The sequence below is a fragment of the Podarcis erhardii genome, assembly GCF_964252035.2.
Source record: "Podarcis erhardii genome assembly, chromosome: 13".
In the NCBI taxonomy this organism is placed as follows: Eukaryota; Metazoa; Chordata; class Lepidosauria; order Squamata; family Lacertidae; genus Podarcis; species Podarcis erhardii.
This window is the reverse complement of record NC_138502.1, coordinates 19,771,941-19,841,760: the sequence shown is the minus strand read 5'-3', so window position 1 is coordinate 19,841,760 and position 69,820 is coordinate 19,771,941. Positions and strand designations below refer to the sequence as shown.

Here is a 69,820-nt window from a genome sequence, read left to right as displayed (position 1 = left end):
TTACCCAACCTAAATATTAACACAGAGGTACCACATGGCGCTCCAGAGTTTAGCCTGGATAGAAGCCAAGGTCTACAGGTTTCTGTGCCCAAAATGTAAGATGTGGGGCCTGTGGTGTGGCTCTCGGCGGGGGTGGGGGGAGGGATATTGGCCGAGGCGGGAGCTGCACTTCCACAACAATCGAAAGCTTTTTCTGGCCTGTGCTAATTTTCACCAAATACATCCACTCCAGTTAACTCCGGTTATAAAAGACATCCCTAAAAAGGAGGAAGATTGGGGCATTATCCTTCAAAGGAACATTTCTTCCAATTATCAACAGCTATTAGCTGTGATGGATACGTTCTGTCTACACCAGGGGTCAGCAACCTTTATCAGCCATAGGCCGGTCCATCGTCCCTCAGAGCATGCGGTGGGCCGGACTGTATTTTGGAAAAAAATATGAACGAATTCCTATGCCCCACAAATAACCCAGAGATGCATTTTAAATAAAAGGACACATTCTACTCATATAAAAACACGCTCATTCCTGGATCATCCGAAGGCTGGATTGAGAAGGTGAATGGGTCGCATCTGGCCCCTGGGCCTTAGGTTGCCATCAGAGGCAGTGTACCTCTGAACACAGTCTGTAATATGTGAAGAAGAAGAAGAAGAAGAAGAGTAGTTTGGATTTGATATCCCACTTTATCACTACCGGCAGTTCGAATCCCCGTGATGGGGTGAGCTCCCGTTGCTCAGTCCCAGCTCCTGCCAGCCTAGCAGTTCAAAAGCACATAGTGCAAGTAGATAAATAGGTACCACTCCGGCAAGAAGGTAAACGGTGTTTCCGTGCGCTGCTCTGGCTTCTTCAGAAGCGGCTTAGTCATGCTGGCCACATGACCTGGAATAACTGTCTGCGGAAGTGGACAAACGCCGGCTCCCTCGGCCTGTAAAGTAAGATGACTGCCTCAACACCAGAGTCGTTCACGACTGGACTTAAATGTCAGGGGTCCCTTTACCTTTTAAGTTTAAGTTTAAGTGGATTTCTTATGGACAGTGCCAGTCCTGAATGTATTGGATTTGTGACCATTATGCTCATTTGCCTTCAGTAGCAGTAAAGCTTTGCTGGATTAAATATTAATTGCCTCTATTTTGTGGGAATCCTGCAATGTGTTTAAGTTTTTACTCTGCTAACTATACATTGGAGTTCTGCTTTGGCTCAATATTTCATGGCAGTGACTTTCCTGGGGTACAAGCCTTTGCAGTGTGTCTGGAGGTCCAGGGCTGCCCAGATGACAAGACCCCCCTCTCGACCTCACTGTGGTGGCCCAAAGGAAAGCACTAAATACGTTTGGCACCAGCTTGGTTGCAGGAGTTGCTGGAAGGAGATATACAAGGTCCCACCCAACTGTCTTAAGTACAGCACTCTGGATTTGTGTAGGGATTACTCTTTAGCCTTTTCTTCTCTTAAAAATATCCTGCAAAGCAGTAGAGGTTTAGGATCAGAGTGTTCCTTCTCCTAGATGGGCTACCTTCCCAGGCTGATGAGCTCTCGCTTCCCTTTTGAAGGATATGCAGAAAATGCCTTCTTGACCATTGGACCCACAATTGGTCTCGGCTGCTCAGTTCCACTGGAATCTGTCTTCATATGTAGCAGAAGTGTCATTATTTTTGCCCCTCAGACCCTGCAGCCGCTGCCCACGTGTGCAGCAATTCTTGCACAGTGACCCAATCATGAGGAAATGTGCACATGTACACAAGTTAACATCTGCAAATGAGCAAAATGGATTTATTCCTCCAGAATTAGCTAGTTACTACCACGAGGAGACAGGTCCTTGTATTTAGTGGGTTGACTAAGGTTTCAGAGACGAGTGGCGCTGTGGGTTAAGCCACAGAGCCTAGGACTTACCAATCAGAAGGTTGGCGGTTCGAATCCCTGTGACCGGGTGAGCTCCCTTTGCTCGGTCCCAGCTCCTGCCAACCTAGCAGTTCGAAAGCACATCAATGTGCAAGAAGATAAATAGGTACTGCTCCAGCGGGGAGGTAAACTGTTTTTCCGTGTGCTGCTCTGGTTCGCCAGAAGCAGCTTAGTCATGCTGGCCACATGACCCAGAAGTTGTACACCGGCTCCCTCAGCCAATAAAGTGAGATGAGCGCCGCAACCCTGGAGTCGGTCACGACTGGACCTAATGGTCAAGGGTCCCTTTACCTTTACCACAGGGAGACAGGTCCTTGTATTTAATGAGTTGAATGATCCCACAGACTCCTTGCCACAAGCCTTCCTCCTAGGGGTGTCGTGTGTTGGGGAACTCAGTGGGAAAATGCATCCCCCATAAGGATACAGCCTGATAATAATTGCCTTTATCGAATGGTGTGCAGGGGAGGGGTCTCTTGGGGTGAGGTGTTTAGGCAGCAGAGGCAGCGATCAGGAAGGGCCTCTGAGGGGGAGCGTGAAGAGACCATTCAGGGTGTGCATCTTGGCAGGGGAAGAAAGAGACTGTGGAGGGACGTTGGGAAGAAAACTTCCACCCAGGCTTTTCCTGCCAAAGGGTTGTAACTTTTTCCATTTTTGTTTTCCTTTCCCTTTTCAAAGCGGACTCCCCTCCAACATTCCTAAAAGCCACAAGTTAGATCAGAATCCTGGAAAGCAACAACTGAGACCCGTGGGACCGCGGGTCAAGCGAGACATTACACCATTCCTTCAATTAGCCATTGTGTCAAGAGCAGGTGGGGAGGGGAGCCCAGTCTGGTCAGGCGGATAGAGGGATGTCGAACCTTTGGGGGGGGGAGGACCCACTGCAGCCTGATTCAGATGAGGCCCTCCTTCCCAGAATCTCTCACTGATGGCACCATTGGCAGGAAGGGTGAGAGTCCAATCAGTCAAATAAATAATGAATCTGGAGAGTGCCACTTTGGCTGCCCCTGGCTTCAAGCTCTTCACTTCATTGGGGAAGGTTGCAAAATTCCACACATGAAACAAGCAGGCTAATTCCCTCCAGACCAGACCCATTATCTCTCAGAGCCGCTTCCACCTCTTGTTTGGATTCAGTTTTAATCTGCAAAACGGGCTGAAGATTCTTGGCTCTCTGCATTCTGACATGACAAGCAGGGCCTGCAACGAAAGGCCCAAGCATGGAATGCTCCCATTCAGGTTTTCAGCCACTCCATTCCACTCCCACCTGCAAACATTCGGTCAGCATTCTGTGCCCACTGAGCACGCTCAGACTTGTTGGGGCTGATTATAAAGGGTTTTGAAAACCCCTGGGATTCTCTAAGCCTGCTGATACAGTACCTCTTTCCTGGGCATGAACAATGCTGTTTTTGGCTACAGAAGGCCCAGCTGCACTCATAGGACCGAAAGTGCTGTCAGTCTTTCATTGCAGCCTGTTGCTTTCCCTTCTCAGCAACCCCAGGCTGACACTGAGGCTGCAACTGCAGGCAAATAGGAAAGTACATAAAGTGTGTGTGTGGGTGTACTTGATTGTGTTCATTAGGAAGGGGGAGTGGCAACTGCGCATGCCTTTGCCACACAGGATGGAAAATTAGGATTCATTTAGCAACACAAACACAAGTGTGTTTGTTTGGACAATGGGCCTGGATTATTCCGCTGACCTAATGTCACCTGTGCAGCCTCTCCTCCTCCATCCTTAAATATCTCAAAGGCTCTTTGGTGTTGGACAAGGATTCAGGGAGATGCTGGTTAACACATTGGATAGCTCAGCTGGTTAGACCATGGTGCTGATAATGCCAAGGTTGCAGTTTCAGTCCCCATATGGGTCAGCTGCATATTCCTGCATTGTGCAGGCTTGGACCAGATGATCCTCAAGGGCCCTTCCGACTCTGCAATTCTATGATTCTGATCAAGTTCACTGGCTGAACTTTCGCCCCTTACAATCGTGCAGCACAGTCTGCCTCGCGGGGTTTAAACATCCGCTAAAACCAGGGCAAAATTTCCAAAGGAGCATGTTGTGACCCACTAGCAAAATTCAGAGCTTTTTTTTGTTGTTTTTTTATGTTGTGCGTAGAATTATTTGGGCCTGAGTTCATTTCTATGGGTGATGTTGTTGTTATTCTTCTACATGCTGCCTTTTGTTTCAAGAAAAAAATACCAAGGCAGTTCAGAAACAGCAAAACAGTTTCATCAAAACATGAAAGCACCCGTGATTAAAATGTATAAGAAACAAGCCCATGGAAACAGAATAACAGTTACCTTGTGTTCTGTTCAAATGGATATGTTGTTCGCTTTGTGCTACTGTTGCTACTCATCGGACCCCTTCCCCGCCTCTTGCAAGTCCCCTGATGCTTTCCTGCACAACAGACAAGCCACATTCTTTCCTTCTGCCACTTCTCGTGTGCATGTCTGACCACCCCATCTTGTCCTGGCCTGCTCTTCCTCCCCACCCCACCCCAGGCCCCAAACATTGCACCCACCTGCTAGATTCCTCCCCAGGAATGTACCTGCTGTTTGACTTTCCCACTGGGAGATGCCTGGTATCTGATGGAACTTAGAAGATGCTCATCCTTTATGGGGTGAACTGGGGGGGGGGACCTCTCCCCACTGCCCCGCTATATCATTCATAGACTTTCTTGGCTCTCTCTGCACAGAACAGCAGATTGCACAAAAGGAAAGTTTCAGGCACTGAATTGTGAGTTTATGAGCCAGTTTATATCTCTCTCTTTTATTCCAGAAAGAATTAATGCACAAAGTTTTGTTGCGCAGTCCAGCAGCTGAGGCAAAAACTTGGGAGTCAGCATCACTGAGCTGAGGGGATTTCCTTCACGCCATTGGCACCATACATTTGAACGACTAGGATACCATTTTAAACACTCAAGACTTCCTCCAAAGAACCCTGGGAACTTTAGTTTCTGAAGGTTGCTGGGAACTGTAACTCTGTGAGGTTTGAACTATGTTTCTCAGGATTCTTTGGGGGAGGCCATGTGCTTTCAGTGTATGGTTTTTCCTCCTTTTTGCTTGGAGTTCTAACCTACACCCCACCTCCTAGTTGCCCACCCATTCAAGGGGGGTGAAAAGCCCCTTCTGTTATTCTCCTCCAGGTCACCTTCTGGTCATATGCCAGCCTTGCTGTATCTTTCCATTCTGTTCTTTCTCAGGTTAACCTGCTGAACTATAAATGAGGTTTATTGTCGGTTCCTGGCACCTCGAGAACATGGAAAGTTTCCTTCCAGAATGACCTGCCTTTCAAACGTGTCCTGGAGGCACCCCAGGTTTGAGTCAGGGAGCAGAGGTATTTTAAGCAGGATAAATTCCCATTAGCGGCAACGAAAACAGGGACGAGAGAACCACTGGGAGGAATAAAGCAGAAAGGACCAACAGGCTGGATTTCAGTCACTTGAGCAGATGGCTGCCCTGTAGTGAGATGTGCAAAATCAGAACTGGATCTCACCAGGGAATACAAGCAAGCGAACAAATGAGACGTAGGAAATGGAGTAAAATAACATTGCAGAGGACATTTGGACTTTTGCGCATGCTTCGCTTTCGAGCTTTTGGAATGCGTTTAGAGCACATTATTTTCCCCAAGCAATCCTGGAAAACATAGTTTCCCTTGTGATTCTCAGCACCCTTCACAAACTACAGTTCCCGGATTTCTTTGAGGGAATCCCACAAGGTGCATTGAATGTACTTTCAGTGTGTGGTGTGGCCTTCAGGGCTCTGCCCGTAAGGTTGTCATGTCTTTCACGTCATATCTGTGATTTAGCCACACAAATTGTCCTCTGGCTTTAAATTCGGTAACCCTTACAAATCGTGGTCGCCAATAAGGATTCTACAACCTAGAAGCTTCAATGCTGTGAAACCTTAACAAACTACCCACCTGATTAGCCCAAATGGCCCATCCTTGATGATGATGATGATGATGATGATGATACTGATTTGCCTTTTCCCACAACAGCACAGCCTTGCTGAATATAGGAGCAGAGTGGGTAGAATTTCCTCTGTCTTTCTCCCTGTCTGCCCCACTTCTTCTCTTCCACCTCCACATCTCTGTCTAGTGAGCATTCCCAGACAGTGACCTCTGGCACTTAAACATTGCAGAGCTTTTTTTTTTTTTTTTTTTTGCAGGCGGGTGGGGTGAGGGAGACAAGAGAGGTTGTGTTTATACACCCAGCCAACCTGCCCTGCGTCCCCACCTTGCCATCTCTGTTTACTGTACAGCACCCCACTCTAATGGCAATTCCCCTTCCCAACACACTTGCAATGCACCAAGAGCCTTTGGAGCAAGTCCCTGCGAGGCTGCCCCAACGTTCCAGTAATTCACGGACCAAGAATGCCGGTGCCTTTCTCAAAAGCTGCGAAAGCAGGAAAAGGCTCTCAGTGTCTGTGTTTGTGTGTGTATGTATGTGTGCATTGGCCCCAAAATCAATAGGGAGGTCATGCTTATTTTGGGGTGGGGGGGTTACAAACTGTGCCAGGGTGCTTTGACGGGTCACAGCCCGAGTTCAGCAAATACTGAAAAGGAGGAGAAACACATGCCAAGCAAGAGGCCTAGCCTCTTGACATAAAAAAGCACTTCTGCAGCTTATTTCAAGTCGTTCTAGAGTCTTTGACATACGCTGTCTCAAGAATCCACATAACAGCTGTGTAGGGTAGGCCAAGATTATTATCCCCATGCCACTGGTGGAGGCTCAAGGCTTGTCTAAGGCTGTCACATCCACAGTGTAAATTTAAAGTACATGACTTCCCCAAAGGATTCTGGGAACTAACCCCAGTGCTATTTTTCTAGAAACTCATCATGCATGTCTCTTTTGTTCTCTTATAATGGCAAGGGTGCCCACTTGAGAGGTGCCAGATCTCAGTTCCAGCTGGAAAAAAAAAGCCCTGGCGAACCCCGTCCCAGAGCTACAATTCCCAGAACCCTTAATAAATGACAGTTCCCAGAATTCTTTGGGGGGAAGCCATGTGCTTTAAACATATGTTGTGGATGTAGTGCTAGAGAGTTAACGGCTGGCAGTGCAGCCCAACAGCAGAAGTGGCGCTGAGGACTGGCCACTTAAAAACCAGGAAGCCACTAAGTGCTTTGAGCCATGCAAAGGAGCCCTCCGTGGCTGATTTCCCTGCTCATTCTGCACATGAGTTTGAGGCACCTTCGCGAACAAGTGCTGGCAAGAAGCCCCATGATTAACAGCCATTGCAGCGTTCAGACAGTTTAAATAGAGGGGAGGGAGAGAGCGAGAGCTGGGGGGGACGGGACGTTACACAGCTGGCTGGATGCAAAAGTTTACCAAACATCCAGGCGGGTTTGTTACAACGCAGGGATGGAAGCCAACCCAGTGTTTATCTTGGAGAAGGAGAGCGGATTTTGCAAGTGACTCGACAGAGCAGCTTTGAAGTAGAAAGAGCAGGTAGGGTTCTCTCTTCTGCCCCCTGCCCATTTATTATTATTATCATCATCATTAAATGAACAGCCTTTAAGAACTGCCTGACAAGTGGACATTCAACAGGTGCAGCTTCTCTCAGCAGGGAGGTGCACTGGGGCACGGGGAATCAAATCTTCACAAAGAGGTGGCAACTTTAAGGGAGGAACCTGGTGGGGCCGACTCAACCATTAGGTCGAGTGAGGTGGGTGCCTCAGGCAGCAGATACCAGGAAGGAGCAAGATGTGGGTGTTGTGTGGCCTGCCCAGCACCCTCTAAGCTAGCCTGCCACCTGTAGGTTTGGTTCAACATGGTCATTGTTGAAGCAATATTTAAACACTGGGTTGGTCACTTTCTGCTAAATCTGTCAATTTCAGTTTCTCTTATTTTTTCTTGACGTTTCTACAATAGTTTTTGATTTTTAAAAAAGTTTGCATGAAAATTCACCAGCATTTCAGTGCAAATTTTCTACTAATATATGTATTTCAGTATACAGTTTTGCCTATTTTGAAATGTATTTCCCCTAATATAATGAATTTCTGTATATTTTCACTACTATGTGTGCACTATTAATATATGCATTATTGGCTGGGGGCTTGCATAATTGGGAGAAGTGCAAATTTCAATAAAATTCAATTCACATATTGTTTGGGAAAGTAAAATTAGGTAGGTTCACCTTTAAATGCAAACTGAATTGAATTCTGTACCTTCTCCCATCCCTTCCTGCTGCACATGAAATAGAATTCTACACATGCGTCAGACCACAACATGTCTTGGCCCAGCCCTGGATCCTGGACAGATTTGAATCCAGGATCTTGGCGGTCTTGGGCAACGTACCATCAGGGTGATGGGGGGCACTTTTGGGCATCAGCGACTGCTCCCACTCCCCAGCAGAGTTAGCTATGATCTGTGGTGAGTGGCTGTGAGCCTCCTGCCATTTTAAGGATGTCGCCAATGCAATGCTACTCCAAGGTATTGTGGGTAATCTCAATGGCTTTCATTTCCCACAGTGCCATGGGAAAATCAATGCCATGTCAAGAGGGGGGAATTGCACATAAATGACATTGTAGGCAGTTCTCAGATCTAACAGCCTGTGCAGAGGGCCCAGGGCTGCCATTAGCCAAGGACACCGACTTCCCTTCCCCACTGAGGGAGCCCAGCATCATATGACATCACACACATGATATCATGCACCCCATGCATGTCTCGCTCCCGCCTAATGAGCAAGCACTCACCTGGTGGCAGGGGGAGTGCGCCAAGGGTGATCTTCACCCTCCGTGCATTCTGCCCCCCCCCACCTGGCACATGAATGCTCACTCGGCGGGCACATCGGGCATGTGAAGGGCAGTCTTCACCCTCCATTCATCCTGCCCTGTCCAGCATGTGAGTGCTCACCCGGTGGTGGATTGTGGGGGGTGGCAGCCCCCTCAATATGCGGGGGGTGGGCTTAGCACCCTACCCACAAATATTGAGGGGGCTGAAGCCCCTTCTGCCCCCTATAGTTGGCACCCCTGCCATTAGCGGTGGTCTCTGCCAGGGCTCTGCTCTCCGTATGTGAAGGAGACATGTATTTTGAGTATACAGTGGTACCTCTGGTTACGAACTTAATTCGTTCCGGAGGTCCATTCTTAACCTAAAACCATTCTTAACCTGAGGTAACACTTTAGCTAATGGGGCCCCCTGCTGCCACCGCACCGCCGCCGCGTGATTTCTGTTCTCATCCTGAGGTAAAGTTCTTAACCCGAGGTATTGTTTCTGGGTTAGCGGAGTCTGTAACCTGAAGTGTTTGTAACCCAAGATGTTTGTAACCTGAGGTACCACTGTATGGTACATGCAAGTGTGAGTTATTTGCACTAGGCCTCATGCTGCTTTCCTGGCCAAGGATTACCCGTCCCTTAGAAAACAGATGTGAGGCCGTCTGAGCAACACGCAGAGTGCCTAGCCGCATTTCTCCTCTAGGTGATCACGGCTTGCTCCCAAATATCTGAGATTAGCAAGGAGTGGCTTAAACAGCTGAGGAAAGGTGCAGAGTTCCCCCTTCCCTATTCATTTCAGAAATGGCAGCAATGTTAAATGTACATGTTGTGGCATGTGGAATATAAAACAGAAAAGGTTTGGGGGGAGGAGGGAGAGAGGCATTAAGGATGCATCTGTGGACAGGTGAAGCAGATGTGTTGAGGGAAGATGGGAAAAGAACAATGTAGCAGCACCATGACCAGAAGATCTCCCAGTGTATTTTTTTATTATTGTTATTATTAAAGGTTTCCTTGGGTTACAGAAGTACATACATCGTCTCCGCTTTCATAAAGTCCTTTTTACAGATCAGCTACATTCAGTGTGAGACTTCAGTGCTGTACACAGCATGAGGTATCTCCCAGTGTATTTGACACCACACAATCCTATGCACATTTGCTCAGCCTAAAAGCAGATCAAATCATTTAACCGGTTTTTTAAAAAATGATAGTTAATTAATTTGTATCCTGTAAAAGTTTTGTTTTTAAAAAATGCTTCATTAAGCATAATAGAGTTGTGGTACTAAGGTCTCCTCTGGAAAATGCACAGAGGAGTGAGATGATGTGTCTGACAGCATTAGCAGCAAGTGTGTCTTGCAAGGATGTGGACATATGTATAGAGAACAAGGCTGCTTGAGCAGAAGTATGTGAGGGTCCCTGTGCTTCAAACTCAGAGCCCATTGGGCACGGTAGAAGGGAATGTGGCCCAGACACCCAATGAGGAGAGAAGGTGGGAGGTGGGCGGAGCATAAGCAGGGAATAAAAGGGGCTGCCCCCCCTCCAAGTCCTATGGGCACCCAGAGACTCTGAGAAGGTACTGCAGACTCTTTACAGTGGCCAAGATGAATCTTTGCACCTCGCTTCTGCTGTTGTGCCTGGCCAGGGTCAGCCTGCAGGGCGGAGGTAAGTCTGGGAGACGGACATGGAAAAGGGGACAAACAGAAATAGACAACAGAAAATTCAGTTTTCGTGCTCCTCTTAGAGGGATAACACCATTTTCCTAGGAGGGAAATAATGCACAGTAGGGACTGTTTGCAAGAGATGGGGAAGGGAGACAAGATAGAAGCTTGTTTTTAAAAAAATCAAAAGAGAGAGAAAGCGAATAGAGAATGTGAAGCAGGATCAGTAAAGGCCATGGCCTGAGGGGGGAGGGTGTGGATGGGGAGGTCCATTCAGCCTCCACTCCTGTCTTAGTCCAACGCTCTAACCACTACACCAAGCTGCCTTTCACATTGCACCAGCAATGTGATGTTGGTGAGACACTTTGTTGGGGAAGATGAAAACAAATATTACAGGTGCTTTTAAATGAGGGCTATAAGGGCTGGCATTCTATAAAATGTAAATCTGGGCACCAGAATGCAGTGAGAGGTGGGTAAGGAGGATGCAGGAACTGGGTAATTTACATTGAAGGAGATCATCACTCATATGTTGCCAGGTTTCCCCTTGACTACTGGAAGTTTGGTATTAAATTTAATTATTCCTGCACTCCCAACTGAGCACCCCAAAATGCAGGGATAGAAAGATTTACGCGAAGGAGCTAGGGCAGCCTCTGCCGACCAGGTGCCCTGAAGGCTGATGGGAGTTGTAGTCCAAAACACCTTCAGGGCAGATGCTGGGCTTGGAGCATATCCTTCATTTGCAACAGAGTCTTAATTGAGGTATAGGACTGTGCTGTTCAAAAGAATGGAGAGAATTGTTATGCTGAAGAGTTACAGTGCAGACCCATGAATGCTCACTCTGAAATCTGCCCTGCTGTTTCCAGTTAAGTGTGCACCAGAGCTGTCAACTTTTCCCTTTTCTTGCGAGGAATCCTATTCGGAAGAAGGGAATTTCCCTTAAAAAAAGGGAAAGGTTGACTGCTATGGTGTGCACCCATAGGATTGTAGCTTCAATGAGGGTGGGTGGGTCACAACTGGAGCAAAAATAAATAAACTTTATGTCTCTTGCGTATCCTCTTTTGCATCCACAAGGGACAGGGAACAACTATGGGGAGAGAAGCACAAAGGTACTTCTCAGCTTAATGACCAAAAGTCATCTGCTTCAGGTCACTTAATGAGAACTGGCTCATCTTCTGCAACTCCCTCTCAATTTTTTAATCCCCACTAGGAAGAACCCCATCCTGCCTCTTACAAACTCTGTAACTGCCACTGATTTTATTTCATTCATTTAGGATGCTTCCAGGCAGGGACTTAATACTGGAAACGAGTTGTTGGCAACATTTTTTTTATTATTATTCATTAAATCTGTATATCACCCTTCATATGTAGAGCTCAGGGTGGTTCACAACATAAAAATACAAGACAAAACATGAAAAAAACCACAAACCAATAAAAAAACCACCACCCATCCCACAGACACATTTAAAAGGGTATTGCTTGTTCGTTTGTTTTACTTGTTTTCTGTCAGAAAGGGTAAATCTGTATTGAATTAGGAAGGTGGGAGAAATGAGTTAGCATTGTGATGCAGCCGTAAGCAGCACCGATCCCACAATAAACATCTACCTGGAAGCAGCTTGATTTTCTGTACTACCTTTCTGCTGAATGGCAACTTCTTCAGGTTCTTAAAATCAGTGTGTGTGTGTGTGTGTGTGTGTGTGTGTGTGTGTGTGTGTTAAAAAACAGTAATTGCAACAAAACCAAACAAAATGCAGTAATATATTAAGGCACCAGTTTGATATTGCTGCCACTAATGGTGCTCCATGCCAAAAATCAATTAAAGCAACATAATGCACCTTCAATAACTGTTCCCTTAAGTCTCTTGTTTCCTCTTCATTTCCCATACTTTTTCCCTTTGGTATCATGCTACTTACATTAGGAAGTTGTCTTGAACCAAATTGGATTGTTGCTCTGTCTAGCTCAGTATTGTCAACTCTGACTGGCAGAAGCTTCCCAGGGTTTCAGAAAGGCCCCTGGAAATATTGGGGAGTGAAGTGGAGACCTTTTGCATGAAAGGCAACGTGTGCTTCCACTGAACTATGGCCTGATTGTGATTCTTCAGACAGGGACTTCCTTGTTTGTTTGTCTTGGGACAGCGCTTAGGAGATTTTACCTGCTTTGTAAACAAGTAGTTAATATTAGTACCCATGAGTCATAACCATGGTACAGTGGTACCTTGGGTTAAGAACTTGATTCATTCCGGAGGTCTGTTCTTAACCTGAAACTGTTCTTAACATGAAGCACCACTTTAGCTAATGGGGACTCCCACTGCTGCCGCCACGCTGCCGCTGTGCGATTTCTGTTCTCATCCTGAGGTAAAGTTCTTAACTCAAGGTACTATTTCTCGGTTAGCGGAGTCTGTAACCTGAAGCATCTGTAACCTGAGGTACCACTGTAGTTAATTCCAGAATAGGTCAAAGCTAATGGCAATTGTGTGATCATTGCATAGGGTCCCACAAAATGACAGCAGAACTTGTGCATTGCAAAGGGGTCAGGAGGCTGCAAGCCCCATGGAAATTGGAGAGGAGCCCCACAAACCAACTTTCCTTTCATAACCCCAACATCCCTCTTTGGCCCCCGGGCTGTCCAAAAAGTCCAGGCTCAGGGCAACGATTGGGAATTTGCATACTGTTCCTTCCAGGTCACATCTCTACCTGGCACAAGGATGCCACATTCCTTCCATGCCCCGGGCAGCCCTGCACACACAAAGACCTCCTTCTCAGGGGAGAGGGGACTGACACCCCCTTGCAAAGCCCTGAAGGCAGGCAGGCCAACTCCCTGAGCCAGGAGACAGGGTGGGACCCAGGTGGGCCAGATGGCCAGGGTGGTGAAATAATCCTTTGGCACCTGGGACTCAGGCTTTGAAAGGAGCTTTGTGGAAGGGCCCAGAGCCACCTTTGCTGGGCCTGACAGGGCAGAATGATGGATGCTTTCCGCCAGATGTTGAGAGGAGAACCAATCTCTCAGCAACAGGAACAACCAAGAGTCTTGTGGCACCCTGAAGACTTAACAGATTTATGGTGGCGTAAACTTTTGTGGACCAGAGCTCCTCTTCGTCTGCTGGCCAACTGAAGACAAACCTTTCATACATCTGGTGAAGTGGGCTCCAGTAATCCATGAAAACTCACTCACCATCTATGTTTGCTAAGGCACTACAAAAGCCTTGATTATTGGACGGAAAGTGTCTATCACAGCTGCCTCTTCTAGATGTTCTGCAAAACATGCTGTCCACTTACAGCCCAAGGAACAAAGTGTGAACTAAGGACCCAAGAAAAACACCCTGATGGTCATGAACTTGGAGGGCTTTCAAGTGGGATTAGGAGGGGGAAAAACCATGGGAGATAAAAGCTGTCAATGCTAATTAGTCATGAGGATGACTATGTACGCCTTCCTGTGCTGGAAGCAGGTTGCCTCTAAAGACTGGTTGTTGAGGACCACAAACGGTTGGGTGCTGCTGGTTGTGGGCTTCACTTAGACATCTGGTTGGCTTCTGGGGGAACAGAACACTGGAGTAGTAGTAACTGAGCTAAGTCTGATCCAATACATTTTGCTGCCTGAGACAAAGCAGCAATCAGCTTGCACATGCGCCCGCACGCACGCACACACACACACACACACTCATATGGTCAGGTCAAGGTGCATAACTCATTGACAATCTGCCGCTATTTCACGATACCCCAAATCAGCTGCCTAAAGCAGTCGCCTGCTTAATGGTAGAGCTGGCCTAGATCCAGCAGGGCTCTTGCTATGTTCTTCTGCTAAGGCAGTCCCTTTCAAAAACCAGTCTATTGAGTTATAATTAACTTTATGCTAGAGGCTTGGTGTGTAACAACAATATGGGAAGTGATAAGGCTCAGAAATATAAATAAGGTAAAGGATGTATGTGATATCCAGTCTCATTCCCTTTTTCTTCCAGCATTTAAACCGCAATCAAATGGCCGGGCAGGTCCTTACTTCCCATCCCTGATGAGGGGTAAGTGTCCTGCGTCACACCCACCCCTCAAAAGTATATAGTGTGCAGCTGCTAAAATCAATGGGATAATTTTTTTTGTCCTCACAATCCAGTTCAATGAGTGGCTTTAAATGTGCATATATTGACCCTGAACTAGTTCCTGTGCATACACAAAGGCTGACTGATGCCTCTGAAAGATCTCCTGCTCTTTGCTTTCTGTTTCATGGGGCTTCCCTCATTTCATTCACCCTGCCCTGTTGGCTCTGCTGAACCACCCACAGCCAGTACAAGAGGGCAGTTCATACTTTGTGGTCTGTATTTCATCCCTTAGGAGGAGGAGTTGGACTGGGACTGGGACCAGCTGGAGCCAAGGCCGGTAAGTTTTGCGCCAGATCTTGAGGTCGGGGTATGGGGTGGAGGGTGAAAATCTAGACAGAATCAAATACCCATCTTAGCATTTGCTATAGGATTATCATGCAGTACTTAAGACAACAAACTGTTGCTTTTATATCGGCCGGGTGGTATAATAGAGCAATGCATCCATTTAAAATGTGGTGAGCATCTGATAGTTACTATACTAGCTTTTTAGTGTTATTATAAATAACTATGTCATTCATAGTAACTCTAGAAAGCTCGTAGATTTCCCACAAGGGACTTACCTGCATTTTAAGTATTTCAGCTCCTCAGAAACAAATCCTCTTTGTTACAATATGCAATAGTTTGTTGTTCTTTTCCAGCTGTCCACCTTCACAGCATTGCCCAATTCTTTAATGAAGCAAAATTTGGAAGGGGATTTGGTTTAATTAATTCACACACACCACACTTCCTTCAAGGTGCTCTCTCACTGACAAATTATCTTCACACCAGGCCTGTGAGGTAGTTTTAAGATGAGAGATAGTCACCCACAGCGAGTTTCATGGCTCAGCAGGGATTTGAACCCAGGCCTCATTAGTCTACATTGTACATAACATATGGGAACTGCCAAGGAAAATACCATGTTGTGGTTTGCAGTAAGCCCTGATCTGTTATGATCACTCTACTTTCATTTCCCCTAGCTATAACCTCCTTTGTTTTTTATTCCCACAGGGAAATATCCAGGCTATGGGGCCCAAGGATTGCCAGCAGGGCTGGGTAAGTTTAGCTGTGATGGTGGCCTTAAATACAGAGGAAGAGAAAATAATAATAATAATAATAATAATAATAATAATAATAATAATAATATTTCAAGCTGTCAATTCATATGCCAAAAGCTGACTGGAACAAAAATGTTCCCTCCTAAAGAGATTATTAGGGCTTGGCCCACGCTGGTGGCAGAAAGAGGATGACAGAGAGAAGTTTCTGCTTTTGTAGGTGCTCAGAATGGATTTGGGGCTGCTGGACCAGGCTTCGGGAACAAACCAGGAAAGCCAGGTGAGCAGGACATGGAATGACATCCAGGGGAAGGATGTCCTGCATCCGTCAGTGGGGCCACTGCTAAGCCATGGACCATATGAAATGTAGAAACATGGTTGGTCTTTGCCCAAAGATAAGGGTTATTGTTGCAACCACCAAGGGCATTAGCAGGAACTAAGCAACCTTTCTCAGTTGTTTCCAGAACACAGGAAGCTGCCTTCCATTCGTCAGACCGTTGCTTCCTCTAGCTCAGTTTTGTGTACACTGACCGGCAGTGGCCCTCCAGGATTTCAGACAGAGTATCTGCCATCCCGTTGTGGTTTAACCCACAACGCGGGTGGCGCTGTGGGTTAAACCACAGAGCCTAGGACTTGCCGATCAGAAGATCAGCGGTTCATAGAATCATAGAATCACAGAATCATAGAGTTGGAAGAGACCACAAGGGCCATCGAGTCCAACCCCCTGCCAAGCAGGAAACACCATCAGAGTACTCCTGACATATGGTTGTCAAGCCTCTGCTTAAAGACCTCCAAAGGAGACTCCACCACACTCCTTGGCAGCAAATTCCACTGTTGAACAGCTCTTACTGTCAGGAAGTTCTTCCCAATGTTTAGGTGGAATCTTCTTTCTTGTAGTTTGGATCCATTGCTCCGTGTCCGCTTCTCTGGAGCAGCAGAAAACAACCTTTCTCCCTCCTCTATGTGACATCCTTTTATATATTTGAACATGGCTATCATATCACCCCTTAACCTCCTCTTCTCCAGGCTAAACATGCCCAGCTCCCTTAGCCGTTCCTCATAAGGCATCGTTTCCAGGCCTTTGACCATTGTGGTTGCCCTCCTCTGGACACGTTCCAGTTTGTCAGTGTCCTTCTTGAACTGTGGTGCCCAGAACTGGACACAGTACTCCAGGTGAGGTCTGACCAGAGCAGAATACAGTGGCACTATTACTTCCCTTGATCTAGATGCTATACTCCTATTGATGCAGCCCAGAATTGCATTGGCTTTTTTACCTGCTGCGTCACACTGTTGGCTCATGTCAAGTTTGTGGTCAACCAAGACTCCTAGATCCTTTTCACATGTACTGCTCTCAAGCCAGGTGTCACCCATCTTGTATTTGTGCCTCTCATTTTTTTTTGCCCAAGTGCAATACTTTACATTTCTCCCTGTTAAAATTCATCTTGTTTGTTTTGGCCCAGTTCTCTAATCTGTCAAGGTCGTTTTGAAGTGTGATCCTGTCCTCTGGGGTGTTAGCCACCCCTCCCAGTTTGGTGTCATCTTCAAATTTGATCAGGATGCCCTTGAGTCCATCATCCAAGTCGTTGATAAAGATGTTGAATAAGTCCGGGCCCAAGACAGAACCCTGTGGCACCCCACTAGTCACTCTTCTCCAGGATGAAGAGGAACCATTGATGAGCACCCTTTGGGTTCGGTCAGTCAGCCAGTTACAAATCCACTGAGTGGTAGCATAGTCAAGACCGCATTTTACCAGCTTCTTTACAAGAATATCATGGGGCACCTTGTCAAATGCTGAAATCAAGGCAGGCTACATCCACTGCGTTCCCTTCATCTACCAGGGTTGTAATTCTGTCAAAAAACGAGATCAGGTTAGTCTGACATGACTTATTTTTCAGAAATCCATGCTGACTATTGGTGATCACTATTGGTTTGAATCCCCATGACGGGGTGAGCTCCCATTGTCCCATTGCTCCTGCCAACCTAGCAGTTCGAAAGCATGTCAAGTGCAAGTAGATAAATAGGTACCACTCCAGCAGGAAGGTAAATGGTGTTTCCGTGTGATGCTCTGGTTCGCCAGAAGCGGCTTAGTCATGCTGGCCACATGACCCGGAAACTGTACGCCGGCTACCTCGGCCAATAAAGCGAGATGAGCACCGCAACCCCAGAGTCGGTCACGACTGGACCTAACGGTCAGGGGTCCCTTTACCTTTACCTTATCTGCCATCCCTACCTGGAGATGCCGGGTATTGAATCTGGAACCTGCAAAGCAGATGCTCTACCATTGAGCTAGAGTCCTTCTGCAGTCATTGATATTGCCTGTCCATCTGTTGATGCTTTCTGCCTTTCTACAGGATACAGAGTCCCAAATGGATATGGAGCAGGTAGGATGGCTTCTCTTTCCCACTTCACTGAAGCATGTCTCCATTTCTTCCTGCCTCCCATGCACATGAGAGGGGGAACAGGATGAACTGGAATTGAATGGCAGAGCTGGGTGGCGGACAGTGTAGAAAAGAGCAACCATGTGATCGTGGGGCTCTTCCGTACAAGGAAATAATAATAATAATAATGTATATATATATACGTATATATATGGTGTTTTCAGAGAGAGACTTAATCACTTACCAGCAAAATTCAAGTTTCGCAATTTAAACTGAATTTGTGCACTTGCACAACAATTGCTCCAGGCTTTCAGTTTGCAAACAATAAAAAATAAAAGCATGTGTAAAGGAGCAGGTACATGGCAGAGATTTGTAAAATTATGTCCAGTGCAGAGAAATTAGAAAGGGAGGTTGGTGTTTTGTTTTAGCAATCACTACATGTATTTATTTATTTATGGGTGTATAACCCACATTTTCAGGCAGAGTACAACATATAGGGATAAAATCAACAAGAGGTCTATAAAAAGACCATTAAAAATAACAATAAAACAATAAATATCAATAAATACTGGTTAAATGAAAAATTCATGTTGTACTGGCCTGTCTAAACAAACCTCTTGCAGGTTTAGGATTGTGTGCGTCTCTTGCTCTGTTCATGACAGTTAAGTGCCCTGCTCCCCCAGTCTCATTCTGCTAGCATGTCTTCTGAAAGGAGGGAAAGCTATGGGGCTTGCAAGCACCCACAGATGCTGTTCATGAATCTGGCTCAAGTGCCAGCCCTGGTGGTCCCCATTTCAATTCCAGTGTACAGGGTAGGAAGGACAGAAGCAGCATTTACAATACACCTTGGTGTCTTCAGACTGATGCCTTTCCTCTCCTTCTGGGGAGTCTCAGTGCCCAGAGCCAAGGACATGTTGGTTCTCTGCCCATAGCTGTCAACTTTCAGATTTGAAAATAAGGGATCAGCAGCCTGGAAAATAAGGGATCAGCAGCCTCACCTGTCCCGGAGACAGTCTATGGGATATTTAACAATCCGGGATAGAAACATAGAATCATAGAGTTGGAAGAGACCACAAGGGCCAATAGCAGCGGGAAGCAGCGGGAAACGACGCTGAAATAAGGGAATTTCCCCGCAAAAAAAAGGGAAGGTTGACAGCTATGGCTCTGCCCACCCTGGCAAGCCAAAGTGCATTGTATCCAAAGCTGGTCAAGTTATTTTGGCAAAAAAATAAAAAAACCTCACTGCCCCTCCCTTCTCACTTTGCTTAACGTGTTGTCAGGTTCAGTGGTTTAAGGTAAGCTGAGATCTGTTGGGCTGGGGTGTGTGATTCCTTTGCCCAACTGCCTTTATATTTATATTTATTTCTATTTAACAGTGATATTTATAGACTATCACTGTTCTCGAGTCAGAGATTCAATCACTTACTGGCAAAGTTCAAGTTGCACCATCAAGGCTGAATTTGCGCTCTTGCACAACAAACTCACTTCCCCCCAAGGTAGGACTTTTTGCACTAAGGAAAGTGCAGTGAAAAGTGTGGGGTGTAGCTTGACACAAAGTCTTCCAACCTCCCCACAGACAAATCAGAATGAATGCTCCATAAACAGGTCCTCTGCAAGTGACCTTAAGTTGTTGTTTTTAGTGCCACTCAGATTTAAAATGGAAATTTGAATAAGCAAATGTAAATTCCACTTAAAAGAGGGGAACTAGACGGGATGTTTCTATTCCATCGTCGTTCATGATGCATCTTCGCCTTCCAGGTTATAGAGGACTTGGTTACCCTCGTGTTGGCCTCCCCTTGGGAAGTAAGTCAGATACCTTTACTTCTTCCTTCTGTCTCGTTACCTGTTCAACAGGTACCTCACTTACGTGCTTCGCTGTTCCTTTACTCTCTTAACATTCCATTGGCTAAACACGTCTCGCTCGAATAACCCTCCATTTTAAAAAATGCTTGCCAAGACTTTTTACAAACTTGGAAGATCGCGAAGTGACCCAGCTGCACTTCTTGGCAAAAACACCAACCCTTCTGCTTATTTTACCCTTTTGAGAACTGTTGGCCATCCTCCTTCATTTTCAGACCCTGGAGCTGAAGTACTGGACATTGGATGCTGTGTATTTTTCCTGTGGTTTCATCTGAGGGTGCTTTCCCTCCCACTAATCATGAGATTGTTTTTTTGCCTTTTGGTGTGTCCACGTGCGTTAATGTTTTGATCCTCCAGTGTTTGGTGCAATTTGGCCTAACGGCAACTGCAAGACTCCATACACTCCAGTTATCTGTTTTGCTAGGAATCATTTCTATTCTGTGTTCCATGTCTGCAGAAAACCACTGTCTGGTTGTTGTTGTTGTTTTGCCTTACAAGGGTGCATTGTTAAAATGCTGATGGTGCAAGATGCTCGGATACATCATTTTCCAGGGTTCAGCCCTTTCCTCCAGAAGTTACCTGGGGGAAAGCTTTTATGGTACGGTAATCTCGGATATAATATGGACAGCTCTTGACTCCAAACACACACCTGGCACCCTGATCACTACATGAGGGTGCTTGGATTGAGCAGAAGGGTCTCAATATGCATCTTGGAAGGCTTGGAAGTGACAAAACACTTGAAAGTACAGAAGGGAGGTTTACCCCACAGGGTTGGTTTTCAAACACAGGGCTGCTGATACTATCCAAAAGATTAATTCACCAATTTCAGTAAGCATGAGGTTCAGTGAAAGAGAATAAATCTGCAGAGAACTTCTTTTCTTTTTTGCATATGTGAATAGGGGGTTGGTGGGGGTCAAGATTATATGGTCTTTTTGGAGAGACATGATCTGACATAAGTGTGAAGATGTGTATCTTACTGTATTGTGAGCTATGCAGTTTAGGGCAAGAACCATGGTACTCGGATTAGTGCTTATTGTTGTTCTGTGATGAAAGTTTACAACTTTTTAAAAAAAAGTTCTCTAGAAGTTACGCATCTGAGTGTAGTAGCAGATCTCACTTGTCTATAGTGCCCATGCAGATGAATGCCAGAAGGGGAATTCATCTTGAGCAATATGTGCTTTCCTTGAAAGAAAAATGCAAGCTTCTAGTGCAGGGGTTGGCAACCTGTGGCCCATGGGCCACAAGCAGCCAACGGGGGTCTTTAATGGCCCACGAGCCACTCCCAAACCGAGCCATCCGCTCGGCGAGTCCCCTTGCTTCTGTGGCGCCAAAAATCACGTCTGTGCAGATGCAGACGCTGGAAATCGCTTCTGCGCAGATGCAATCTAGCCTACAGAGCAATCTCAGTGAGAGTGAACCGGCCCAGGCCAGGTAAACCTTGCCAACCCCTGTTTTAGTGCATGTTGGCTGTAGCAGGGTCCTGTGAAACCTTCAGAAGGTAGAGATGGGCTCAGCAGAATTTTCAGTGGCCACAAAGCAGGTCCTGACTGAGCACTCTGCATAGCTCTTTACCCCTTTCTATGACTGCTTGAAGCAGAGAGGTAGACAAAGTAAGTACACTTAATCTGAACATTTATACAGATCACATAAATTTAATTTATGTAGATTTTTTAAAAGTATGAAGTACACAAGCCTGCTCTTATTCTTTGTACCTAGCGTTCTGGTCTGACCCAGTCTCTTTCTCCTCACTCAGCAGGCCTTGGAGCCAGAGGCAAGCCTTCCAAATCAGGTAGCAGTACTTTCACCATCAAATGTTCCACTGGGAAATACCACCCCCCAACATTAGGGCTGTGTGTCTGCTGCAATTATGTATGTGTACAGAATTCATAATTCCAACAATCCAAAAGTTCTTCTCCAGGCTGCACTTTAAATCAAGCCACTCTCCTTCTCTGGCAACTTGATTTTGGGGACATCATGATCCTGGTTGTTACAGGTCCTGAGAAATGGGGTTTTCCAGGTTGCCTGAGTCCTTAGTATGGATGGAAGGCACTTTGGAAACAGCAGGGCTCCTTGTTCCTCAGATGCTGTTGCAAGCATGCTCAGCAGTCCCCCAAAGTCCTTCCTACTGCCATCACTGCCACTAGATAAAGGGAAGGGAGCAGCAGGGCAAGGTAAAGTATTCTGTAGAGTGTTGGTTGGGGGAGGCATTCGGAAGGCCGATTGAGCTTCTAATGGTGTAATCAGGAGTTCAATGTGGCCAGGATTTCAAAGTTAGGCTAGTGGGGGAAATGACCTATGTACGCAGGTGGCGCTCTGGGTTAAACCATAGAGCCTAGGGCTTGCCGATCAGAAGGTTGGCGGTTCGAATCCCTGCGATGGGGTGAGCTCCTGTTGCTCGGTCCCTGCTCCTGCCAACCCAGCAGTTCAAAAGCATGTCAAAGTGCAAGTAGATAAATAGGTACCGCTCTGGTGGGAAGGTAAACAGTGTTTCCGTGCACTGCTCTGGTTCGCCAGAAGCGGCTTAGTCATGCCGGCCACATGACTTGGAAGCTGTTTGCAGACAAACGCCGGCTCCCCCGGCCTATAAAGCGAGATGAGCGCTGCAACCCCAGAGTCGGCCACGACTGGACCTAATGGTCAGGGGTCCCTTTACCTTTACCTTTACTGATGTTTTAGGGAATAGCTTGGTTTGCCAATCTCAGTTCTGAACTGAGGCAAGAAGAGTACCACTAGTCACAACCTTCAGATAAAGCCAGTGGTGGCTTGTCCACTAGGGGAAATGGAGCGCTGCCCCAGTAACCCCATCCTGTTGTCAGCCAGCCTTCACCTGCCGGCCTTCCTATTTACAACCTACCCAGGGGATGACGCTGCCTGTCAGCTTCCTCCTCACTCTCAGTGTTGCCTTAATAGAACTCAGCAGGGAGGGGGAGGGCGGTAAAGCTAGAATTAGTTGGCTCTGCCTGTCACTGGCTCTGGCGCCACCTACTGCTGGGCTCCCTGCCTTCTGTGCTACCATACCCAACAGGCACCAGCCACAACTGAGTGAACCCTAGATATCTGTGCTGATCTGTGAAAAGAGAATGTGTTTCTTTCTCTCTTAGCAGGTTATGGGGCAGGGCCCAGTACTGGTGGCTACCCAACAGGAGCACAGCAAGGTGAGCTGGGAAAGATGGATGGGGCCTCAAAACAAACAAACAAAAAAGAAGAGAGTGGGGTTTGTTGTTAACTTTCCTAAGGATTAATTTCGCCAGAGAGGGGTATTGGGGCCCAACACTGTTTAGTAAATATGTCATCTGAGCTAGAGCCTCTGTATTCCATTTCTAGGGCTGGGACACCTCATTTGTAGGGAGAAAGCACTCTGCCCATGCTGAGATACAAGCTCTTTCTTATTTTGACCCCCCCCCCCCTCAAATGAAACCTGTCATCATAAACCGATTTTGCCTTGTGCAGACCAGGGAGGAAGGGCAGGGGAGAGGAAAAAAGGAGTGATCACTTCCATCCACAACTGATTTTTCTTTCCTGCATGTTTTGTACAACAGCCTATATCGGTGGAGTTGGAGCCGGAGGCTACCCAAGCAATGGAATCCATAATGGATATGGCAATGGTGAGAGAGACACGCTCTGATATTCTGCAGTAAATTAGTACAGGGGAGTCAAATGTAACTAGTGGCAGAGTTGCTTTTGGCCATAGACTGCTGTGACACAAGCATGTTTATCCTCTGCCCCAGAAACAAGGAGCCAAGCATGTGAAAGGTCTGGTCAAGAGACTTCAGGCAGCAGGCCAGTCAGACTAGAAAGTACTGGGCTAGGAGGATCAATGGCGTGACTCAGTATTAGGCAGCTCCTTATCCTGACATTACTTTGCAGAACATGCCCTTTTATTGTGTGTGTGTGTGTGTGTGTGTGTGTGTGTGTGTGTGTCCCTTTTATTTTGTGTGTGCGTGTGTGTGTCTATGCTGCTATCCCATGTTTGGGACACTTATCTGCAAAACTAATACATGCTTCTCAGAAAGCTCACCCAAATCTTTGTGGTAGATCTGTTGCATGCAAAGTCTTGTCCACCTTCGTTATCTATCATGGTTAGGACTGCTATACATCAGGAATTTCCTGGTCATAGAAGAGTTTGGATTTGATATCCCACTTTATCACTACCCAAAGGAGTCTCAAAGCGGCTAACATTCTCCTTTCCCTTCCTCCCCCACAACAAACACTCTGTGAGGTGAGTGGGGCTGAGAGACGTCAGAGAAGTGTGACTGGCCCAAGGTCACCCAGCAGCTGCATGTGGAGGAGCGGAGACGCGAACCCGGTTCCCCAGATTACGAGACTACCGCTCTTAACCACTACACCACACTGGCTGGAATACTGCAGTCAAAAACAATGTCCAGATGGGAATTGCTGGAATGTCCAGGAAAATCTGGACATATGGCGCAACCCATGTTGGAAGTCGAGATTTTTATTTTTATTTTTTGAGATTTGGGGGGGGGGAGCTTTGTGTCCAGATTTTCACTTTTTGAAATATGGCAAGCCTAATCGTGGTACCAACTCAAAGGCACTAGCAGTTGAGCAAAATAATGCGGAAATAATACTTTTCAGCCAGTGCATACTTGTACAAAATGGCAATGAAAATATATGCCCAGAAAATAAAAATTATTCTTAAAAAAAAAAAAAGAAAATATATGCCCAGAAGGTGGAGCAGTTGGCCAACATATTGAAAAGTCTATCTGAACAGACATATTGCTGCCCATCCATCCATTTATTCTACAGGGAGTGCTAGAGCAGGGGGCTCTCACTTTTTGCCCCTCTGGGCCTATCAGTCACAAAATGGTGGTGCAGGGGGCAGAGCCAGTCACAAAATGATGGCAGATGGAGGCAGAGTTTGGCACCATCAGCTGGCAATTACTAACATGGTTTTCTACTGACAGCTAATCCATCCTTGGGAATTGCTGAATTCTTTGCCGCAGCATTTTCCTTGGGACAAGAAATCCCATAGCTCAGCTGTCCTAAAGCAAAGTACTGTACAGACATTTGCTCTGGAGGTATTTGGCTGCCCACCCCCACCCCTTTTAGGCAGAATGTGCTGATCCAGAGACTCTTAAGTAGAAAAGACTTTTTCTGTTTTTCCCTTTCCCATCACTGCATGCCTCTTGAAGTATTTTTACCCATCTCCTGCAGTTTTTCTCCCATTTTACTTTCAGACTCAACTTGTACCTTATTCCCCCACCCTGAGCAAAAAAACCTGTGTTTCTTTCATCCCTCCTTTCTGGTCCTTTTACTTCTTCCTCCCATAGCAGCTTAACTCTCATATCTCCTCCCTTTGTACCCCCGGTTTATTAATATTCATAATTATTATTTAATTACAGTGGTACCTCTGGTTGTGAACGGGATCCATTCCAGAGGCCCGTTCACAACATGAAAAGCCTGCAACCTGAAGCGCCGTATCTGTGCAATGTGCGACACGAATTGGTCTTGTGCACATGTGCGATTGGCGAAACCTGGAAGTACACCTTTCTGGTTCTTTCGGGTCGCTGCAGGACGCTACCTGAAAAAACGTATCATGAAGCAAACGTAACATGAGATATGACTGTATATTGAAACATTTCTTAACCTTTTATCACACTTCCTAAATTTCCTTGAACATCTCTCTTTCCCCTCAGAGAAAGGAGACCTTCCTTCTTCCCAAAACCACTTCTCTGTCTCCCATTCACCTTTATGCAGCATGATGCAACTTCATCCAACCAAAAGACTATTGCATGGGGCAGATAACTGAGGAGGGGGCAGTGGGCTGGTTGTGGCACTGAGGCCCATCTGAAAGTGGCCTAAGGCCCACTGTGGGGTTCCAGACCACTGTTTATGTAACACTGCTCTCGAGTCCATATTCAGCCTGAGTGGAATCAGTTTCTGTTTGGTTTGGGAAATCGTAAAGATGCGTTTTTTCTTTCTCAGGCTACGGAGCTGGAGGAAATGGATATCCTGGTGTTGGATATGGAAATGGGAATGGTTAGTATTTACTCCTCACATTTTATTCTCCTTCCCCCCTCCCTCCAAGGAGCTTGGAGTGGCATTTTAGCACAACAACCCTATGACACACAGAGCCGTCTTTCCTATTGGGCTTACGGGCACGTTGCGCCAGGGCGCTGGCCTCTCAGGGGCGCCCCAGCGAGTGGGGGAGTTGCACGGCTTTGCCGACAGCCTCCCTTTTCCCTGCATGTCTGCCAGGTGTGCCCCATCAACCATATGGCTGGCGGGCATGCAGCTTCCTTCCCAAGCCTCCGCAGGAGGAGAGCGATCCCCGCAGAGGCTTAGGAAAAGGTCGACAACTCTGGGAAATGGACGCGCTGGAGGGATCTTTGAACCACGGCGCCGGATATGCTTAAGATAGCCCTGATGACACATTTTAGACTGCAGAGTGGGTGGCTTGCTCAAGCCTGTCCTGTGAGTATCATGGCTAAGTCAGCATTTGAACTCAGGTCTCTCAAGTCAAAGTGCCACATTGGCCACTATGTCATATTGGTAACGATAGGGGAATAAATTTAGGGCTAAGATTGGGTAAGTGGAGGGGAAGATAGGGCGTTTCATCAGTAGAGGCGGGGGGCGGCGCGGTTAGTGGATAAGAAAGAGACAGGCTACAGGACTTACCCATTGGCTCGCTTTGACTCAGCTCCAGAACTTCCTTTCAGTGTCCTGAGATTCAGCTGCAGAATATGTGAATTAATGCTAAGAAAACAGCACACCTGAGCCCGTGTAAAGGGCCTTTGCCTTCCACTAAGGGCCAAGCTAGATGTGTTTGGGGCACGGTCCATGCCACATGGAACAAGTCACAGGAAGTTCAGACAAACATTTTGAGGCTCTGTTTGCCCTGCTGCTTTCCCCTGAGAAAACCCGCGGCTTAGCGCTGTATTAGAACAAAGGGCAATCAGGTTTTCTGTGGATTGCTGTTGAATCTAATTTAGTGTTAAAAGAGTGGATTTTCCAGGGGGAAGTGGCAGGGCAAAGGCAAAACTGTTCCGACCCATGCCGAGAAAGCATGGGACAAGCAGAAGTATGGATGAGCCCCCTGTGTGAGAAACGACACACATGCCAAAGGGAAGATCCTTTTAAAGAGGGATAGGTCACATCTTGCTCCCAGAATTGATCCCTGGACTACCTCAACAAAAGAAATGGTAGAAGGGGGTGAGAATGATTGCACAAGACAAGCTGCTGCCAGTCAAGAGCATATTGTTCTGGGCTAGATTGACAAATAGCCTGACACCAGTGTTGAGCACCTTCCTATATCCATGAGCAGATCCCCCGTCTGTGTAGAACTGGCTAAGAGTGCAACAGTTGGACTGCGTAGGTTTCCCTGCCTTGCAAGACAAACAAGAGCTTCAGTGGAAGGGGCAAATGAAAAATGACATGGGAGTAAAAAGGCTAAGCTCGCCTTCTGCCTTGACTGCATTTGATCAGCTCTTACCACTCATCACAGGTCTCCTCCATTTCATCTAGTAACTGCAGCTCCCATTAGGGAGAAGAATCAGAAGATGAGGAAGGGTTGATCCCCTGATACACTGCTTCAGAAATGAGCCATTCTAGGTTTTGAGACAAGCAGGCAGGGAGGGGCTGTATACTGAGCCTTTGGGTGTCTTTGCAGGTGCCCGGGCTCCCTATGGCAGTCAATTAGGAGGCCCTGCTGGAGATCCTGCTGCTGCTAAATATGGAGGTAAGACTTTATTGTGCTCCCTAAGGGAAAAGAGACTTCCTTCCTTCCTACATAAGGCAACTGACAAACAGCCTGACAAAGTTTTGTGCAGCTTGAAGGGGAGCAGAGTTGACTTGCAAAGCATTTTAGCGTCAGCTAGCCCCGAGGGGGTGAAACATGCCTTAATTGCTGCATAAATGACTTGGGAAACATAGGGAGGATGAAAATGGCCTGGGTGTGACTGTGCTGAATGTTTATTGTTTTACCTGTTTAACTGTCACGGCTTCTCCCAGAGAATGCAGGGAATTTTTGTTCGGCAAAGGTGCTGACATTTCCTTAAAAAGCTAGTTTCCTGAAGGGGAAACAGAATGACCCTGAAACCACTTGGTGCAGGTGTGTCCTCCTGTGTCAGCATGGGCGAATTTCTGTAGAATTGTTCTAAGGTGTGGGAAAGAGGGGTGCCAAAGGGGCAATCAAGGCATCCTCTCTGTGACCTTCTGTTGCCCTTCCCTGGGCTCCTATGATCTGCATTACAGGGACAGGGCAACTCCCATACAGTGGGCAGCCAGAGGCTGCTGGCCTGGGAGGAGACTATGGTGCTGGAAGATATGGTAAGTTAAGACAGCAGGGCTCAGCAAATAACTAGAGTTGGAAGGGGTAGGTGTGCCTCAGACTGGTACTCTGTATGACTGCAGGAAAAGCACAATTTTGAGTCAAGTGCTGATTATTTCAGGTACAACTAAAACACGTACACAATCTGGGGTCCCAAATGTAGTGCTTTTGGGGTTCTCATGCACCGACTGGTATTCTCAGAAGGCTCTCCCAATTTATTATAAATAAAACCAGGAATTTTTGAGGGCCTTTGGTAGAGGGTTGCCTTTTTTATAGGGGTCAGACCTGCAAAATGGGTATTCTTTTATTTCCACAATGAATTCTTAGATTTGTTTAGGGTTTTGAGGCCCTGGGCCCAAGATTGGAGACCCCCTCAATCAGTGAAGATAGGCTTGTAGGCAGAGCAGCTGTGGTATTAATATATATGCTATGCAGATGAAGCAGATCTGCATGTGTGTCCTGTTTTGCATAAATGGTTCTGCCCTGGGTCCCCAAAGTGAAGAGTAAGTAGCTGTGAAATATACTTTACTCTTCTTTGCGTAGACTCAGGGCAGAACCATTTATGCAAAGCAGAACACACATGCAAACCTGCTTCATTTGCGTAACATCTGTGTCAGGGGTCGGCAACCTAAGGCCCATGGGCCACAAGCGGCCCTTGGGGGTCGTTTAACTGGCCCATGCACCCCCACCGCCTGCTCGAGGACCCCCACCACCTGGGAAGCTGTGCACGCCTCCTCCCTGTCAGGAGCGCTGGAAATAGTGTTTGCGCATGCATGCATGCACACTCCGGCCAACCGCAGCATCTGCGGGACCGTGAACCGGCCTAAGCCACAAAAACTTTGCCGCTCCCTGATCTATGTAAATAGTAGGGATAGGGAACTTGCAACCCAAGACTCCTATCAACCCTGACTGTTGGCTCTCCTGGTTGAGGCTGATGGGCCCTGGAGTCCAGCAACACCTAGAGGGATACGAGTTCCCCATCCCTGATATATAGGCTGCAGAATTCTACTTTTGATGGCAGAGTTGGGGCTTTCTTTTGCTGCAGACTTTTAACTCTTTAGTACACACAGTTCTAGCTGTGACTTGTTGGGCTTAGCTTATAAATTCTTATTGTACATTGTCGTACATCTTGGCAAGTAGTGTGCTTTCTCCAGGACTGGGGTGTGATAGTGGAGGGATTTGTTTTTGGTGGGTTGAGCAATCATATCCCCTTGCTCTCCCAACTTTTCTTCTTCTCATGCCTTCCAGGAGCTCCTCAGAGCCCCTATGGAGCACAACCTGGTGGCTCTGATGGCATTGGTGTAGACCCAGCTGCAGCCAAATATGGTAGGTGAAAGAGAGTCCACCTAAGTCACAGAACCAGAGTAGAGCTTCAAGCACATCCATCTGCTGAAAAGCAGTATGGATTGGGGAACTGAGTACACCAAACTGGTAATACTGAGGTCTAGTTACATGGCCAGTTTTGGCTCTGGTGATAGCAGTTAGTCCCAAAGAACTAGGCACACCAAAGAGAGAGAATGTTATCTGTTAATAGATCAAGTTAGGTTTAGTTTGCTGCGGATACATTAGGGTGGCCAGATGCAAAAAAAAGACAGCTCCTACGCGTTTTAATAGTTTCATGACAAGCTACACCCGCTGATCTTACCTATTCTACACAAATATTAAAGGTGCAAAAGCCCAGCTGTTTTACATCTGGCACCCTGAGATACAAGTTTTGGAATTTAACACAGCTACTCACTGATAGCAAACAAAACTTTCAGATGCATTTGAGGCATGCAGTTAGCAACTGTAAATATTTACATTGCTCTCATTTAATGCCGCCTGTGTACAAAATATGATACATTCTAGATTAGGAGATTCAACTGTTTTCCTTTAGAGTTGATGTTTGTAGAATATATCAACTTGAAGAAGGCTGGGGCTCCTGGATCTTCCTAATCTTAAAAGCCTGAGCTCATGGACTAATTGGTTTGGGGTGGTCTTTTGTTGTTATGCTCATTCCCTCTTTCTCACTCTCTGCTTCCTCTGCATCCTTTGCAGGCAATGGGAACGGAATAGGATATATGAATGGACGAGACTCCCAAGCTAATGGGCTGGGGGCAGGTAAGGCTGAAGGTGCAAGATAATAATAAAAAGCACAGCTCTCAATAGGGTGCAAGAGAGAAACAACTCCTTCATGGAAAATGGGGTAGGAAGTTGACAAAAAAGAGATTGCGTATTGGATTGTATGCTAAAAATGTTGAAACTTAATAAAATGCAAAAAATATATATTAAAAAGGGCACTGCTCCCCTCCCCACCATTGCTCATTAGGGTAGATTTGATTGGGATTGGTGTAATTGGGGATGCCTTTTGCAACCAGTTGCTCTGCTGCTTCACTGGGCTCTTGTTCTGTCTAGCAGGTGCATATGGTCCCTTTTCAGCAGGACAAACTCCAGGAGGGTATGGCAGTCCACTGGGCCCTGGACAAGCACTGGGAGGATATGGTAAGTGCTTCTAAAGTTGTGTTCTCTTGTAGCAGTGAGGAAGAGATTGGATTTCCCTGCCCAAAAGGTATAGAGCTTCTCAACCTTTTTCCGACCGTGCCCCACCCCTGTCCTCTCAGTAGACAGGTAGCTATTTAAATGTTTTATTTGCAAATAGAACATGTTTTATTTATAATACAAAATATTACACAAAAAATATACTTTTAAGTATTTCTCGATCAATGTGACCCTTGTGTTTGATGACCAGAAACAAACTTTTTAATATTCAGTTCTATTGCTGTGAGGGATAACCAAGATCACCTCTGTCTGTTATGTTAAGGCAATTCTGTGCTAGGCTGAGTAAATAATTCACAGGTGGTCTTGAAGTGCATTTGATTTAATGTAATTTACTGCTTTTATTAACATTTGTAGACTCATGCAAGCACCCTGCTAGCGATCTTGAAACCAAGTGTTGTCGGTGAACTACGTAGTGAATATAGAATACTTCTGCTACACCTTTAAAATATGCAATAAATCCTCTGTATCTACCTGTCATAGAAGCAGCACCATCAGTAGCACAGTCCAGAATGTTCTCAAGAGGGATATCTTTCTCACTGATGTACCTCTTTACTTCTTCAAAAACTGTTTCACCTTTTGTTTTAAGCTTTCGAGCAAATAGCATTACTTCTTTCAATTTGTCATCATGCAAATATCTTAACACAAGCCATCAGTATGGCTTTGTTATCTGGAATACACAATTCATCAGTTTGGAAAGCAAACTTTTGAACTTTTAACTGCGAGGCTAGTTGGTTTTCAATATTTTTTGCCATTCCATCAATATACCTTGACACCGATTTATTGTTCAAAGGGATGGATTTGATAATTTCACAAGCATTTTGGTTCATAAAGGTTGATATAACAGATACTACTGGCAAAATCAAGGATTCCTCTTTCCTTGGCTATCAGTTTGGATATCTCATAAGATGTGATTAAACCATTACCATTTAAAACCGATTTCTGAACAAACATTTTCTTCAATGTAGGTCTAGTTTCAAATTTATCTTGCAACACTAGAAAATATTCCAGTCTTGTCTTGTCATTATGTTTTCAAATGCTTCTGCAACTTACATGGACGCACTCTCATTGGAAAGTGTAGTCATACATATCAAACAAGTGGGGCAGATGGCTAATATCCATGTCTACAAAACCTAGCTCTTGTGTATTTCCTTCATTTGTTACATCCGTAACATCGGCAATATCTTGAGGACTCGAATCTAACATTTGCATTGGTGCGAAATCATCAGGCGTAAATTTGTACTGCATCGTTACACGTTCATAATTGTCAAAAAAATCAGTGACTGCGGTTTTATTAAACACAAAACTTAGTGCTGCACTCATATTTTCTGGCTTTCTGAGGTTTATATCCAGATTCCTCTTTCTAAATCCTGCTGCCCAATCTTTCCCAGCACATCTATTATTTTTCCAGGATTCCGGATATCTACACCCCAAATATTCTGCATATTCATAAGCCAAAACTAAGACTTGCTGCAAAGACAGCCCGTAGTGCATTTTACTACAGTTCAATAATTATTCAGTAAACACTTTCTCTTGTTCAGTTGAGAAAACCTGTGCAACAGTGTACTTGGACCCATATATATTAGATGATGCTTCATTTTCTTCAAAACTTTTTCGAAACTTTTCAATGCGATGTTGCAAAGTTGCAGCTTTGATCCTGTATTTGTCAGCTGCCCTCCGTATAGACAATTTCTTTGATATAACCTCAGATATAGCAGTCCTTATGTTCTCCTCATCGATACTTCCTCTATCAGTCTTAGGTTTATAAGTTTGCATCATTTTCTGGAAAACAAAATAACTAGTTTAGAGATTTCATGCAAACTTGTATACAGTATTGGGGCACTATTGTACACTAGTGGGGCACTTTTATACATATCAATGTGCCCTGTTTCTTAGTGTTATCAAAGTACCCCCATGGACATTTTCAGAAAACTAATAATTATTAGTAAAACCACTAAACTTATTTAAAAATCACGTGTAATCCTGATTTTTAAATCTTAACTAAATGACGTAAAACAGTGTCAGAACACTTTTACATTTCATGTATTTTTTTAGCTAGCCATGCTAAAAATACACCTACTCTCGTCAAACGCCAGTGGCTAACTGGTGGGTGGCACGGTCGCAGCTGTTGTACTCGCACATGTATAGACACATTTTAGCAATGTCATGACACAAATAATGTTTCTCAAAACTGAAATATTGTTGGTGCATCAATGTGCCCCGCCTCCCCCTAGGTCAGGCTTCTCAACCTCGGCCCTCCAGATGTTTTTGGCCTACAACTCCTATGATTCCTAGCTAGCAGGACCAGTGGTCAGGGATGATGGGAATTGGAGTCTCAAAACATCTGGAGGGCTGAGGTTGAGGAAGCCTGCCCTAGGTATTGTGTAATCTTATGGTGACAGAATTAATTCATAGCCAAGATACTCAACTAAGTATTGTAGGCTTCTTCTTTTTTTGTGAAGGTAGCTACGGGGTATCATAAAATTAAAAAACTGAAACTTGATACATATGCCAAATAACTTTATATATGTTTGCAACTACAAAATAATATCACTTCTCAGAAATAAAACAGCATTGGAACATCTGAACAAAGACAAATGCAAAGTTATTCTGATTTCGATAGATCTCTACGAGGAGAAGCAACTGAACACAGCAACCACAAAAGGAACGGCAAACATAATGGCTGCAGTCCTAGGGCTGCAGTTCTTAACACTTACTGGGGAGTAACTCATTGAACACAGGACTTGCTTCTGAGAAAGCATGCATAGGCATGCACTGCATACTGTAGTCTTTGCAATGCCTTTTCACACTTTATGTTTTGATAATTGGATGTTTGAGCACTGTGATTTGTACAAAAAGAGGATACAAATGGTCTTGAGTGAATTTCTTGTTTTGGAATAAATGGAAAAGCATTCTGTACACCAAATGAGAGTAAGGAAAAAACCAGTCCTTTTTTTCTGTTTTTCTCTAGGAGGAAAAGAATCTAAGTATGGAATGAATGGTTTTCTGGGAAATGGGTACAGAGGTAAGAAAATGGGATCCCTATCTTTCATAATTGCGGCTGTTCTCTATCCTTACTACTCAGTCTGTTGTACAAATCAGAGCTTCCATAGTATGGTTCCTATCTGATCAGTTTCCATCCCCACTACATGCCTTTCTGCAACCTGTTTCTGGAAGTGCAAGGATGAAATATGGAACAATGCCTGCCTCTTTTTCTACATTTTTTCCCCTTCTGTTTTCCCAGGTCGCTGCTCTTCTGGAAAATGCTGAGGAATGATGTTACTGTGTGGAACTTTCTCTGCAGCAGGATTCAGGCATCCCGGCAACTTTTGGTGCTAAGTGTGATGATCAATGACAACCAAGTTTTCCAGTATAAATGATCCTATATTTCTTTTTCCTGTTTTTATTTTATCATTAGAAACCTTTCATTGTAAAAGAGAAGATTTTACCATGTTGGCTTCTAACACATTATTGAACACATTTTCTAAGGGCTGTTAGCATGTCAAGATCAGTGTTACAGAGATGGACACATGAAGTTGGAAACCCCTTTCCTTCCAAAGAGATTTGACTAATCAATTCCACTTCTTTGGAAGTAGCCTAGATTTGATTCCCATCTTAGTGTGTATCTGGGTGCCCAGGCACAAGTGTCTTTTCAATTAAAAATAAGTAAATCCACAATTCTGTTGTCTTTATCATTCTTGGTGAAAGAATTGTAACATACCAAACCAACCATTGCCTTTCTTTAAACATTCATGTTTTGTTTTTCAGTTGCTGTGGGTTTTCTACATTCTAAACAATACTACCCAGCTCTAAGTCAAATTGAAATATTTGCACTTTTTTGTGCAAAGGATGTGAACAGTTAGAAATATACAGCAAGGTTTGGATCCCTGGGGTCACTTATAGACATTTGAACATGGGGAAAAGCAGGGGAAGGATACATGGGAAACCCAGATGTGTGCTAGCTATACAATCCAACCACAGCGATAATCAGCCTTCTTCGCTAGATGGAGCTGCTGCAACTCCAGATGGGCTTATAATTTTCTCCTAACCAACAGAAACTTCTGTGATCAAGTTTGGCACTTGGGGGTTTCTTTCATTCTCAGCTTCTTGGCCACACAGTTCTCAGAAACAGAACTGTATTTGAAAAAGTGGTACAGTGGTACCTCGGGTTAAGTACTTGATTTGTTCCGGCGGTCTGTTCTTAACCTGAACCTGTTCTTAACCTGAAACACCACTTTAGCTAATGGGGCCTCCTGCTGCTACCGTGCCGCCGGAGCACGATTTCTGTTCTCATCCTGAAGCAAAGTTCTTAACCCGAGGTACTATTTCTGGGTTAGTAGAGTCTTTAACCTGAAGCGTATGTAACCCGAGGTACCACTGTATTGCCATGGGGTTGATGTTCCTTGTCAAGTTTAACAGTGGTCCAGAAATGATTTAGGTTGTGCACTGTGGTGCACATCTGACATGTCTACTTTTATATGCTAGTGTAATAATGGCTACATATTAATTACATCAAAATAATTAATTTAATGTTATGGGACTCCCCGGTTCTTATGAACTATATTAACTGAATGTGAGGGGATTTAAGTATCATAAAACCACTTTAAAGTATGTAAAATGGCAATTTCAATTTTTAACAAGATTGTAATTTTGCCACACACACCTCAACCTGCTACCCAGGGCACATGCCTTTCCCCTACACTGGTTCTATGTACAATTTGTGCTTGTTAACTCAAGCTTGACAGACGGGCTTTTAAAAAGTCTTTTTTTATTATTATTTTTTATTTTTTTGCAGGCTGGCTCTCCCAGTATGACCAAAGGGATGCCCCATCATGGAGCCATTTAGAACATTTATGTCAGTCAGGACAAAGGGTGGGGGGGTTGCATTTTCCAGGTCAGCTGGGGCCCTTGGAGCTCCACAGTACCTTACAAGTCTGCCCTAGCTTCACCACTTCAGCAGACATAGACAATAAATCAGGTGAAGGCACTTATCGCCTGACTGGTGGGGGGGACACTGTTTCCCTCTGCACAGAAAACATCCAGGGAACCCAGAAAACCCAGGTGGATCAACTGAGGCTGAGAACACACCATATATTCAAAACATATCCTCCACTACCACACCAAAGAATCCTGGGAACTGCAACTTACCCTCACAAAACTACAATTCCCATCACCCTTAAACTACAGTTCCCACAGTTCTTGCTGGAGTGGGGGTGCTGCAAACGCGCTTTAAATGTATGGCATAGACAACGACCTGAGTCACTCTCAGGGGGAGTGAGCATTGAATCAGAGGCTCTTCAGAGAGATCCAATGTAGGCTTCCGAGTTCTGGTTCGACCTGTTTGCCAGACCACCCAACAAACAGAACCAGAGTTCGTTTTTCCCTTCGGGATCCTGGAACTGTCGAGTTGGAACGGACACCCCAGAGGTCATCTAGTCCAACTCCCCGTCAGGCGCCGGATCTGGGCGTTAGCAAGGCAGGCGCTTCCAGCGGTTCCCTAGTCTCGGGGTGGGGGGAGGGCAGGTGGCTGAGCGGCTGCATGTAGCCCCCCGCCCCCCCCCAATCCAGACAGGCTCGGGTGGGGGCCCGGCCGCCCGGTATTGTTCGCCCTTCCCCGGGATGCACTGCTTGCTCACACACACTTACCAGTGCTCCTCGCTCGCGAGGAGACGGCAATTCTTCATTTACCGCGACTTCTCCCTCCCGCTCGAGCGAAGGAGGCCGCTTAGGACCACCCGACCACCCGCTTCCAGTTCTTTCTCCTCAGGTGCCGCGTCCGACTGCGGGCCCCGCCTCCCCAAAGGCAAAAAAGCCTCGTCGGTTTCCTATCGAGTGGGCGGCCCAGGGACTCCTCGGCAAGGTCCCCGCTTGCAGTCTTGCCTCCGAGTCCGAGCGAGGCCTTTCCTCTTTCCTCATCCCAGCTGGCCTCGTCCACCCACCTGCCAACGCACTGACTGACTGGGCAAACAAAAAAACCGGGGGCTCACAGTTAAAAGACGCGTTTCCGTTGAAGGGAGCGCTCGCTCGCGCGCTCGCTTGGTCCCTTCGGCCCGTTGCCTTTCACGCACGCATGCGCGGTGACGTCGGGACGCGGAAGTGGGCGGGGCCGTTTGGAATTTTGGCGCGAGAGCGCAAACCGGGCGTTGAGGGGATTCGCGCGCGCGCGCCGGGCAGGAATACACACACCTGAGGGAAGGGAGGGGGTGGGAAAAGGGCTGCTTCATCCGGGAACTCTCGGACGGACGGAACAAAGCGATTCCCTCGCTCGCACGTACGCGAGAGCCCTTGCTCTCCGGGGCTCCGAGGAAATTTAAAATTATAAAGAGGAAGGAGAAGAGAGGTAAGGCGCCGGTGCTTTTGCGTTTCCTCAGTGGCCGGAGCGGGTGTGGCGGTGATGTCGCCGACTAGGAGCAGGGGAAAGGGGGGGCGCCCCCCGCACCTGAGGTGAATTTCGGGGGAGGGCAGAGGCGGTGGCTGGGGGAACAGGGCCCTTCTCCGTGGAGGAGGGCGAGGCTGCCGGTGGTGGCTATCTGTCATTGTTAAAATGACTAAACGTCGTATTGATTTCTATCCCGCCTTTTCCCCTGACACGGACTCGAGGCGGCTTACAGAGGGAATAGGAAGCAGCCGAAACGTAGGTTGGGGGGGGGGAGGGAACGTCGATTAAAAAGCAAGTAAAAACATGGATAGAGCCGTGCTTCTGATAGGTCTGGGGGAAAGGAAGCTGAGGCAGGGGTCGGGGGTCGAAGGGGCTTATTCTAGCCAGGGTGACACTTGCAAGATGTTATAGGGCCTGCGGGGGGGGGGGGAGGTTGTTCTCAAGGCTTCGTGGAAAGTGTAAGGTTGTGGGGGAGGGATTTCTTTGAGGGCGTCCTGGGAGGCGGTCCCAAGCATAAGGAGGGTCGGAGGCAGCAGGGCTTCTGAATGCCAGTTGATGGGAATCACAAGGTGCTCGAATCTTGCTCCTTGCGGGGGTTTCCCCCACAGGCATTGGGTGGCCCCTGGGAAGACAGGATGCTGGGCCATTGACCTGATCTAGCAGGGCTCTTCTTGTGTTTCTATAAGGAGCAGGAGAACTTTAGAGGGCTGAGAGTGATGGAGCTGGAGGGGCAAGGATGTGTCTTCCACAGCTGACATAAGTCAAGCCCAGTTGTGGGGGGGACAGCTGGGCTCTTCTTTTAGTGGTGGTGTTGGTAAAATCAGAACAAGGCAGATTCCTGGAGGAATTCTCTAGTTGTCTGACATTTTAATCCTACTCTTTTCTCAAGGAGTTCAGAGTACATAGCTCTTCTTCTTTCTCCTTTCCATACTGTTTTATTCCCGCCACAGCCCTGTAAGAGAGTTCAGGCTCAAAGACTGGCCTGAGATCACCCAGTGAACTTTGTGTGCATTTGAGCCTGGCTGCAGGGGCTCTTAAGTCAGATGTGATGTGGACGCCACATAGGCATCTGGTAGCTAAATGGAACCTCCATTTTTAGAGGCAGTGTACCTGTGAGTACCGTGTGTTTCTAGAGACAAACAGGAAATGGCCATCACCCTCATGACAAGGTTGTGACCTGGCTGTCTGGTGTTGGAAAGAGAATATTTGTTCTGATCTGTTTGGCCTCCTGTTGTGTTATTACCATCTCTGGTTGCACACACCTGGGACTGAGGTAAGGACAGCCCACTCGTGACATCATCATTATTAGTCTACCTCCTAGGTTTATTGTCAGGATAAAGGAAAGAGGAAAAAACCCACACATGCTCTGCTAAAGGGTTAGAAATATAGCAATATTTTTATGTAGTGCCCTATTTATTTAGAAGATGCACAAGGCAGTCTTAATTTTAATGTAAACCTCTCAGTGTTCAGTATGGCTTCCTCAAAGGAAATTGTGTATAGGTTTGTATCCAACTGCTCTGCTGTTCACATAGACATTTAAGCGGCTTATGATAGATAATGTAAATATGAATTCCTTGTGTGAATCGATACTTTGAAACTCATCATATCTTACTGTTAGTGCTCCACTTAGTGTTTTTTTCTTTGTGACTCTGCTGACTGCTTTGTTTGTTTTCCTTTGAGTGCCTCTAAAGATTCTGATCCCAGACTTGTCAGTTTCATCTGACTGTCACATGATTTATCAGGAATCACTAAGGCCATTACAAACTCCATCACAATTACTGATGGTTCCAGGACAGTTGCAGTAGATGGATGAAAGGCATCTTAACCTAAAATGCATCCCAAATGGCCAGAGCCTGGAGACAGCAGCCCACAGGGCATTGATCTTCTAAGATGGAATTCTAGCAACTGATTGGGAGGCATGAGTTATTGAAGCCTCTGCCTGATAGACAGAACCTTAAAATGGGTGGTTGTTTTCGTTCTTGCAAAAGACAAAAATAAACACGTCCCTTCCTGCTGTGAATACAAGCTACGAAGGTACATAAAGATACAGCTCTGGGCTTGTGGTCCCAGAAATGGAATGTAGAAATGAATAGTGGGAGTTAGAATGCTTTTCAGGTTCCAGGGCTTCTAAACATCATTGTTGCATACAGTGAAATACTGTATTAAAATTGAATGTATCCTCCTGTTCTTGCAGTTTATCCTTTGGGCTATGCATGTGGGGAGGCTTCTTTCCCCATCACTTGAGACTCAACTATCAGTCTCTTCAGGTCAGCAAACTGAAAATATTTACCTTTTTCTTGGTTAGTGAATTTTAAATGTGCCTTAGCAGCCCAACACAAAAGACTCGCTGACTGCAACTTTGGATCATTGAGGAAATGATAATGTAATTTCAATAACTATGCATTCTGCTTTCAGACATGCCACTACCTCTTGACTATGGAGGGGCTGAGTCCCAGATGAGTCACACTCCTCTTCCAGTGCCTGCCTTCTTCCGGGAAGCAGAAAGCAGTTTTTCAGCCAAGAGAGCTCGGAAGCCACTCAGCTATACTCTCCCACCACGCCCACGCCACAAGAGCTCACTCACTGTGAGCAGGATTTTCTCTGACCGCCGGCAGCAACCGTGGACCAAGCTCCAGCCACACAGTGTTTCCTTCCATGGTGCACAGAGGAAACAGACACCCCTGCGTAGTCATCTGTATGATGCTTCCAAAAGAGAGCTGTTTTTCAAGCAGTGTTTCCAGCAGCTAAGCCGTCTTGGCAGAGGATCTTTTGGTGAAGTGTACAAGGTAAGGCAGTAGCAGACAGGCTACTAATCTCTTGGGACACATCTACACTAGCCATTTAAAATACATTGCTTCCTCAAAATATTCCCGGGAACTATAGTTTAAGTGTACTGTGAAATGCGGCTCTGTGAGATGAATTACAGTTCCCAGAATTTTTTATGGGAAGCCATGCTCTTTAAATATAAGGTATGGACACAGTCTGTGTGGAAGAAATGACTTCACGCAAGGCATAATTAAGATTCCCCCCCTCACAGTTTGTGGTGATGACCACTGGTTAGATGGCTTTGAAAATGAATTAGACAAACACATGGAAGATCTGCCTATCAGTGGATTACATTAAAATGAGACTTCCATGTTCAGAGGTGGTGACTGCGGCAGGGGGCTGTTGCCACCATGCCCTGCTTGTGGGCTTCCAGGAGGAATCTGGCAGGCCACACTGTAGGAAGTGGGGTGCTGACTACAGTGCATTGTCTTAAATACACAGCCCCACACTTCAGGTGCCTCCAGATTTTGGGAGAAGGATATAAGTGCATGCTACAACATAAGGTTTGTGCAGTTAAAGGGCTCTGTCCCCTTAGTGCAACAAATCAACTTTAAAAAAGAATCATGCTTTTTGCAATTTGGAAAGTGATGGGAGAATGCATTGAAGAGTGCAGGATGAACAAATGACTAACAGAATGATTTATAAACACCCCACAAGTAAATCAGGATGAATGCAGAACGAATGCTAATTGTGCAGGCTTTGTTATTATTTGTTTGCTGGGTGATTTTATGACAATGTGACGTGAATATAATTTATCATGACAGAATCTGGATGTTCTTGGCAAGCTTACCACTCACAGTTCCTGAACACCCCTTGTGCAGGGAGTTCTTGCATGGAAGGGCCAGGATCCTCTTCAGTCTACAGGATGTAATAACTTGTTTCATCTTCCCTACAGGTGCGCTGTAGGGAAGATGGACAGCTATATGCTGTGAAGCGTTCTGTGGAGCCATTCCGAGGTGAGAGTGATAGGCAGCGCAAACTGGCTGAGGTGCGCAAGCACGAGCGCGTGGGGCACCATCCCAACTGTGTGAGCTTCGTACAGGCCTGGGAAGAGCGTGGGCAGCTCTACATACAGACGGAGTTGTGCCCAAACAACCTGTTGCAGTATTGTGAGGATTATGGACCACTGCCCGAATGGCAAGTGCGATCGTTCCTCTGGGACTTACTGCAGGGACTGCGTCACTTACACGACCGCAACCTTTTACACATGGATGTCAAGCCAGCTAACATCTTCCTCTCGTCCAGCAATGTCTGCAAGCTAGGTGACTTTGGGCTTATGCTGGAGTTGGACTCTAGGGATCTGAATGATGCTCAAGAAGGCGATCCCCGCTACATGGCACCTGAGCTGCTCCGTGGGGAATACACCAAGGCTGCTGACATCTTCAGGTGTGGGATGAGATGGGAAGTAGGGATGCTAATATTTCCAGTGCCTGAGATAGCCAGCAGCTTCACAGTTGTGGCTTTTGCTCCCCTGCCTCAAAATGTAACTTGTTGCGGGGTTCAAATTAGCACTACAGATAAGCAATGTTGTGCTGCTCCTGTTACTTCATCTGTGTGCTTCTGTCTTTCCAGCCTAGGCATAACCATCTTAGAGATTGCTTGCAATATGGAGCTTCCTAATGGAGGTGAAGGTTGGCAACAACTGAGACAGGGCTATATGCCCCCTGAGTTCACTGCAGGTGAGCAGAAACGAAGGGAACATTTCTGCATGCAGCACTTGCATATGCCAACTCAACCGCTAATCCTCATGGAAGGAGTCAAAGTGGCTGTCAAAACTAGGAGGGTCTGGGGAAAGAGCTGGTGGCATGTGAAATTCAATATATTGCAGAAAGCAAAGTAAGTAGTGGAATATTCTTGCCCTTCCCAGATCTCTCTGCTGAGCTGCGGACTCTCCTAGTTGCCATGTTGGAACCCAACCATCTGCTCCGGCCCTCGGTGGAGACGCTGCTTGGTTCCAGCCTCATGCAGAAGACAGGGAGGTGGCGGAAGCTGATGCTGCTGGCACAATCTGGGATCCAGCAAGGAGTTTCCATGTGCAAGGTGATCAAGGCCCTGGCCAGAGATCCTCACAATGCTAATCTGCAACTCTCCTTGAGCGCACTCTCCACAGCACTACCAAATCATCCTCTTCCTAGAACTATGCCACTACTTTGCGCCCCCTTTTTGTTGTTCTGGACAAAGGCATCCTTATCAGAAAACAGCCTATCAGTTATTTATGGGCGAATCACACTGAGCTAGTTCCATGTGTTGCTAAGCCTAAATGCCTTTGGGGAGGGTGGTATGCCAGCCTAGTTGAGGTTATGTCTTTGTTTTATGTACCCAGTTGAGAGAGCAGCACTGACTGACAGCAAAGGGCTGGAGACCTTTTCTGGTGCCCTGGCCTCCAGTTTGCAGTAGGGAGGGAGAGTATCTATTGCCAGATTTGGGAAGTGCCTCATGCCAGCATGCTATGCCCCATGAATTGCTTTCTTACGTTTCCATGCGCTCTGGCACTTGCCACGGTGTTCCATTGCACCAGAAGCGGTTTAGTCATGCTGGCCACATGACCCGGAAAGCTGTCTGTGGACAAATGCCAGCTCCCTTGGCCTGAAAAGCGAGAGGAGCCAGTGTGGTATAGTGGTTAAGAATGGTGGACTCATAATCTGGTGAACCAGGTTCGCTTCCCCACTCCTCCACATGTAGCTGCTGGGTGACCTTGGGCTAGTCGCACTTCTCTGAAGTCTCTCAGCCTCACTCACCTCACAGAGTGTTTGTTGTGGGGGAGGAAGGGAAAGGAGATTGTTAGCCGCTTTGAGACTCCTTAAGGCAAGTGAAAGGTGGGGTATCAAGTCCAAACTCCTCCTCTTCTTTTTTTCTCCACCCCATAGTCACCTGTGAATGGACTTAACCGTCCAGGGGTCCTTTACCTTTATCTTCATGCCAGCATGTTATTGCTCCATTGATTGCTTTCTTAATGTGTGAATTCTCCCCATCTGTTTATTTCAGATCCTCTTCAGGTCCATGCAGTGGCTCTGGGGGTCTGTGAGCAGCCCGGTTCACTGGCTGCTGTTTTGGCATCGGAATATTCCAGTCACACCCCCAAATTCACCCCTTGTCCTTCCCCCAGAAGACAGCAGCCTCTCTAGTGGTTGGGGTGAGGAGGAAGAGGATGCTGAAGAGAGCCTTGGTGAGGATGTCTTTGAACTAACGGAGACAGCTGGGCGTCATAACCGCACTTGCCCTGAGCTGCAGTCTTCTGACAAGTAAGTAGAAGGAGAAGAAGACAGGACCGCTCCTACTTCAGACAGTAACAGGTTGGAAGTAGAGAGGACATGTGAGTAAGGTGCCCCCCCATCAGATAAAACAGTGTGGTAGACCAATCCAAATGTCTGAAGCAAGTGATCTGTCTGTCTGTCTGGGAAGGCTAATATACATTCACTCAAATATCCAGGATTGCTAGCCAGTCTGGCCTGGGCCAGGGAGGGCTCTATGAGTTATATCTGTAATGTGAAGCAAATTCCATTCACTATTCTCTTGAGAAAATGTTTGTTCTAGTCAATCCTAACCACTGTCCTATCAAGTTTTTGCGATCTCTGAAGCAGAAGAAAGGAGTAATGATTCTTCCTGATGCCAATTTATGGCATTCATAAATCTAACCAGCTCCTTTTCAAGAGTTGTGGTGTATTGCCCATGTGACAACTTGCTTTAGTGTCTTTATCTTCAATTCTTAGGAAGCTACTTTGAGTCTTTCAGTTTGTATTGTAATGAAAGGGCAGTTGATTATCAGTTATTCCTACAGGTTTTGGGTTTTTTAAAATCTAAATTTGGTTTGTTACACAGTGCCAATCCATCTGATGTTCTGTAGCACAATCATGTCCTCCCCATCAGGCTTTTTTTTTAAAAAGCTAGACTAAACAGGCCAAACTCTCAATCTCCTTTCCTAAAATAATGAACACCCCCAAATCCTTCAGGTGCTTTTCTTTGCACCAGCATCTGCATAAAGCTCACCTTATCAACGGCAGGTGGCCAAGAATGATACTATTTTTTCTATTAAGCATGGGAAGAATGGTTCCTGTTATGCATGTAGAGAGAAAACAAGTCACTGGCAGCAGCCTCTAAAAGGTAGGAGAGCAAGTGGCTGTCCAGTTTCCCTTCTGAATGTGAGCTGTGGCAGGTCGTTTGTTCAAGCACATGTGCGCTCTCTTTCACTACAGGAAGCTAGTCTGGATTCCCCACCACCACCTGTGTCACACTTCTGAATTCTGTTTGACTCCTACTAGCCTGATGATATTAAAATGAATGCTTGAAAGCATAGGTAACTTCAGATTGCTGCTTCTCTTCCAGACAGCCTGGTTCTCCTCTGCTGAGCATCTGCCCTTGTGCAGGAAACACCTCCACGCCACGGCACCCCTCACCCCAGCAAACTGGTGGCAGGAAGAACAGGTGAGCTAATGGTCAAGGAGTAGCTGTAGGGGAGACAACAGCAGAGCTGCTTGAGGTTTTCCGACAACTCCTTGTCCCTTGCAATTCTTTGATTCTGCATGTAAGCAGAGGGTTCAGAGAAATGTGCAGATTTGTTAATGTCTCAATCAGTGAATAACTTTTAGCTTCTCAAAAGGTATCTTCCCCCTTTGGCACTGTAGAGGGCGCAATGGTTTGAACCGTGCATATTTATCAGAATATTTTGCTGCGAAGTTGTGTCCTGAGGAGTATGTTGTCTTTCCCAGTGCTGAACTATATCTCAGGTAGGAGATCCTGATGCAGCACCCAATACCTTATTTTTATCACCTGTCTTTTTCTGTTTGGTCACTCACAGGTCTTTGGTACTCCAAGGCAGCCCTAACCTCAGCCACATCAGCCCAGAGTCCCCCAATAGCAGACATGCCACATCAGGCTCTCTGAATGTGAACAGCTTGCGCCGCTCACTAGCTTTTGAAGATGAGGATGAATGGGAGTCACTTGTTCCTCAGTGCTCAAAGCAGTGCTCTACTTTTGAGCCCAAAAACTTGCTGAGCTTGTTTGAAGACTCCATGGCATCTGAGCAGAAGTGCCAGAGCTGAGAGGAACTTCCTTTTCTTTACTTACTGGCTTGCATAGGCCCTTACTGGGTGAAGGGAGGAAACCCCTCCCATTGATATTGCACACTTGGCCAGTATGCTCAGTGGGCTGGGCTGTGACATAGAGCTAAGTTTAGCAAAAGGGAGGCAGGATTTCTAGGGTTGCTTCCCTGTGCATAACTTCTCTGCTTGAGCCCTCTGATGATGATGCTTTTGACATGCATATTCTTGTATTCCAAAATTTAGACTGGTATCTGCTGGCAGGCAGTAGAAAATAGGGTGTATTGTCAGAGGTCACTTGAGGGGGAAATTGATCTTTTTATATGGGGAATGAGGGTGGAATCTATATTTTCTTTTAAAGTTTTGTCTTCTTATGTTTGTGTGATAGGAATGTGTTGCCATTTGTGGGAACTGGCTTGGAGAATATAAACTCCCTTTCATACTAGGGTTTTGCAAAGGTGGCAGCTGTAAGACTTGACAATAAAAGCATTTTCAACTTTCCCTTGAATTTTGTGTTTTTTGTGACTTGAAATATTAATCAAGTTAGAACACCATTCTGACAAAAGAACAGTGAGAGATGAAGTTGCAAATCGCCACACAAGGAAATTATATCATTATATCATCAATTTGATTTGAACTGATTTTAGAATGAATTGATTTTAGAATGCTGTATTATTTTACTATTTTTAGCCACTCTGAGCCCGGCTTTGGCTGGGGAGGGCGGGATATAAATTAAATTTTACTATTCTTAAAAGTTTGAAAGAAAGAAAAAAATACTGAAAGTACAGGCTGTTTTTTTGATGAAGCCTCAGAGAAACAGCTGAATAGAGTAAATAGTGGCTGTGAGCTGGACAGGTCTTGAAGATATACTTTAGAATCCAAATCTTGCTTGTTCACAGTATCTAGTGCAGAGGGTTAACTTTTTTGGGACTGTAGGGGCAGGGGCATTTGGAATGAGACTGTGGTACAGACACTACTCCCCACCAGACAGAAAGCATCCAAAACTATTCTTTTCAAAGTCATCTGTGAAGTTGGATCCAATAGTAATAAAACAGATTCCTGCAAAAACCAATATTGAATTAAAGCTTAGAGGAGTAAAAACACACAGATCCAGTGCCTGCCAGCACCAAAAGAACATTGATCCAAGGCAGGAATCCTCAAAATGCTTTTGTAAATAGGGTGGCAACAAAACCAACCAAGCACTTAAACACACTTAGAGGAGACCTGTGATTTGATCATGGTTTTGAGGGAATTGTTCCTTGCTAAACTGTATGTTTGCCTCAGCTCCCATGTTTTTGTGCCAGGGTACCACTGGGAAGCACTTGATTTGGTGGTGGACCTGTGAAAAAATTAAGTTTCAAGAAGATTTGCTGGATACAACTTGTGTATGTGTGTCTTCTCCTTCTGGCAGTCTGTTATTTTCAGCTCTCAGTACTCTTTTGAGGGAGGCAGGCGGGCAAGATAATGTAACCTACCTTGTTGCCTCATGGAGGCAGTGAGGGGCCACACAGAGGCTTAACACATGCCAAGGGAAGTTCTCAAGGCTGCCCTGCCATGTTGGCAACCCCGGATCTGCATCGCAATTGCCTTCCATATTTTGTAATACTGCAGTAGCTTAAGCAGGGTGGGGGTGGGGGTTGTGAGGGAATTTTTAAAATAAGGAAAGGAGCTTGTCTATAAGATAGTCAAATTAGATTTAAAAAATAAACATGTCTAGAAGCTTGTGTAACTTATTCTACTTGTCCTTTAGACTGAAGTGAGAAACTGCAGCCCTGTCTATCTGGGAGTGAAACTGAGTGAACTCAGTGAGGCAATACTTAGGTGGAAGCATGCATAGATTGGGCTGTATGTATTCCCCACTCCTTTTTCTTAAAGGCTAGAGTAGCAAGCAATTTGTTTAAGTTTAAAATTTGTGTGTGCTAAAAATACACATAATGACTTGCTTAATTTTATGTGGCTTACTTCCTTGCTGTACTTAAATTCATGTAGGCAAAGAGGTTCAACCTTCTTGAATAATATGGTTTACCTCAGAACAGATGGTTCTACCTCCATTCCACAGTCCATAAGGTGAGAACGACCTTCAAGCACCATAGTTAATTCAGTCCTGACTGTTTTGGTTCCTGTGCTGTAGCAGAAAATAAAATAAATAAAATAATAGCAGGAAAGGGAGTATTAAATTTCAACCCAGGCTTAAGTGTCTGGATGTTGAATAATGGCTCAAGCCACTTTCAACGTTATTAAAGAAAAGTGTGATCTTGGTGTGTCAAGTGGCAGGCAAGTGGTCTAAGCAGAATAAAGAAATCAAACCATTGGCTACCATACAGCAAATGCAGGGAACAATCTCACACTAGTTAGTCATACTAAAGTTCCATCGAAAGTGATTAAAATATTGAAGGGTAGTTAGATGATTGACTGTATACAATTTTGTTGCTTTTGATATATTTAATCACTTGATGTCGAACTGTAATTTCATTTTTCTGCACTCGGAGATGAAAGCTCTTCTAAAGTGAAAAATACGCCTGACATGTCAACAGGAGAGCCATATTCCAGGACCTAGATGAACATCTGTGTAGCATCTCTAAGATAACTGGAGGGTGCTTCTGGATTAAAACCTGGATGAGTTATCTCTTCCTACATGGAAAACACATCCTAGTGGAAGAGGTAGCAACCATCAGGAACCTTTTGCAACACTTTGAAAGAATAAGTACCACTTAGGCCAGGAAAAAGATGAGTCTTCCTTAGACAGCTCTCTTTATTAGAAGCCCAGACCTGCCATCTGCCCAATGAGGTTCTGGACCATAAAGCACCTACAGTTCCCTTCTTTCCCTCCCTCCTGCATGGAGTGCATTTTTAAATTTTTTTTGGTGCCTTGCTCTTATATTTTAAGATGATATGTAGCTTCAGCCCAAAGAAGCTGCGAACATTAACCATGTCCGTCTACCCTGAGATAGCAAGAGACAAGACTAGGCTGCTGGCAGCAAGTGAAACCCCAGCCCATAACAGTTGAGAGCAGAAAAACACAAGACACTTCCCACCCCAATGTGGAAGGCTTAAATTCAGCCATAATGAAGACCGGGTCACATCACTGATACATCATCTTTCTGCATTTGCAGGCAACAACATGTGACACACAACAAACAGAAGGCTCAAACTCACTGCCCCTCCCTGAGCGCGCGCGCACACACACACACACACGTGCACACACACACCCCATGAGATCTGCCCTACTTGTGGTCATTTCAGATCCTCAGTCAGTTTTACCTCACCTCCAGCAGCTGTGTTATCTGTTCTAAAGTTGACTGAGATTCAAACAAATATGACACATATTTATCTTTCCCTGACTTAAAAAAAAAAAAAAAAGCTAACACAAAATCTGCCTCAGGCACCTGCAAGTTGAAACAGAAGAGGGGGGGGGGCATGCTGATCCCTTTACAATCTGTCTCTTGGTTGTTTTTCTGCTCAGAGTCACAGGGCCTCCCCTTCAAAATGGGGAAAGTTCCAGAGTTAACGCTTTCATTTCTCTACCCACTCACATTCACAGAAAGACACATCGACATACCTTGTTTGGCCCAAAATCAGAATGAAATCCAGAAGGACTTGTGTCCTCCACTGAAAAACTAGCTATCAGTCTGGATCACCAGAATAGGTTTGAACTATTTGCAGGCATGCTCCACTATTCAGCCCCTTATACAGTACAGATTTCAGATTCAGATTAAGGTGGTGCTGCTGCATAGAAAATATAGAAACCCCATCTTTGTTAATATGTGGCTTTTTAAAAAGCGGCACAATTGTAACCTAGGTAAATACATTTGTTAAATTTATAATTAAAATATTTCTTTATTCATAAGAGCTACCCAACATGGATTGGGATGCTGATTTCCGTGAACTGGTTTGGGTGTGTTCCATTGAGGCCAAACAAAAGACATGGGGACTTAAAAACTTCTGCCATAAAAATTAGAACAAACTCTAGCTGAAGAACCATTCACCTTATCATTTAGAGCCCAAATGTGGAAGAGTGTTCTTTGGGCCCAGTACATCAAGAAACAAGTTTAAAAACTGCTGTGGATTGAGTTATTTTCCCCACTTGCAATGGCTGATTACCTATATCAGCCTTCCCCAGCCTGCCGCTCTCTATATATCTTGGAGTACAAATCCTATCAGCTGCAGCCAGCACGCAGTTGCACTTGTGTTGCAGACTAAAACATCTGGAGGGTAGCTAGCTGGAAAAGGGTGACCTAAATTATGGCTTAGGTCCCTGGGCCAAGCAGATGGCCACGGCGTTTGCTAGAAGGCCACAGGGGTGCAGCCTTTTGTCCCCATGCTTGCAAAATGGACCACTCAGAAATCTAGTTGCTGACCACAGCCCCAAGTTAAAAATGTAGCTATTTCTTCTTCTCATAACTGACCAGGTAGGCCAGCTGGACTAATTCCGCAGCCCGTGAAGGAAGTGAACTGGAATTTAGAAATATGGGTAGGTTGCCTTCTAGACAGGAAGACAGGGTAAGAAGATAGCAGCAACTGACTTAGGCTAGCGGCAGCTGCAAGTCATCTCTATCAAGAAATGGAGAAAGACCTTTTCCCATTTTATGCTGAACTAAGCTCTGGAAAGTACCCACTCTGCCTAATAGGTATAGCTACGAAAGCAGTAGGTGGGGTTCAGCAGGCAAACAGACATTGCAAGGTGATCCCCAAATCCCTCCCCCCGGAGAGAAAGGGGAAGCTGAAGCATGTTGCGAGTCAGCCATAGACCCAGATTTGGTGAGAAGAACCAGAAGTGGAAATCTGGACTCTAGACCTTCCTTCCACCCAATCTAGTTTCAAGGCCGCTAATTACCCCTCCAGGGGGTGGGGGGAGAGCTGATTCAGTGCTTCAAGTTATTTCAGAGCAAATGAATGTATACAGAGCATCTTCCATAATAGACTAGCTGTATCCCACCCATTCCTTTACTCAAGGTCCTCACCAACACTCAGTGCAGCAGACCTCAATACCCAAGTGTCTAACCAGCCCTTAAAAAAAAAAAAAAGTATTGCATGGTGTCTGAAAGATACCTGGATAAAAAGTCTATTTAAATAACTTGTCTCTATAAAGCAGAGAGGCTGTACTCAGAACAAGTGTATTCCATTGAATTCCTATTCGCCCAGTGCAGACGTCACCCTCAAAACAGGTGAAAAAGATGTCCAAAACAATGGTGTTCTTCCTTGACCGCCACCAAAGCTAAGGAAGTCTAGCTTTGATGCAGAAAAGCCTGCAGCCAGCAAGAATTGATGCAAGAGGCTTCGGGTACGGATAACCTTTGCTAGCGCCATCAATAGCTTCTCACAAGTTACAAGGCTACAGGTCAGCAATTTAGAATTCTTCTTAACCCAAGAATGTTTACAAGGCCATCCACCCTGGATGGCAATTTGGAAGAACAGCTGAACACCACAATCTAGAAGCACCTCAGCCAATGGAAATCCATTGCCGTAGACCCCAAGGTTTCCAGATCCTATATATGTTTATCCACAGATACTCAAAGCAATGGAAAACCATAACCCCAAGAACGAAAAAATAACACCACCCTGTTCTAAGTGAGTTGTATAAAAAAGAAAAGAAAAAAACGTCCTTCCTTGTCTGTCAGCCCTTGTCAAAGACTTTGATTGACGGGAACTTGTGGCCTACCCCACGTCTTAAATCTGTGGGGTTCTTCGATGGGAAGGGTAGGACCCGGACATGATGCAGTCATTCATTCCATGGGGCAGGCGTGGTTGCCAATCCACTGCAGATCAGCCACTACTCCCCAGTGGAGATAAAGGATGCTGACCACCACCAGCACGTGCATTATCTGATGGCTGTTGAACCAGTAGTCAAAGCGGCCCGGCTTCCAGCGCTCAGGCACCCGCGAGATGTTGATGACGCCCCCGAGAAAGGCCAAGCCGTCCATTATGAGGTATGAGCGCAGAGAGGAAGGGTGGCCGGTGCCCAGTCCCACCCATCGCAGGTAGAAGAAGAAGAAGCGGAAGAGGGCTTGCCAGGCAAAAGCCCGCAGGCGCCGGACGCTGGAGCTGGCAGTCACTGCGCAGAAAATGCCGTAGCTCGACAAGCCCGTGTAGGCCAGCAGGGCAGCCGTGCGGGGAATCGGGGTGCAGGCCAGCGTGCAATAGATGATGGGGAGAGCACCTGCAGGGAAGAGAGAGAAACACAGTCCGCCCATCAGGAAGTTAAGGACAGGGTGGGATGAGGGGGAAGCTGGTAATTATAATTGTCATTTGTGTGGCCAGCCTCCACCACTGGTAGGATGGTCATGCTGCTGTCCCCACACTCTCAGGCAGAACCCCAAGACCCCTCAGTTCTGCATCTAACCAAATTCTACGTCCTCTCCCTTGCCAGATTTCTACCACTCCCAAATGAACTTTGGCTGCTCACGGCACATTATTATTATCATCACCATCATTATTAATGAATTTACATGCCCCACATCCCACACACTAGCCCGCTCCTGCCTTCCAGGCACTTGTTTTGTTGCTCTGCACTTTGTTCAGGCATTCAGGAAGTGCTCTCCCTCCTCTGCCACTTCCCTTTTGCTGTGTGTCTTGTCTTTTTACTTTGTAAGCCTGGATTCCGCTCCCCCCCCCCAACTTCTTAAACATTATTTATTGATGCGAGCTACTTTGAGAGACAACAATTTTTATGGCTATTTTGGGGTAAGTAAGGCTTCCCAAGTTCTATCCCTGGTATCTACAGTTAAAAGGGTCAGGTAGGCTCTGTGACGGGCCTCTGCCCAAGACCTGCCACCATTCAGCCTGGGCAGTACTGGGCTAAACTGGACCAATCGCCGGATCTGGTATCTAAGCTTCCTAAACATCATCCACCACAGAGAACATTTTTGGCTCTTATCAGGATCTGCCTAGCTGGCCAAATCTGACAGGCAGGCAGAACAGGTACACAGCCCACACAGAATTTGGCCCAACACTCCCACCCCCCAGGTGACAGGTTATGGTTTGGGGAAAAAAGCCTCATGGGCAAAGATTGGCCCAAGATCTATGGGATCGCCATCGAATTTTGTCTTGTTCTAGGATCCGCCCTCTGATACCTGTCAGTACCTATGTGCCATTGTCCCCATCAAAAGTAGGCTTCTCCTTTCCAGCTTCTCATGTCTCCTCTGTGCCAGAGTTTGGTCGCTACCCGCATCCCAGTAAACCAGGGAGGAGAGCACTGTTAACTCACCCAAAGTGTTGACCATGCATACCCCACACATATCAAGGGTGAGCAAGGTATGGTAGACAGCGGGGCCTCCCTCGTGGTTCATGAAGAGGTGGTAGAGCACACTGCCAAGCTGTGGGAAGACGCAAGCCAGGTAGTGCGCTATTCCTAGCCATGAGACGGAGAGTCGGGTCCACGGAATGGTCAAGGGCAACACAAAGAGACACCCCAGCAGAGGAATACCTGAAAGAGAGAAGAGGAGAGCTGGCCTAGTATCCCATCTCCAACCAGGGACAGCCCGGGGACCCCACCATCTTCACAACTCTTCCCACAGAGTGCCCCACTCTAAAAGTTAGCACCAGGTGTATCTTCTCCAGTTCTCAGGCCCTTGGCGTCTCTCTCCCCCTCCCAACCCACATCCTCTGCTCCTGCCATCCCATTTGTCACGTCAGAACACAGTTGGAAGAAAAATTGTGGAGCATCAAAGCAGCATCGGGAAAGCCACCATTAAAGCATTTTTGGGCAGGGGCAGCCTACTCGTCTTCAGCAATGAAACCCTTTGACATGGTTTATCTCTGCTCCTCTTGCAAAGCGACGGCTCCGTTGAGGAATCTTTGATAAGACCCTCAAGGCCACCTGTTCTAGTCCCCTACCAGGTACAGAAGCGTGGATTAAGCGCTCTCGCACTGTGTGTAAACATTAAAGCAACAGCCCTTTCCCACTCCCCCTGAAATTTTGTTTCTGACAGTGAAAAAAGTTTGAAGCAAATGGTGTGCACTTGCAATTTCCCCAAGCATCACCTGTTCAATGTGTACTATGGAAACTTTTGCAGCATTGAAAAACATTTTAATGAGCTAAACCTTCCTCAATAATTACAACTGGGGTGGGTAGCAGGCCAACGCCATGTTCCTCCCAATGGGGCACGGACTGGATTTCTTTTCTCTCCACTGCCAAAATGCAGCAGCCTGGTAGATTCTTGACCTGTGGATCCAGCCTGCCCTACCCTCACTCTTCCTTATCCCCACTGAGCCTCAACTCTCCCCTCTCTCACCCTCCGTTTCCCCCAGAGGCTGCAGCTTTACACAAACAGATTAGGTCTTCCTGAACCCAATTACTGTGCTAATTGAGGCTGCCCGAAGCCAGATCTCAATTAGGAACATGATAAACATTCATTAAGAGGCCAGAAATACTCCTTTAGAGAGAGGCAGGGGAGAAACAGAAGAGAATCTCCCAGGGAGACTGAGTCAGCCCCCAGCCCCAAGGGGCCTGTCACCTAGCCCACAGCTAGGGAGAGAAGAGTTGCTGCTACCTCCTGGCAAGTCAGTGCCCTTTGTTACCCCATTACTGCAATCTCACTTGCCAGGAAAAGCTGCACCTCTTCTCAGTTTCTGCCTGAAAAACAGTTCGCTTCAGTCGGGAATCGGGATACACACACTGAAGCAGAGAGGGGAGTCTTAGGCTGAATACATTTTGAACACATGACTTCCCCCAGAGAATCCTGGGAAGTGTAGTTTACCCCTCACAGATCCACAACTCTCAGCACCCTCCTGTCCCAGGATTTTTTGGGTTAGATTCCCAAGTGGCCACTCCCCCGCCATGCAAGATTATCTGCTTCTCTAACACATACAAGGGACAGAGAAATGCAACAGGTGCCTCTTATTTGCACAATGAAGCTCCAGGATACAAAACACATGCAACCCTACTCTTTTATGCAATTGGCGAACATGGAAGCTTGGGCCAGGGCAAGGGAACCTGTGTGTTCCCCCTGCCCAGGTGTTGCTGCTGGACTTCAACTCCCATCATGGGCATAGCCAAGGGGGGCGGGGGACAGGGAGGGGCAGCTGCCCCCCTCAAATCAATAAAAAGGGATTCTTTTCCCCGCCCTACAAAAGTCCTGGCTACACCCATGACTCTCATCACCCCCAGCCAATTTGACCAATGACCAGGGATGATGGGAGGCGGAGTTCCAAAGGTATCAAAGACCATGAGTTCCCAAGCCTTAGAATCCCTTTTGCCAGCCTGCCACTGGACAGAGAATCTGAGTTTTTCAGCACTCACATGAGTAGTGGTGAGGCGGAAGTGGGACATAATGAAGCTGCTTTATCTAGTTTAGTATTGCCTGTTCTCAATGATAGCAGGTCTCCAAGTTCTCAAGCACAGCCCTTTTGCAGACTTTACCCTTTCCTTTTAAATAAATAATAATTATTCCAAAAAATTCCAGTGGAGATGCCACAGATGGTATCAGGAGCAGGTGCCAGGTGAGCCATAAATCACATGGCATCAGTGAAGTTAATTCTTTATTCAAGAAAACAAGGTTGACGCGTTAGGCCAGGCCTAGTGACAAGAGCAACTTGTCCTAGTAGATCTTGCCCCTATGAGGCAGTTCTCTAAGTCTCCTACACTCCCAGGTCCTTCCCAAGCAATCTGAGACTCAGTCGTGTGCCTGCCTTTGTTCTGCTCTCTTCATACCTCTTCTGGTTCTGGGAGATCAGGGGGAGGGGAGCTTGCCACAACAGGATGGGGAGACCCCCTGGCTTCTTCACCAGCCTGACTCACCTCTGCCTCTTGGCCCCTTCCTGTCCAGCCTCTGCTTCTGTTTCTGATTCTGGACTGCACTCTGCCACTGCCTCTTCCTACTCACTAAACCCTGTTTCCTCTTCAGCTTCTGACACCTCCTCCTCCCAACTTGCTCTCGCTTCTCCCTCTGACTACTCATCGTCATCCCACCACCAGTCCCCTGGCTCTGAACCTTCTTCCCCAGGTAGGACCTCCCACAACTCCTCTGCACTCAGACATCTGGGGCCTAGGCTCCTGGCTAGGGGGCGCTATGCTGCTGCATGGTTCTCTCCTACACCTGCCACAACTACCCTGGAGAGTATGTGACTGGGCCCAAGATCACCCATCAAATTTCGTGGCTGGGGAGGGCAGGGAGCATTTGAAGTCGTCTCCACAGTCCGAGTCAGATTCCCTTGAATGGTATACTAACAGTAGCTGTTTCCCCAAACTACGGCAAGAGGGTGGTCCATGGCAACACAATGAAAAAACCCATTGGCTCCCCGTGTTGTTGGTAGTGCAGTGGTTAGGGTGATTGACTAGGACCCAGGAGCCCAGGGTTCAAATCCCCACTCGGCCATGAAGCTCCCTGGGTGACCTTGCATCAGTGCTTCTCAGCTTAACTACCTCGCAGGGTTGTTGTGAAGATAAAAACAGAGGGTGGGGAAGAACCATATGTGCTACCTTGAGAAAGTGGGTTGTAAACGTTCTAAATAAAATTGGCAAACTGGTTAGGCAGCTGGGGGCAAGGTCATAACCTCAAAGACATAGGAAGCTTCCTTATACAGAGTCAGGCCATTAGTCTGTCTAAGTCAGTATCACCTACACTGACTGGCAGTGCCTCTCTAGGCTCTGGGCAGAGGTTGCTCCCATCCTTACTTGGAGATGTGGGGATTGCATTGCACGTGGCTCTACGGCTGTGATCTAGCCAAAGTCAAGATGAGCTAGGATGACTTTCATCTCTCGAAAAGCAGAGACTATGAGGATCTAATCTACGCCTTTGGGCTACAGCTCAATGGCCACCATAGGGCATAAGCCAAGCGCACCTGCCCCCCACCACCCTAAAGCCAGCGTTTTGGTAAAAAGCCAGGCTGTTTTCTACCCCCACCCCCGACGGCTCCCAGCATCCCCACCTGACGGGACGACGGTCCCAAGGACGACAGGGAGGGCCATGTCAGCAAATAACTTGGAAGCCTGCATTTTGCTGACGGCGGGGATTGTGGTACCCACGCGCCAGCTGCACAACCGCAAAATGCCTCCAAAATGCAGCCAGGCCATTTAAAGAAGCCACGCAGCAATTTGGCACCCAGGGGCTGGGAAGGTACATTTTAACTCACAGTGCCACCTGAAGAGGGAGAGGCTGTTCTGCCGCACACATCCCAAGAGGCAAGGTGGCAGAGGAGAACCACTCTCTCCAAGCCCCAAGGAAGGGAACAGCCTCAGGCCTGCTCCAAAATCCACACACAGGAACAAAACGGGAAACACAACCCTCTCTTTGCCAATCAGATGAAAAAGGGGGGGGGGGGCAAACAGAGGTATGAAAAGGAGTAGGGGGATAATTGTCAAGGTCAGGTGGCTCTCAAACTACACTACCAAACGGGTTTGGGTACAAAATTCAGCAAGCTAAGAACTCCCAGCTGTTGTTGTTGTTTTTTAAATTAGTTTCTAACCCTCAAGACTGAAAGTGTAATGCAGTGACTACTGAAGCTCCTGAAAGGTTTCCTGGTTGACCACAACACACAGAAAGAAATCTTGGATAATCCCTCTCTATCACCTATACCTACCTTGTAAGGTTGTTGTGATCTTTTAAGCAACTATCCTATCTTTAAAAGACATCTGAAGGCAGCCCTGTTTAGGGAAGTTTTTAATATTTAAAGCTGTATTGTTTTTAACACTTGATTGGGAGCCGCCCAGAGTGGCTGGGGAGACTCAGCCAGATGGGCCGGGTATAAATAATAAATTCTGATTCTGATTCTGATTATTTATTGTGCGGATTTGTTATTTTATTTCTATCGTAAATGTTATTGTTGCTAGCGGTCTTGGACATTTTAATGGAAGGGTTAGGGTATAAATCTAATGAACAGCAATAAGAAAAAAAATGAATGCTCCCATCTATTCTGCCCCCGAATTCCTTCCAGCGGGGCGACAGGGAAGGAAATGTGGTAAGTACATATCAACCTGAAGGTCTACATAGAAATGATAGCAAGATCTCAGAAGCCAGAGTTTGGAGAAGGGGGACAGGACTTGTGTGCCTCCTCATGAGTGGCAGGAGAAAAAGCGTTTGCAAGATTCACACAAATTCACTTAACACCATTTGCAGTATTCAGCCATCGTTGGCACAACATTTACTGTTGTGTCCCCCCCCCCCCAGTGCACACGTACACAAAATCCTGACAACTGTCCCCTGCAGAGTTATCAAGGCTCGGCCATTGAACTCTGCCACTGAAGTGGCAGGAGCCTCGCAGCGAGATCTGGCAATCTTCCCAGAGGATATCTTGCTTCAGGGCAGATGCTTGTATTGGTTGCCCAAAGCAGACTCCAGGCCACACTTCAAAAAATAAAGATAGGGACACGGTGGAGGGGAGGGGGGCAGCGCTGTTGTTTTCCCACATGAATAAAGCAAGTTACACCTGAAATATTCTTACTCTCTCCAGGGCCTAGGACCAGCATCGGGGACATCCAAGTTTATTTTCATTTCCCCACCCCTGCACACCCAGCTCTGCCTTTCCTGTTCTCAGTTTCTGCAATCGCTGCTACAGACCTGTCACAGAAGCACAATCCCGGCCTTGCTCTCCTCCCCAGGGACATGTTAGGGATCGGATAACAGACCCGGAAGCGTCAGGACTGTGTAACATTAAACAGTCATGATTTCACGGTCTGAGCCAAAGACTCGGGGCAGGGGAATATACACCGTGAAGCGCTGACGTTGTGCGATTCTGGCTCTACACACACACAAACCCATTCTCAGAGCCAGGGATGTTCCCTTCTCACTCTCTCTCCTTTTATTACATTTCACTGTCATTTCCAGAGGCTTAATCAAGGGTAACCTCATTTTTCGGAGAGCTGAACCAATCTGCCCTGTTACAGCTATTATTCATACAGCCCAATCAATGCAGCTCCTCCCCCCCCCCCATTTTTTCCCCAAGAGTCCCAGACCCAGGTAGATGCCAATCCAGACCTTAATAGAGGGGTGGGCAAGAGGAGGAGGAAAGGGACAGAGATCAGGAGGAAAGATTTGTGTGTACTGTATGCAGAAATGCGGGTGCACATGAGGCTCTCACGCTTTTGTGATAAACCTCAAAGGCCCACCTACTGCCAGAGTTCAGTCTGGGCTCCGCTTGCCACCTCTGAGGTCAGCTGCTCAAGTGTAAGCCACTTATCCCAGGAACTGCTATTTCAGCATCTGGGACCGGATTGGACCCCCTGGCAGGATGGAAGGGGCGGGGAAGAGAAAAAAACACTGAGCCTATAATTGGATCATCATTAACTACCTGGAAGAAGCTAAATAAATACCGTTCCTGAAGACGGATGAAAGTGGGAGGCTCAAGGCTGTCTGTAGGAAAAGACAGGGGCACAAGGCATCAGGAAGCAGCACTATCGCCTCTTAGTGCCAGGGTTGGTCCTTGGCCATAGCAGTAAAGAGCTGAAAGGCGAGGATGTGTGCCCCCCCCCTGCCCCCCCGGCCAGAAGGTGCAACAAGGTGCATTTCTTCCTCATGCACGATTTCCACAAAATGCAGCAAAGTCCACTCATTTACCAGCAGTTGGTTTTTAAAAAATGGATTTGAGCCAACAAATCCATAGCAGATTTGCCCATCAATGGTGTTTAAACTCAACCAGCAGGCCCTGCAACAAAATGTTGCAGCGTGCAGTGCTCTTGTTCACTGAGCCAGCCTTGCCCTCTGTGAAGCTCCATTTTATTCCCTCTTCCTTCCCACCCATTTTTCCATTTGCTCTCCCACACGACGGTCAGTCGGCATTCTCTGGCCAGTGGGCATGCTCAGTCATCACAGGGCTATTTGGGGGAGATCTTCCCTCACTTTTCTCTCATGAAGGCTTTATTTGGGGCTTGAACTTGTCACTCCCTCCCTCTTATTTGTATGTGGAACCATTTTGGCTATATAAGCACTCCTGAACACAAGAAATAGAGGGAATTGGTTAAAAAGAATTGAACCTCCGTGTTCAGGAGGAGTATACCACCCATTAACAGATACTGGGGCCAAACAACAAAGGATGCCCATCTCTGTGACCTACTTTGAGATCTTTCTAGTAACATCTGGCTTGGCCACTGTTGCACAGGTAAGCTGGATAAGGTGAATTTTGCCTTGAGCCAGAAAGACAGTTGCGAGGTGCTTCTGTGGGTGTCTTCACCTTCAGAGATTAGGCAGGTGATATACGACACACCCACCCAACCACATTTGCCTGGCACCGTCATCTTTCAGACAAGAAACCAGGCTAAATCAGCCCTGTTTTTCATGAGCTTTCAAACAGCAATTAATATTCTCCTAGCCACCGTCTACCTCTTTATTTGTTTTTAGACTATAAATTTTAATTTGTCAGGTTGCTTATTCAATTTGTTTTACTGCCGACACTTGATACCATTTAAATTGTAAGTTATCTCGAGGATGCAAACAACGGAAAGTGGGGGACGAAAACCCTTCTCTTTAAAAAAAATGAAATCAATCCGCCTTGTGTGGTCCTGGCTGAAACGGCAGCCTCAGTTCCCCCATCTGAGAAAGGGAAGGGAAAGCTTCGCTCAACTCACTAAGTGACACACGCTGAAGAAGAAAAAAACCGGCATCCCTTTATAAAAAGGATTAGTAGCCAGAGCAGGATGCTGCAATGGTATTGAATCTCTCACGCTATTTGAATGACATCCTGCGAGGCAAAAGGGGTGTGTGTTAAGTCCAGTCCTACTTTCGGCCAAATGCAGGAGGTAGCATTTAGGGGTGGGCGAAATTCTGCCCAGTGTCCTCATCCTACCTCTTGGCTGCACAATGTCACTGAGGTCAAGAGAATCCGGAACAGCTCACATTACCCACACAGCTGCCTCCCTCCCAGAAGAGTGTGGATACTGCCCGCCACATCCTCTCAGCAATACAAAAACCTCCCATATTCCCAGCCTGCTGCAACACCTCCTTTCCTGCTGGATCCACTACGCTATCTCCAGGGCCCTTGCGGTCCCCTCACTCTCTGCACAGCATCTACGCCCACCAGCCAGTAGAGCTAACCTTAAATCCCATTCATCCATTTATCAAAACGCCTACCTGTATTTCTGCACCACCACCACCCGCCCCAGACAAACTGCCGTTCCTATCCAGGTCTCTGTTTTCCATGCACCTGTCAAGAGCCAGCAAGGTGTAGGTTGAGTCATGGAATTGTAGCGCTAGGAGGGAGACACCAAGGGTCATCTAGTCCAACCCCCTGCAGTGCAGGAAGCTTGGTCTCCCCCATCCCGTCCGAAAACATAGCAGTCCCTGCTTAAACTTTGCAAACGTGCTAGCAGGTAGGTAGTTATCAGGTGTTGAAGTAGGACGGGGAAGATCCGGGTTCAAATTCCGACTCAGCCAGGAAGCTTATTGTGGGCAAAGAGAAGGCCATGTATGGCATCCTGAGGACTGTATACGCATACATACACTGCTTGGTTTTGTGAGTGGCAGTATTTACTGGTACAGAATACCAGAGCCTGTTTTTCCCTGCCAGTAACGGACGGCACTCTCCTCAGAGGCTGGATTTGTCGCTTGAGGTGACTGCCTTGCCTCATGGACAGGCAGACCACGCCAAGAGAAGCCAAGATTCCTGGATTTTATCCCTCACCATTCTCTTCTTCTCACCTGTGGACCATATTCTAACACCCTTTGTCCTTCAGAGTAGGAGGGCGTTGAATATATATATATATATATATATATATATATATATTTAAAAAAAAAAACTATTTCCAGGGCAGCTAAAAAGCAGGCCCTTCTTTTTTTTTTTTTTTTAATTTTTTAGAAAAGTTTTTCTTTTACAAATTTAAATAACACATACTTTCCAATATAATACATAAATTCTTTTAGACTTCCCCCAGCTCCCTCCACAATCCTCATGATTTTAAAATTTAATTCACATTTTCTTTATAATTGTATTGCTAGTTAGTGAATCTTTACAGCTCTTTCCCCTCTTACAACACCCTTTCTCCTCACAAAGCCTCTTTAAAACCGACTAGCGTTGTCTGTTCATCACATATATTTTCCAGATAAATCGTAAACTTTCTCCAGTCCTGGACTGGAAAAGCAGGCCCTTCTAATCCCCTGGGAACCGTGACTCTATGGCTGCTCCCTGCCCCTAGGTCTTAAATGTTGGGCTAGGAGAGCAGAGCGGGACTCAATCTCTCCGTTGCCTGGATTAGCCAGGATCAACGGCTGCTTAGCCCCCAGAGGGCTGGAAAGGTAATTCCCAGCAGGGCTCCTGGGTTCAGTGAGGGGAGAAAATGAGCAAGAATTAAGCAGAGAAAGACGCTCTCTCCAGGGCCCGTGCAAGATTTTGGGCTGTCTGAGGCAAAAGACACAATGGGGCATCCCTCCCACCATAGACAGAAGCGGATATAAGCAGCAGTCACCTCTTGCTTCAACACTGGGGACGGAATAACACCCTCTACTGCACCTGAGAGCACCAGGCTTTTTTAGGGGTGAATGACAGGCCATGTAGAATACGCAGCTCTGTTTTCCGAAAGGAGGCCACATCTACGCCAGAAATTTAAAGCACCAACATGCCACAGTCATGGCTTCCCCGAAGCAATTCTGAGAACTGTAGTTTATTAAGGGTGCCGAAAGTTGTTAGAGACCCCCGATTCCCCTCACAATGCTCCCAGTTCCCAGAGTGGTTTGACAGTCCATCCTTCTTCCTGAGGAACTCTGGGAATTGTAGCTCTGTGAAAGGAATAGGGATATCCTAACAGCTCTCGGGCTGTTTCAAGTGGAATGATAGTGCTTTAAATGTCTGGGGCAGATGTGGTGTGAATGGCCAGGGGGCTTGGGAGAATCAGTCACCACAGCCCCATAAGTTTATGGGCTATAGGCTATAATCACGCTCTAATGACAGGGTGGGCCCTGAGCTTCTCACAGACATATGAGGCTGGCTTACACCGTCAGGCTACTGGTTTATCTCGATTCCAGAACAATATGGTTTTACTCTTAACAGGCAGTGGCTTTCCAAAAACTTGAGTTCTTTCATAGAACCTTAGAGCTGGAAGAGACCACAAGGGTCATCTAGTCCAAAGCTCCACAATGCAGAAATCATTTGCCCAAAGTGGGATTCAAACCCATGCCTTTGAAATTAAGAGTTTCATGCTCTACTGACTGAGCTATACTTCAGCTATCCTTTCACTAGGCATTGAACCTGGGATATTTTGAACAGAAGGAAAAACTCTGCCTTCAAGCTGTGGACCCAACAAATCAATAGAAACTGAACTGAACCTCCATATGCAGGTACAGTATACCCCTCCCCCAAAAAACCCAGATCAATCATGGCTGCCATCATTTTCATGCATTGTTTTTGAGTCTCCCCCAAGGCTATTGATAACACAGTGTTGGACGAGTTCAACCTTTGGCCTCATCTAGTGAAGAAGTACTTATGTTCCTACTCCTGCCTGATTTGTTCCCTGCAATTTATTGGAAGCTGGCCATGGGCACCGATGCTGCCAAGCAGTTCCCAGGTGCCGGTACATGCCGCTCCCTGGAGATTCCCCACCCTGACGATGCTGCCAAACCAACAGCATGGTATCCGCGAGGCAATTCCCCTGGGAAGCTGGTATAAGCAAGTTTACACATATACAAAAGTTCCACTTGCCTCAGCAGAACAGAAACAAAACAACTTTCATGGCCCTTTTGGCTTCTTCTAAGAAAACGCCTACAACCGTCGTCGTTTTGCGCAAAATAGCCCTGGCTCATATGCACACAACACGCGGAAATCCCTTCTAAAACCAGGGCAGATTCCCCAAACTATTTCCCATAATTCCTTGAGGAGAAGGATGGGAAACAGTGGACAAGATCCTCAAAAGACCACCTGCCCACCATTTGGTCCCATTCAGAGAAACAGCCATGGGAGAGGGTTGGATATGTACAAGTATGCTCAGCTTAAAGTAGACCCGGCCTCACAAAAAAACAGGCCCCACACATCCCAGAATCCTTTGCAACATGCAAGGATTTCATGGCAGGCATAGAGGGATTGCCTTGAGAGAGAAAACAACAATTCCTTTAGAGTAGGAATTTGAAACCTAATTCTCTTAGCCAGGGACCTACTCCCTTCTAACACCAAGGAAGGAAGCCACAAATTCAGTCTTTCTTTAGGATATTGATCCATTAAACACCCGCACCCCATCAGGTGCGTCAAATCTCAAAATGACGTGGCTCAGGCTACTTTATTCTAACCTTTGAAGCCTGTTAGCTATATGTCAAAGCTGGCAAACAGCTTTATTGGTCCCCTAGAAGTGCCCTTCAACGCTTCAGCACACCCATAATTGCTCCACTTTGCTCTTTGCCCTCATTTGACACCGGCAGTTGGAGAACAATTTCCTTCCTCAAGTCAGGCTCTTGCCACAACATGTGTGGAGGAGCAAAGACTTTAAAAGTCAGATATTTGAGCAGGAGATCACCTGGGGGGGGCTGTGTGTGTATTGTACCACAATTCTGCAGGAATGCAGGGGGGAATGTGCAGAATGCAACATGAGGACTATTCTGAGAATCTCAGCCTTCACAAAAAAAGAAAAGGGGTGGGGAGGAAAGAGGCGCAATCCAGCCCGTATGGTTGCAAATAAACACTGGAGAGCATGTGGGCAAAACAGTGCTTACTGTAGCACAATGAGAGTTGCCCGCTTTAAAAAAAAACAGATCTTCACTAGAAGACACAACACAACACACACACACACACACACACACACACAGTAAGGGGTAAGCAGTGAGGTGGTGAAATTTGCTGATAGTACTGTTCAGGATCATTAAAACAAAAAGAGAGATTGTGAAGCGTTCCAAAAGAACCTCTCCAAACTGAGTGAACAAGCAGTTAAAAGGCAAATGCAACTCAGTGTAAACAAGTGTAAAGTGATGCATGTTGGGGCAAAAAATATTAATTTCACATATTTGCTTATGGGACCTGAACTAGGGGTGACTAACCAGGAACGTGACCTTGGGATCCTAGTGGATAGCTTGCTGAAGACGTTGATCCAGTGTGTGGCAGCAGTGAAACAAGCAAATTTCATGCTAAGGATCGTTAGGAAAGGAATTGAAAATAAAACTGCTGATACCCTAACGCTGTGATACAAGTCTATGGTGTGACTGTATTTGGAATACTGTGCAGAGGTCTGGCCACCTCAGCTCAAAAAGGATATTGCAGAGTTGGGAAAGTTTCAGGAAATGGCAAGTGAAATGATCAAAGGGATGGAGCAACATTCCTGTGCAGCAAAAGTTGCAGCATTGGGGACTTTTTAGTTTAGAGAAAAAGTGAGGAAGAGGTGACATGACAGAAATGTGTACAGTTATGCATAGAATGGAGAAAGTGGATGGAGAGAAGTTTTCCTCCCTCTCATATAACACTAGGTCTCGTGGACATTCAGTGAAGCTAAATGCTGAAAGATTCAGGACAGATGAAAGAAAGTACAGTGGTACCTCGGGTTACAGACGCTTCAGGTTACAGACTCCGCTAACCGAGAAATAGTGTTTCAGGTTAAGAACTTTGCTTCAGGATGAGAACAGAAATTGTGCTCCGGCGGCGCAGCGGCAGCAGGAGGCCCCATTAGCTAAAGTGGTGCTTCAGGTTAAGAACAGTTTCAGGTTAAGAACAGACCTCCGGAACGAATTAAGTACTTAACCCGAGGTACTACTGTACTTCCTGCAGCGCATAGTTAAAACTATGGGAGGTTGTGACGGGCCCCAACTTGGAGGACTTTAAAAGAGGATTGGACCACTTCATGGACAACAAGGCTATCAAGAGAACCAGCCACAACAGATGTGTTCTACCTCCACTGTTGGAGGCAGTGAATACTTCTGTGTACCATTTGCAGGGAATTACAAGATGGGAGAGAGCTGTTATTCTCATGTCTTGCTTGCAAGCTTCCCCGGGGCACTTGGTTGGCCACTGTGAGAATCGGATGCTGGACTAGATGGGCCATTGGCAGGCTCTTCTCATGTTCCCAATAATGGACTACAGATGAATCAAGGCAGCTCTGGGTGTCCCTGAAGAAATGTGAACCCTCAGAAAGCACTGCCCTAGACAAGGAAGAGGAACAAGGAAAAGGAAGCTTTGGCCCTTCAGAGCTCACAGGACTACACCTTCTCATTCCTGACCCCTGGCCATGTTGGCTGGGCCTGATAGGAGCTCGAGGCAGAGAGTTGGACTCTCTGCTTCTTTATTAGATATTCAATAAGGGAAGAAAAGTGTTTAGGTGGGACACGTCAACAGCCACCGAAGCCAAGCAAATGCCTTTCCTCCGCTGCAGTTCTCGGGGAATTCATTTCAAGAATATCCAGCTTGTTAACTGACCCCACCCTACTCCACCCAGTTGTCTGGGGCAGGCTGAAGCCATTCCCCAAAAGATGCTTTCGTTTGGGCTTGCTGCTGCCCGCTCCCTCCCTCATCCATGGTGAGTAAGTGCGCACAGTTTGCACAATATGCTGAGCCTCTGCTTGTGACACATGAAAGGGGTCCTGTGGGCAGGAGAGCTCGTAAAAGGGCAGTTTGCCCTTACAGGGGAGACTAGCCTCAACTCTGCAGCTTGCTCAATTGCCCAACTGGTCCTGCTCTCCGCTCTCATTACCCAGGCAAATTCATTTCTCTGACCGTGCGAGCATTTCCTTCCTTATTCCCCCAATACAGGGCAGTGGGAGAGCAGAGCAATTCGCTTCTTAAGAGGCGCTGGGAAACTGTACCCTAGTTACTCAACATTGACATGGGGGGAATGGCTGCAGCAGCTCAGTGCCAAGGGGGGGGGGGACACTCTGCATGTGGTCAAAAGCTACTTGCTCTTATTTCATATTCATATCCCACCTATCCACTCAGGAACTATTCATTCAGTGCTCTGAATGCTCAGAGACTATCTGTAGCCGAGGGGCTGCAACAGATGCCCACAGATCATACCTGGGATGGTGTGTTGTTAGGAGGTGGTCAGGGGTCCAGGCCTAAGGTCTTTTTGTACCAGACCCAAGATCTTCTAGCCCTTCCCTTCTTTCTTACTTTCTGTAAACTTAAAGTATTTATTTAAAAAATGATTGCAAGGCACATTTCCTCTAGAAGTCATGCTCAATTTGCATAGAATCATAGAATTGCAGAGTTGGGTGGGACCATGAGGATCATCAAGTCAAATTCCTTGCAATGCAGGAATTTTTCACCTAACACCCACGACCCTGATATTAAGAGTCTCATAAATGGCATGCAAATTTCTGTCACAGGGCTGTTGCTCCAAGCTCTTTAAGGTTCTAGCAACACACCTGGCCTGAGACATGACATGATTATTACTTTCCCAAGTTCTACAGGTGGCATAAAAACAGGTTTGGGGTGAGAAAATTTGCAATAAGGAGGCCTAAGGGGTAGGAAAACATTGCAGAACCACCTACATACTTGCACAATAGGTTTATGCAATTACTTTCAGTGAGCAGAAGGATATAATCCTGCCTGCGTGGTTTTTGTTATATCTCTACAAGTTAAAGGGTTAGAAGCCTTTTCCTCAAAATGAAATATTTTAAATAAATAAGGTATATACATGCTGTTCAGGAATGGGGAGCAGAATATTTCAAAAGTTTCAAGGGCCGTTTGTGGTTACAGCTCTGGACTGAACTCTGACAGCAGTTATCTTCTTCATACTTTTATCACAGCCTCTCCCAACCTGGTGCCCTCTAGATGTTTTGGAGCACAATGTCCACTCCGCTTGGGGCCAATATGAGCAAAACATATGCAGGGCAACAGATTAGAGGAAGGCTGATTTATGACATCCCTTCCAATAGAAGAGCTAGGGAAGGGCAGTCACTAGAAGCCTAGAGATGCTGGCTATTGAACCACAGGCCTTTTGCATGCAATCTGAGCAACCAGGAAGTGTTCTGAATGCTATATATCCATGCTTACTGTTTTGCTTTCATCTGGCTAAAGCAGGTTGGCTCAGTTTAAGAACTTAAGAAGAGTCCTGTTGGATCAGGTCGATGGCTCATCTATCCTGCTCCCACAGTGTCCAACCAGATGCCTATAGGAAACTGGAAACAGAAACTGGGCACAACAGCGCTCTCCCCCCTTTTCTCAGCATTCTCAGCAACTGATACTGCCTTTGATAGCAAAAGAGCACAGCCCTCACGGCTTGTAGCCCAGGATAGCCTGATCCTCCATGAATTAGTCTAATCCTCTTTTGAAGCCATCCAAGTTGGTGGCCATCGCTACAATTTGTCACCACCACCCCAAGCCAAACAGCCCACCAGCCAGATGGTGTGGTCTGCCAGGTGTTGAGCAACATCCTCATTTTTTGTATTCCCAGGTGGGCAGCAAGAACAGAAGGCGTAACAAACCAGCGGGTCCCAAGGTGTCCAGGCCTTACATGCAAGCTACTTTTTCAGATACAGAATTTATCATGTCCTGATCTGTTGTTGTTGTTTTACCTCTTTTTATGTTACATTCCTATTTTCCAGAGTTCCTAGGCAGCCTCCCATCCAGGCACCGACTAAACTCAGGTCTGCCTAGGTTCAGCAGATTTGCAGCAGTAGCAGACTTCAAACCATCCCCTAAGTACTGAAGGTGCAACCAAATTGTTCATGTTGCTATGTTACAAGGAGGAATGGGCACATGAAACAATGAGGTGAGAGCCAGTCGCTTTTGTGGATGTGATTTGCACAACTGTACTCTTGCAGTAAGAAACCTCCAGAATAGAAGAAGTATTGACAGGCCTCATTGCCTCCCCTTACTCTCACTATACAGAAAGGTTTATGGCTGTGTGAATATGAGCCTATTATTTCTGCCCAAACCCCACAGAATGGAGCTTTTCAGCTCAACTTCCTCTAGCATAGCCACAGGTGCTTGTGTCCAGAACAATCCCCATTGAAACCAATGACAAAAGCACATTGTGTGTTTTGCCCAAACTCAGCTTTGCAATGAATGGGAAGCGGGCGGAGAGTTCTAAAACATTCCATCCCCCATTGCCATAAGTCAGACGACAACAACAACAACACAACACAAAGCTGAATGAGTGAAGGGGTGACAGGGAGTCGTAGCTGGGACCTTGATGCTCCAACCTAACATGCCTCATAACAATAAGGCGCTTGAAAACCCTCTTTGATTTTCGCAAACCTTTGGGTCCATCTAACCCAGACTCTTCCTGCTCCACCACCTGAGATGATCCTTTCAAGGCACCCAAGACTGAACTTGGCTTTTCAGCATGCAAAACATGCCCTCCTCAGCTAAGCCTCTCTTTCGCAGGAAGTCAGCTGCTCTCCCACAAACCCACACAGGATAATACAAAGTTAAGGCTGCCATAGAAACCCTACCAGGAAACAGGGCACACAGCTAATAAGCGAAGTGAAACTCCCTTGGCCAATGTTAGCTCAGCAGCTTTGCTCCGACTCCGGCAAACAGTCACCTAAGCCCAGAAAAATAAACTTTTAATTATTCACCATTTGAAGGGGTGGCTCGCTGGAAACGGACAAGGGAAGCAGAATGAATGAGCCCTGACATCCGAGGGGGCACGAAAGCAGGGGTTGGGGGAGGAGGGGGAGAAAAAATATGCAGCGCGTGGGGACAGGCATCTAAATTGCCCACGGAGAGCTAGCTAGGTTGCAGTGGGGCTGTCGCGTGCGTGACACTGAGGTTGTCCATGGACCCTCCGGCGGCCAGGATGCTGCCAGTCTGTCTGGGGATCAGGGCGCAATGGAACTGGAGGACAGAGATTGGCGGCTGGGGGAGAGGGAAGAGGCATGAGAAGGGACGCGCGGCTCTCAAACTCCGTCGGGTGGGGGAGAGCCAGGCCCTGCGAAAAGGGTCCATGCCGACGCTGTGGGACCGGGCAAGAAAAACGGAAGCAGCAGCAGCAGCGGCAGCCGAGGGATGCCGAAATGCACCAAGAACAGACCAGAGCAAGGGTACAAGAGCTCTGGGCAGCCGGATGGAGGTAGAGGTACCTCTGGATGCCCGCTGCACGCCTAGGGCTGGAGGGCTGGCAGGCGGTGCAATCGCGGGGAGGGCCCTGCAGGAGAGCAGGCACGGAGATCGGAGGGCATCGGAGCCCGGCGGGAGAAAGCGCGGCCGACGCGGCGGGGTTGGGGTGGTGGAGAGGCCGGTGTTAGACACGGGCTGCAGGGAGCAAGGAAGGGAAGGCTGCGGGGACTCACCATGGGTGTAGATGTTGCCCAATTCGTTGTGCAGGTAGAAGAGGCTGCGGAGGCAGCCGGACCCGGTGCTGATCGGCCGGTAGCCCGTCAGCACGAAGCGGTTGAACTGCAGGTGAGGGGGGGAGCTGGCCCAGTCCAGGAGCCGGGGCCCCCCCAGGAAGGCCATGGCCGGGCTCCCCCCCCGGGGTCAGCTGCTGGCCGGGGTCTGCATCCTCTTCCTCCTCTTCCTCCTCTTTCCTCCTGCTGCTGCCGTTGCTGATGCTGCCGCTGCAACGAGCAGCTCCTCCTTGGGCTTCCCCCTCGCTTCGCTCCCCTCCTCGGGCTGAGCTCACAATCCGGCCCCGCCCACCGCCCTCATTAACATAATACATGCGGGTACCACTGCTCCCCTCCTCCTCCCCTGCCGCCTTTTCTCACGCCGGGCCGGTCCCCCTATCTGCAAGGCTTCGGCGCAAGCCCCGCCCACGATCCCGCCGCTCCTTTGCATAATCTCTGCACCGCAGTCGCTCTGTCTCGCACATGGCTGCCCGGATCAGGGTTCTGCACTCTGCATAAAAATGACAATATATGCAAGCCACGCCCTTCCTCTCCGGGGCCTACCAACCGCCCGAGCTTGACTAAGAACTGTCGTTCCATTATTAGCATAACGGACGCCCCGCCCTCCCTGCGGTGGGTGTTAATAGGGCGCCCCGAGTCCTTGAAATTCGATTATTTGCATAACCTATTGAGACACGCCCCCAGCAGCTTGTCAGCGATGTCCGCGATTGGACGCGCGGAAGATAGGCCCAATTGTAAACCCCAAAGCAGACAAAAGACGCCCCCGAAAGGCAGGAGGGTGTATAGGTTTGACGCGGTTATGAAATTAATTCCTAAATCCTAGAAAGTCACGCCCCTAAACTGCGTGGTGGCCCGTCACATAATAGGACACCTCTTTGATATTTTTTTTTAAAGTAATCCCCAAAGCGCTATTGCAATAACGTTGTTTGTGCAAGAAGATCTCATATTATTATAAGTATTTGCATGTGTTTCATAATGCAGTGGTTTCCTACGCATTTATAGCGCCTGGTGAGTTTTCGGC

At 46.8% G+C, this 69,820-nt stretch overlaps 3 protein-coding genes and 1 long non-coding RNA gene across 16 annotated transcripts; 2 read left to right on the top strand and 2 right to left on the bottom strand.

The window, feature by feature from the left end:
• The first annotated feature begins 10,169 nt into the window (after positions 1 to 10,169).
• Positions 10,170 to 34,114, top strand: GREP1 (glycine rich extracellular protein 1). 10 transcript variants are annotated; one of them, XM_081837128.1, is made up of 18 exons: positions 10,170 to 10,262; positions 14,211 to 14,267; positions 14,578 to 14,622; positions 15,333 to 15,377; positions 15,597 to 15,656; positions 17,728 to 17,757; positions 19,513 to 19,557; positions 21,371 to 21,403; positions 22,719 to 22,769; positions 23,154 to 23,219; positions 25,558 to 25,611; positions 27,242 to 27,310; positions 27,826 to 27,900; positions 29,150 to 29,227; positions 29,939 to 30,001; positions 30,296 to 30,382; positions 33,408 to 33,461; positions 33,681 to 34,114. In XM_081837128.1, exons 1-18 carry the CDS (start codon positions 10,202 to 10,204, stop codon positions 33,704 to 33,706), a joined length of 999 nt encoding a protein of 332 aa, XP_081693254.1. In that variant the 5' UTR covers positions 10,170 to 10,201; the 3' UTR covers positions 33,707 to 34,114. The 10 variants fall into 10 exon arrangements, with proteins under 10 accessions (XP_081693254.1, XP_081693253.1, XP_081693252.1 ...); XM_081837127.1 differs by having other exon boundaries at positions 22,716 to 22,769; XM_081837126.1 differs by having other exon boundaries at positions 21,368 to 21,403.
• Positions 30,512 to 36,488, bottom strand: LOC309327724. The gene is made up of 2 exons (XR_014150629.1): positions 36,083 to 36,488; positions 30,512 to 32,218 (listed from the first exon to the last, which is right to left on the bottom strand). It is a non-coding gene; the product is annotated as an uncharacterized lncRNA (long non-coding RNA).
• Positions 36,489 to 36,627: 139 nt separating this feature from the next.
• On the top strand, positions 36,628 to 45,185 carry PKMYT1 (protein kinase, membrane associated tyrosine/threonine 1). Of its 4 annotated transcripts, none has more exons than XM_081837099.1 (9): positions 36,663 to 36,776; positions 39,010 to 39,082; positions 39,231 to 39,601; positions 40,537 to 41,027; positions 41,214 to 41,320; positions 41,509 to 41,681; positions 42,627 to 42,883; positions 43,965 to 44,063; positions 44,437 to 45,185. In XM_081837099.1, exons 2-9 carry the CDS (start codon positions 39,025 to 39,027, stop codon positions 44,678 to 44,680), a joined length of 1,800 nt encoding a protein of 599 aa, XP_081693225.1. In that variant the 5' UTR covers positions 36,663 to 36,776; positions 39,010 to 39,024; the 3' UTR covers positions 44,681 to 45,185. The 4 variants fall into 4 exon arrangements, with proteins under 4 accessions (XP_081693226.1, XP_081693225.1, XP_081693227.1 ...); XM_081837098.1 differs by lacking the exon at positions 36,663 to 36,776 and adding an exon at positions 36,905 to 37,070; XM_081837100.1 differs by lacking the exon at positions 39,010 to 39,082 and having other exon boundaries at positions 36,628 to 36,776.
• A 2,226-nt stretch (positions 45,186 to 47,411) lies between these two features.
• Positions 47,412 to 69,080, bottom strand: PAQR4 (progestin and adipoQ receptor family member 4). Its single transcript, XM_081837150.1, has 3 exons — positions 68,743 to 69,080; positions 51,882 to 52,100; positions 47,412 to 50,834 (listed from the first exon to the last, which is right to left on the bottom strand). Exons 1-3 carry the CDS (start codon positions 68,906 to 68,908, stop codon positions 50,401 to 50,403), a joined length of 819 nt encoding a protein of 272 aa, XP_081693276.1. The 5' UTR covers positions 68,909 to 69,080; the 3' UTR covers positions 47,412 to 50,400.
• Between the last annotated feature and the right edge of the window lie 740 nt (positions 69,081 to 69,820).

Excerpts from the sequence above, each read along its gene's own strand:
- PAQR4 (XM_081837150.1), bottom strand. The coding sequence starts at position 68,908 with ATGGCCTTCCTGGGGGGGCCCCGGCTCCTGGACTGGGCCAGCTCCCCC. Across the intron at positions 52,101-68,742 it reads GGGCAACATCTACACCCATG|GTATTCCTCTGCTGGGGTGT; the intron begins GTGAGTCCCCGC and ends TCTCTCTTTCAG. Across the intron at positions 50,835-51,881 it reads ATGCATGGTCAACACTTTGG|GTGCTCTCCCCATCATCTAT; the intron begins GTGAGTTAACAG and ends TCTTCCCTGCAG.
- PKMYT1 (XM_081837098.1), top strand. The coding sequence starts at position 36,981 with ATGACTAAACGTCGTATTGATTTCTATCCCGCCTTTTCCCCTGACACG. Across the intron at positions 41,682-42,626 it reads AAGGAGTTTCCATGTGCAAG|ATCCTCTTCAGGTCCATGCA; the intron begins GTGATCAAGGCC and ends TGTTTATTTCAG. Across the intron at positions 42,884-43,964 it reads GAGCTGCAGTCTTCTGACAA|ACAGCCTGGTTCTCCTCTGC; the intron begins GTAAGTAGAAGG and ends CTTCTCTTCCAG.
- GREP1 (XM_081837123.1), top strand. The coding sequence starts at position 10,202 with ATGAATCTTTGCACCTCGCTTCTGCTGTTGTGCCTGGCCAGGGTCAGC. Across the intron at positions 22,770-23,153 it reads CCCAACAGGAGCACAGCAAG|CCTATATCGGTGGAGTTGGA; the intron begins GTGAGCTGGGAA and ends TTTGTACAACAG. Across the intron at positions 27,311-27,825 it reads TGCTGCTGCTAAATATGGAG|GGACAGGGCAACTCCCATAC; the intron begins GTAAGACTTTAT and ends TCTGCATTACAG.